Source organism: Idiotropiscis lumnitzeri, chromosome 2 (genome assembly GCF_059441095.1).
Source record: "Idiotropiscis lumnitzeri isolate Australia: NSW breed Sydney's pygmy pipehorse chromosome 2, RoL_Ilum_1.0, whole genome shotgun sequence".
Lineage (NCBI taxonomy): Eukaryota > Metazoa > Chordata > Actinopteri > Syngnathiformes > Syngnathidae > Idiotropiscis > Idiotropiscis lumnitzeri.
The window spans coordinates 30,601,279-30,662,226 of NC_142392.1; the positions used below are offsets into that span (position 1 = coordinate 30,601,279).

Below are 60,948 nucleotides of genomic sequence, written 5' to 3' on the forward strand. Positions count from 1 at the left end.
ACTTTTTTCCAAAAGCAGGGCACTTCTTTTTATTCCACTCATGCTTCTTGCCACAAAACTTACAGCAAACATCAATCTGCTTGCTTTTTCTTGTTTGAGTAGATGCACTTCCTCCTCTGACTGCCCTTGCAGTGTTTTGCAGTTTTCTCGTGACAACTCTGTTGCTCGACAAATCTTCATGCGTTTTTCTAATGTCAGATTGTCTTCTCTCAGCAGTCTTTCCCTCAGCGCATTGTCGTTTGTGCCACACACGATTCTATCTTTTTCCCTCAGCGCATTGTCGTTTGTGCCACACACGATTCTATCTTTTATCAATGAGTCTCTCAGCTGCTCAAAATTGCAGGTGCTGGCCAAAACTCTCAATTCAGTAACGTACTTGTCCACATTTTCGCCCGGTGTTTGATCTCTCATGAAGAATCTGTATCTCTCCACAGTCTCGTTTAACTTAGAATTACAATGTTCGTCGAATTTTCTCATCATCTCCCTCACGGTAGTTCTTGCCGACACATCATCCATCAACAACGTGTTCAACAGTTCTCTACCTTCTTCGCCTATGAGCTAATGAAACAGCTTGCATTTCGTGGATTCCTCCGAGTCCGGCATTGTCAGGTCCACATACAATGTGAATTCCTATTTCCACGCTTTCCACGTCTTCGTCAAATTGTTTGAATCCAAAGCCAGAATCGGCGGCGGTCGCAGTCCTTCCATCGTAGCGACTGTCCGTAGTTAGCTTGCGTGCTAACAAGCTAGCGATCCTTTCAACACTCTCTTCCCGTCGCCAGTTATGACTCACGCGCTGCCACCATGTTTCACTCTGTCCTGTTTCTCATACAGAGTGGACGGTTAAAGCATTGACTTGCTTACTTCACTTTTATTAACTTCTTAACTTTTGCAGTACAGTACGTTACTTCAGTCTGTTGACATAGGGAAAACGTCACTTCCTCCTTCTCTCGTCCGTCACTGTAATCGGCCCCTAAGCAACATAACATAACTAACAATAATATTGTTACAGTAACCATTAAAAAAACGTATAGTCACCATAAAATTATTTTTTTAAAAAACGTATCGTAAACATACTAAAGCTGTTGCTTTATGTTATTTACAAAGAATTTTTGTTTAAAATCCCCCTGGCTCTTCTTTTTGTCTTTTCTATATTATGTACGTATTAATAACTGTGTTTGGTTTGCTGATGTTAATAAAGTTTTTTATATAAACCGTATGAAGTAATATTTATCATCTCATCAATATTTGCAGAACAGAGTACTGAGTTTCGAGATCCTCACAATAATAGTTCTCAAAATCATATTTCTTAGGAATTTAGCTTCGTTAAGGGATATTTTATTGACAAGCTAACATCACTATACAAAGACAAAAAAAAATTGGTGGTGGGGGGGAGCGAATCTTTTTCCTCTTGGTAGGGGTGGGCGTGAAATAATTGAGAAGCACTGCTAGTATATGCAGAAATTATATTCATACAATCTTGCAGCCCGAGTGAACCACAGCATTGTTGCAAGTTCGGTAGGAGAAACGTAAACGTCCCACTGCTCTTGCAGCAGCGGCTTCTCCGGGCATAGGGGGAAGTGACGTCGGAGCTGACTCGCTTATGTGGCGTTATTTTAATTATTTTGTTACATTTTTTTTATCAACCGAATTAAAATATTATATAAAATATATATTCAAATATAACAGCCAGGGGTAAAAACAAACACAGAGGCAAAGAAAGATATTTGAAAAATACGTGCTTAAAGCATGACGTCATTAGCAAGCGCGCAGTTTCCGAAGGACCTCGACCCCCATTCACCGACCCGTCCACACCGGAACACCCACCGCTAGATTCTTCTGATTTAGTGGAGAACTGACTGTAAATTTCTCATAGGATGTCCAGTGCTACTCTAAAGGACTACGACATAATTCATTAAGTCTTTGTGTCCCGATAACCTCATCTTCGCGCGTTGATGCTTTTCGGCGTAGTTAGCTTAGCTTGCTAGCTAGCTAGCCGCTAACGAAAAGAGGCACATGACTCATCGCCAAGCAGAGATCAAGTGCGGATTTTTTGGAATTATCATTTGAATATGTGTGAAAGAACGACACACAAGTACAAAGAGGAACTTTGTGGAATAAAAGAAGAGAACGAACAACATCATCAACTGCTGGACGAAGTTTGCAACCAGCCTCGTGTTGTGCCACTCAAAGCAGGTTTGTACACGTCTTACTCTCATTTGCTTTGTATAGAACGACTTTCTTTCATTAGAAATATGCATCACAACATTAATTTGTTTGGGGAAATCGTTCAAGGTTATTGCCGTTTTATTTTTAAATATTGCCTTTTACTTGCAGGTCTGCTGAGCAATTGTTTATGTCAAATGTAATCAGTGCAGAAAATATATGCCAAAGAATAACCAATAGTGGGGGGTGAACTCCATGTTTTTCCCAGTACAAAATTTACATTTAAAATAACAAAATAACATTTCCTGGTTTTTATATTTTGTTCAAGCAATTCCTTACGGAAGGAATTCCGCCTGACTCTAAAAATGTGCACACTGCCGCGAAACGTCAATGGCGGTTGATCAATTTTAGTGAATAAAACACAAAATATAGATATAATTTTTTTTTAAATCAAGTACGGATTGGTCTTATTTATTTATGAACTTTTTACTGGCTTGGTCGGGTGAGAGTCAATGAACCTCGGGTGGCCCTGCACTGTTTTGTGCACGTGTGCATCGTTTCACCCCATCCAAACATTTAAAATACATTGAATGCATCCATCCAGGGTTGCACGGATCTCATCAGTGAACAAGCGCATGCTGCAAGGAATGCATCTGCATCTTTGTCTTACTATGGGCTTAAAAAGGCTGAACGTCACAACCCCTTTTTCTACCTACAAGTCCAGGAACATTTAGTTCCTGGTAATAAAGTTCCTGTGGCCCAGGTGGTTTGCATCACCCCTACAACTCATAGTTCCTGGTATTTTATCCAAATGACAATGATGATGTATCAGTGGGAGGTCTTGTGTTACTTTGTTACTCATTACTGTCACCCGAAAGCTGTTAAGCGTCATTGCAGTTCCAAAATAATTCAGTGAACTCTTAAAATATTATGGTGTATCTTAGTTGAATTCGAATACATATTCCAAAAACGTCTGTGACTATGTCAGGAATGAAATCGGGCATCAGCCGCAACGTGCTTCCTTTTTAAATGCTCGTTTATCACAGTTGTGCTGCTAAAGGGAGGTTTACATCGTAGGACGTAATTTTGTGAAATGCCCCCATGGTCCGGTCCAAGTTGGGGTCCACGCATTGCTCCGTATGCGGCAGGCACAAGTCAAGGTAGCACGGTAGAAAATAAGACAAAGTCGCCGCCTGAGCTTTGACGTGACCAAAACAAATTTGTCGTTTTGTGTCCTGCAGACGTCAATGAAAACGATCTCCGTTCTGTGAAAGAGGAGCCAGACTGGACTCACATGAAAAAGGAGAAGGAGGAGGAGGAGGAGATCAACAAGTCACCAGTGAACGTTCTCCCTATAAAGACTGAAGATGAAAACAAGGATGAGAGTGAGGACAACAGAGGGGCGGAGCCTACACGCAGCAGCTCAAGTCATTACGTGACAACAGAAGGTGATGAAGACCACTGGGGACCATCACAAGTACATAATGAGGACACATTATCAGACACTCATGACGATGATGATGATGATGATGATGATGATGGGCAAGCCAAAGGTGAAAGGGCATGTCACACTGACTCATTCACTTCAAAGCTGTCTTTAAAAAGTCGCAGAAAAACACACAGTGGTGAAAAACCTTTTTCCTGCTCGGTTTGTGGCAAAAACCTCTCTCGAAAGTCTCATTTAGTAAGGCACACAAGAACGCACAGTGGAGAAAAACCTTTTTCATGCTCAGTTTGTGGCAAAAGCTTCTATCAAAAGTTTGATTTAACAATCCACACAAGAATGCACAGTGGAGAAAAACCTTTTTCTTGCTCAGTTTGTGGCAAAAGCTTCTATCAAAAGTTTGATTTAACAATCCACACAAGAATGCACAGTGGAGAAAAACCTTTTTCTTGCTCACTTTGTGGCAAAAGCTTCTCTCGAAAGGGACAATTAACAAGGCACGCAAGAATGCACAGTGGAGAAAAACCTTTTTCTTGCTCAGTTTGTGGCAAAAGCTTCTCTCAAAAGGCACAATTAACAAGGCACGCAAGAACACACAGTGGAGAGAAGCCTTTTTCATGCTCAGTTTGTGGCAAAGGATTCTCTGAAAAGGGAAATTTAACAGCACACACAAGAACACACAGTGGAGAAAAACCTTTTTCTTGCTCAGTTTGTGGAAAATGCTTCTCTCAAAAGTCAAGTTTAACAGAACACACAAGAACACACAGTGGAGAAAAACATTTTTCTTGCTCAGTTTGTGGAAAATGCTTCTCTCAAAAGTCAAGTTTAACAAAACACACAAGAACACACAGTGGAAAAAAACCTTTTTCCTGCTCATTTTGTGGTAGACGCTTCTCTGTAAAGTCATATTTAACTTGCCACACAAGAACACACACTGGAGAAAAACCTTTTTCTTGCTCAGTTTGTGGCAAAAGCTTCTCTCAAAAGTTTGATTTAACACTCCACACAAGAACGCACAGTGGAGAAAAACCTTTTTCCTGCTCAGTTTGTGCCAGGAGTTTCTCTCTAAAGTCGCATTTACGAAGCCACACAAGAACGCACAATGGAGAAAAGCCATTCAGTTGCAGCGTTTGTGCTAAAAAATTCTTCACTCAACGTATTGCTGAGAGACACGATTGTGCTGGTGAGAATTGCAGCGATCCTTGAAGCTTAAAAAAAAGAAAACAAAAAAACTGAAGGAACTGACTCTTTGTGGTAAGATGTAAATGTGATTTTGGATGAAATATGATATATTGAATTTTGCAAAGCTCTTTTATTGACACAAAGCCAATGTGATCAGTGCCAGAAGAACCATTGTGTCTGAGTGAGGATGAGTTTTTTTGTGTGTTCACATCAAACATTATAAATAAAATTAATTGCCTTTGCCTAGAACAACATTTGTTAACGTTATGCTTTTCAGTTGTCTTTTTAATCGTACTTAATGGAAAAGGTGTGAGAAGAAACGGTGCTTATGAAATCGGTGCCTTCCACAATCATCAATAAAATCACTTGTTCCACTTGCTCAACTGGCCTTCATTACGCTGTGTGAAAAGGTGAAAAACTGAACTCGAAGTTGAACTCGAAAAAGAACAAGAAAGAGAAACGCAAATAGTCTCAGTTTCTCTTTCTAGTTTGAGCTCTATCAAGCGTTTGGGGTTTGTTGCTAAGCAGAATCTCACTTTGGAAAAACTATCATTTTGTCAAATATACCAAATATTTTTTTTCATGCTATATTGTATTTTTTATACATTGGATTATTTATATATTGAAATAGGAAAATTTTAAAATTTAAAATTGGAAACCACATACAGCCTTACTTCAATTAATAATAATAGAAACATTTTATAAATATTGAACTAATTGAGAAGAGTCCTGATCTTGAAATAAATATTGAATTATAAAAAATACTAAAAAAAATAATTCAATAACCCGACCCTGGATGAGCGGCAGAAAATGGCTGGATGGATGGAATAATTTAAATTGCACACATTTTCAAAAGAACAAATATGTTAAGAAATATTCAAGTGTGAAATAAAAAGGTTTAAATTGTTGATAATTTTACACACTAAAATAATTGAATAAATGTTGTATTATTACATAAGAAAGCTTAAATATACATTGAAATAAATGGAAAAAAAAGTTGTGTATTTTTAATCGGCCTAATTTAGATCTGGGAAGTAATTCTCTTTATGAAACTATGAAGGGACTGGAGCTCACAGAAGTGACCAGTCTTGGTTCTGAAGTTCCGATGTAACCAGATACTGCCCTGAGAGAAAATAGGCCTGAGCATTGTTTATGGTGGGGGCAATTCTCTCGCCAGGTCAGTGACCTTCCAGGGTATGAGAGGAATTTAAGGTGGTCACGAGTAGACTGGTCGTATCAAAGGGGAGACGCATCTGCTCTCCCTCTGGGGGACTTTTGGACTAGCGGGATGGGAATGCATATGCAACAAGGGAAAATGAGAAATTCATGTCCTATTTGGGCATTCCCTATAAGAAGGGAATGTCTGAGAGGGGGCTCGCACGTTTTTGGGGAGACTTCTTTTGACATCAGCATGTGACGAGAATAAAATCTTTCTTCTTTCTTTCGTTCTTTTCCATCACCAATCCAACCTCTCCGGAAGACAAAATATACGACATATTGAAAGAAAAATAATACTCAAATATTGAAATAAGTATAGAATTGAATTAATAAACAACAAAGAAATAAATACCTCCTGGAAAATATCATTATTTATCAACATTTGTCAAAGCACAACATTTCGATCAGATTGAGTTCTTGCTTGCACATTCTTAAGCAATCATAATTTTTTTACTTTTACTTTTTAAGTTACTTCAGTACATTTCACACCTGTGCCTTCAGTAAAGTCCTACTTTGTCCTACTTGAATAAATCCCCAACAAAATACCATCATTTATGACACCACGGCTGGACAAATAATATACAGAAACACACTCACGCACCACTGAGTGAGTGTTGGACGATATAGCTTCTCTTGAAAGGTCCGACTTGAAAATGTCCTTGCAAGTGTATCTGCAATTAAATCCACTGGACCTTTTCAAACTTGTCTTTATCTTCGGGTTCATCATAAACAAAGGTGTTGAATACCTCGATGGCCTCGATTCCGGCATTGGTTCGCAAAAGGGCTATTTTTCTTTCGTCCGCTCTGTTTCCACCTCCCACGTCGGCAAGGTAGAGCAGGAATTGTTGCTTGAAAGCCCGCCAACTCACGTCCACATTTCCCGTCATTTTCAGCGCTTCTGGTGGCCTTACGGAGTCCATCTCGCGTCAGTCCTTTTCTTGACCCGCGACCTGGTACCATGTAATGTTCTGTCTTCTATCTTAAGAAGTCACGCAGGTAACGTGATGCTGCAAGCTTGTGTCTCTTTATTTACTGACTTGCATTCTCGTCTTTGTGCATACACACTTGTTCGTCTGGTAACCAAACACACGTCAGGCAATACTGCTAACTAGTGGCCAATGATATAACTGCTATCATTACAGTTATTGTTGGAGTTGGGTCACCATGGAAATGAGAAGTAGTTTGTAAATCCACCTTTAAAAGCCAAACTTACGCCAGTACGTGTTTGTTTTTTTGTACTCAAGAAGAAAAGGGTCAAATAAAGACTCAACAACTGATTAGAGTTCCGATATTTAGTTTCTTCAGTTTCTGGAGTTCAGGAAATAGTACAAAGACAGATATCTGGGACTCGGGCGAGCACAGTCGAAAAATGCGCGCCATCTTTCATCCCAGCTTCAGTTTTTATAGGAGTTTTTTATGTCAAGGGTAATGTAGGTTGAATCGGTCGTCCTCGCTCCCTCCCTCGGCACGGGTCCACGTCCGAGGGAAGGTCCTCCCCAGGTTCGTCATCGTCTGGATAGTTGATTCCCGTCTGGTCCCCAAGACTGGCACGCCAAGGCTGGCCTTGTCAGGTTTAAAAGGTCCTGACGCCTTCATTAGACTGAATTAAATGCAGAGAACCAGAGGAATAACCAGGGAAGGTTTTGTCTTTTTTCCATCGGGATGGGAGGAGAAGCCAGGAGGTGGAATAGGCGTCTTGCCAGTTCACTCTCCCGCACTCTCACTGACTTCTTCGCCCATCCCTCTGGACTTTATTCAAAGAAAAACGAAACCTATGGAAAGTGAAACCCAAACAAGCGTGTGGGTGTGCGCATGTGTGCTGAAGCAATGATGTGCGTGTCTGTGAGTGTGTGTGTAATTATCATTGTTACAAATAGTGTATAAAAAACATGATTAAAAATACACAAACTATTTACATACTCTCACAGGCCAAAGCCTTATTAATATTAATATTAAGATTGAACAAAATAGTGACACAAATATTGAAAAAGTAACTACAGTAACGAGTAAACATTGAATACTAAATTATTACCAAAACAGTTCAATGAATCTTGAAATAAATAATGAATCACCGTAGTTTAATGAATACTGAAACGAATAATGAAATATTTAAGTTAGTTAAGTTATAAACACTGAAACCATTTTTTAAGACTCTAACATTTAGAGAATAAAACAGTGATGTATTTTAATTTAATATTCACAACCACGTCGCTGGCGAAAAACCCTGTAAAAAGGCAAATATGTTGACATAAAGTTTCACTTTATCATGTCAACTGTTAATAATAGAGAAATACATTTGGAATACTGTCCAACCAACAACATGGTGTCAGATGTGAAAACAAAACCAGCAACAAAAGTAAAATTCAATACATCTCTCAAGTTCATATTTGGGAACTAAAATGTTTGTTCATGTGCATCTTAGGTTTTTCTCTATGTTTAGAAGAAGATAACAATGATTTGCATCGCAAATGGCGACATCTGTCGGTAAGTTGGTGACAGTGCTCCACAAAGCCAGCAGCCAATCATATCACAGCGGGGTGTGTCCTGTTCTTCCGCTTTCGTAACGAACAGGAAGTCCTTTCCTTGCGACTTTGAAGAACGTCGCTCTTTCATTCATCTCGTCGAACAAAGAGAAGCACACGAGTTAGCGCCAAGCAGAGACCAAGTGCGGATTTGTTGAGATTGACGTTTGAAAATGTGTGAAAGAACGACACCCAAGTACAAAGTGGAACTTTGTGAAATAAAAGAAGAGAACGAAGCAGGTTTGTACACGTTTTACTCTCATTTGCTTTGTAAAGAACGACTTTTTATCGTTAAAAATATGCATCCCAACATTAAGTTGTTTGCGGAAATGTGTTCAAGGTTATTGCCGTTTTATTTTTAAATATTGACTTTTACTTGCAGGTCTGCTGAACATTTGTTTATGCCAAATTAAATCAGTGCAGAAAATGGATGCCAAAGAATAACCATTAGTGGGGGGTAAACTCCGTGTTTTTTTTCCCGGTTTAAAATTTGAACTGATTATTTAACATTTTACATATTCCGGTATTTATATGTTGCTAAAGAAATTAAGTTTGTCATGTCATTATGTTTCAAAACTATGCTGACAGATGTAGTGTATTTTTATATCCACTGTTGGAGTTGAGCCACTGAGAAAATGAGAAACATTTAGTAAATGAATCTTCAAAGCCAAACTTACTCCAATGCGTGTTCGTTTTTTGTACTCAAGAAGAAAAGGGCCAAATAAAGACTCAACAACAGCTGATTAGGGTTGCGATATTTTAGTTTCTTCAATTTCTGGAGTTCAGGAAATAGTACAAATACAGATATCTGGGCGGCTTTTTCTTAATCTGACGAGAAACTGTACTCAGACGAGCACAATCGAAAAATGTCGCGATGATCTCAGCCCAGCCTCACATTTTATAGGAGGTTTTCTATGTCAAGGGTCATGTAGGTTGAATCGGTCGTCCTTGCTCCTTCCCCCGGCCCGGTCCACATTCCACGTCCAAGGCTGACCTTCTCAGGCAGGCGGCAGTCTCTCCGTCTCTCATTCCCCTGTAATCTCGTCAGTGTACAGATTGTGTGGTGTATGTTTTCACAGATCAAATTATGTGTTTTTGGTGTTCTTGATCGCGTCCCTGTGACGTCCTCCCCTGCCCAACTTGATATGTTTGTATCTTCTATGGCCTATGTGGAGAATGTGTTTTGTCGTATTTGTCCATGAAGTGCTATCTGGTTTGTAATCAGTTTGACCTGAGCCGACTGAATCTGTTTCTTCTGAATGAGAGTGGCTCATGAAAATACAATGTGTGCAATTTTGAGGTCTTACATTTAAACTTAGTCATATAAATTTAGCATATGAATGCATCAGTAAACACCATGACTACAATCCCAGTCAATCTTATCTATGCACTGTACTTCTACATACATTTGAAAAATGCTTTTTGTTTAATCAATGTTGGCAGAGTGGTACTACGCAGCAGTAGTATCGCGTCCAACTATTTTCAGGATCAGCAAACCAGAATTTCTGTATTGACAGAGGAATAACTGCACACAACCTGTCTCGTCTGACAGTGTGGAAGAAGTGATTTTATTCTGAGGCTACAAAGGATAAAAGGGATGAAAGGGGCGGCACATCATAAGCATGCATGTGACAAAGTAATACATCATAAACATACGTAACAAAGTAAGGACTTTGAGAGCACATCTTTAACAATCAATGTTGAACATATTCAGTAAATATGAACCTGCTAAATTAAATAATTGACCTTCGGTCCCGTAAGTGTTTAAAATAATGCCAGCAATCGAAATACAGTGAACCCCCGGTTATATATAGTTATATATATATATATATATATATATATATATATATATATATATATATATATATATATATATATATATATATATTTATATATATATTTATATATTTATATATATATTTATATATATATATATTTATATATATATATATTTATATATATATATAGATAGATAGATATATATGGGTAGAGAGTGAAATTCATGTTATAACAAAAAAATATTATTAAAACGTATTATTTTTTTATTCCCCAGCCATTATTTTTGTATTTATTCAATTACTTCTTTTTGTATTTATTTAATTACTTCGACTTTTACCTGCTGGTACGCAGTCCGGTGTGCCCTGTGAAATGAAAGGTGGCATTTTTCATTTATTTATTTATTCATTCATAACTGACAGCCTCGCGCTCCGCTCACGCACGCCGGTGTCGTGCCAAAGTACTTTCCCCCTGCCAAAATCTGTATCCCCTGCGCGCACGCATTGACTGAAGGCGGCGCGATGTTACTACGTTTGTTTTCATTGAAAGGCACGAAGAATGTATGAGTTTGTGTTTTTGATTTGCTTTCATTTAAACTAGGGTTTCCATCAGTGGTAGTCTTAATCGGTGCGGTTTTCAGCACACCATTCGCTACAATTCAACACGTCAAGTAAGCGTTTGGCTCGGGGGGAATTACCTGCATTTGCATTAGTTAATCCAAAGAAATTTCGCAATCAATGAAGCTACCATAAAGGAATTTCAGTGATCAAACACGATGAAAAGGGGAGAGGATGAGTTAAGTGGGCGATCGTGTTTCCAGCGAGATCAAATTAAGTGTCAACATACACAAAGATGGTATCCTGTTAGAGAACACGTAATTGTATTCCAATTGACTGATTTGTTTATTTTTTATAACCACCGATAGCCGCGTCAAGAGTAGCAAAAGAATAAAAAAATAAAGTCACTCGCGTTCTGCGTCGGACTCGAGGTGCATTCACTGACCACTTACGCAGTAGGAAAGTTACCAGGGGTGACTGATTCTGGCAGCCTCTGCCACAATAAGTACCCCCCCCTCTAATCACAAAAATTGACCCCAACCATCAAGTGACTTATTCTGTGTACCTATTGGGTCATTTTGAGTATGTGTGGCAAATTTGAGCAGGATCTCTCTTTTCTAGGCAAAGTTATCAGGGGGGGGGCTGCCAGAATCAGTCACCCCTGGTAACTTTCCTACTGCGTAAGTGGTCAGTGAATGCACCTCGAGTCCGACGCAGAACGCGAGTGACTTTATTTTTTTATTCTTTTGCTACTCTTGACGCAGCTATCGGTGGTTATAAAAAATAAACAAATCAGTCAATTGGAATACAATTACGTGTTCTCTAACAGGATACCACCTATGTGTATGTTGACACTTAATTTGATCTCGCTGGAAACACGATATAGCCCACGTCACTAATCCTCTCCCCTTTTCATCGTGTTTTAATCACTGAAATTCCCGTATGGTAGCTTCATTGATTGCGAAATTTCTTTGGTCTAACGAATGCAAATGGAGGGAATTCCCCCCCCCCACCCCACCCGATTTTGGCGCAGTCTAACGCTTACTTGACGTGTTGAATTGTAGCGAATGGTGTGCTGAAAACCGCACCGACTAAGACTACCACTGATGGAAACCCTAGTTTAAATGAAAGCAAATCAAAAACACAAACTCATACATTCTTCGTGCCTTTCAATGAAAACAAACGTAGTAACATCGCGCCGCCTTCAGTCAATGCGTGCGCGCTCCCGCGACAGGGGATGCAGATTTTGGCAGGGGGTAAGTACTTTGGCACGACACCGGTCCCGAACGAAACGGGCGGAGGTTGTTCCTCTACGGCTTGACTGCCACGCACGCACGCCGGCCGGTCTCCTCCGGAACTCTCGCAAGGCCCCGAGCGAGGCGAAATGTCGCTCTTCTCTGTCCACTCTCTTCTTCGCCCACGCTCTTCTTCGGCGCACGCCGGCCGTCTAACCGCTCCAGCGCCCCGTCGTGCCGCTCGGCGAAACTACAATGCCCCCGAATATTTTTTAGACCCGCGAAGCACTGAACCCGCGAAAGGTGAACCGCGAAGTAGCGGGGTTTCACTGTACAAACCTTCAATATTCATGTCCGGTGTGGCCATTCCCTATAAAAGAAGGGAAGGCCAGAGAGAGGGGACACCTTTCCCTTTTTTCTTTTTGGGGAGACTTCTTTTGACATCAGCATGTGACGAGAATAAAATCTCTTTCTAACCAAAATGGCTGTGTCAGAGAATCTTTTTCCATCACCAATTCTGCCATGCTCCGCGACCTGTCCGGAGGGAAGCTGAGCCAGACCCACACATCAACAACAAAATATACCACATTTTTGGCATTTTGCTCCATTGAGGGTCTCAGGGTGCTGGGGCGCAGGCGTTCAACAGCCGGCCGGCTGAACTTTCGGTGAGATGCTTTTACTCACAATGGGTGTTGTGCGCCTGTGTCGAAGCGGTCGGGGCTTTTGGGGTCGTTAAAGAGAGCTTGTGCGTGTGGGTCTGCTGGCTGATTGGTCATGGAAAATGTCCTTGTTAAACAAGAGGCCTCTATAATGATTGATTAAGACATTAAAATGTGTCAAAGTAACCACACTATGAAAGAACATTAGAAAAAGTATTTAGAAAAAATAAATAAATGAAAAAAATATAATAGGAACTAAGTAAATGGGGACTAGTGCGGGAGAAATGTGCAGAAGATAAAGAAAAGAAAGGTCTAGTGCTTAAAGAGATGAGAAATAAGTGTAAAACTATAGCTATAGACAACATAGTCGTGAATAAGCTCAGTTTGAGCACAGACCCTGGCCAGGGTGTAAATTTTAGCAGGAAAATTATGAGCTGAAAATAGAAATAATGAAGAGAAGCGTGCTTCCACGTATCGTATTGGGCACTTTGTGGCATGGAACACAGTAAGGATCGAGACGTACCGTTGTGTGGAGAGCCTGGGGCTGAGCCGACAGTTTCGCTGGTACGTAGCAAGAATAATGCATTAAGTCTGGGCCGGTTCGACTCCGCTGTTCAGATATGTACCCTGTGATTACTCGTGTTCTGGTCAAGGCCACGCAAAATCAAAAACCTGGCTACCATCTACTGTGGGACCAAGAAGTTAGGCAGCCCCCACGCAGGAGATAAGGGGTGATAGTTATAAACCAGTGCCGAATTGCCCCTTCTAAAAGCCGTATGTGATTGCATTAATATTCCGTTTTATCAGTTCAACTAACGCGTGTGCGTCCTAGTGTGCATTGAAAGATGCAGCATAAAAAATGTTTAAAATTTTGGATTATAACTAAAGCAAAATTAGAATGAGAAAGATAATTGGCTACATAATCATTGGGGTGAAATTAATCTTCATTGCAAGAAGCGGTGAATTAAATACAGAAATATAAGATCATAAAAGAATGAATGCATGTTCCGTGGAATGGGATTTGTCAACACGGAAAAGCCCTGAGTGATGAAATCGTTAACACAGATAAGAGATACAATTTTGTTGAAACAGAACATGCAAGGTTAAAGGTCATGCAAAACAAAAAAAACCCCATCTAATGTTCCATACTTCAGTTTTGCGACCGATGTACTACGGTAATTCAATTAATGGAACGACATTTTGAGATGGAAATGACAGGAATATGATGAATTATCATGTTATGAGGGGACTTTTGATTTACAGTTAATTGATATAAATTAAATTAGAAATTTTTAGTCTGCGGATAATCCACTTCAAAGAATACTGACTCATGGGTTGAGGAAAACGGGGTTATATTAGTTAGTTAAAAAAGAATAGCTAAATTATAATTGACGTGTTCATGGGGATTGAATATGAATCATAAACAGAAGACAAAACCAATTGGCATTGGCATTTGTAAAATATGATGAGGGATTAAGTTGGTGAGCTCTTATGGGAGACGGGGCGAGACACGAATGGATTGAAGCTTCCGCCAGTGACCCGTCCAATAGTGTCACCACCACTCAGCTGTGCCGGGTGGCCGTCCTCGAGGGCGTGCGCCTCCCAGTTACTGACATCAAGCGAAACAATCCGTCAATGAGAAACTGCTAATCAGAATGAGTAGAACCCCCGTTTTTGCATCGATGAAAGAAAATATTGTATTGGATGTAGAAAAAGAATTGTTACACTCGCGGGTTCAGGGGGCCAAGAGTGCTAATTCACCGGGAAAGGAAAAAATAATATGGGGGGAAAAAAATTAAATAAAACAGGGGGGAAGCAGCTAATGCAGCAGCCGACGCATGCAGCTCCCATTGCGTCTGCTCTTGCCATTTCCGCTGCTCCTGGGCCAGGTTCTGGTGACGCAGCGCCACAGCAGGATTGTTGTCCGCACCGGCCAGTCAACAAGGTCACGTAACAGAAGTAGGGGTGGTTATAGACATGGGTTGTGAGTGGGACGTGCTCTTGCTGTGGTGTCACTGGGTGATGAGCGGTCCAAACCGAGCCACTTCCTGAAATGTGCCATCCTGTGGTCCAGCACCATGCCAGTCACAAAGAGCTCCACTAGCACCGGGGCGCCATCGCTACCTCCTCCTCCGACAACGCTTGTATGGCTTCCAAACGCACAGTTGACGCCTCAACCCGATTGGGACCACATTCCACGATAGGGGTGCCCGCGGAGCCTCAGCATTCAAGGACCGGCAATTCTTGGCATTCCGGTGACGATTGATGGGCAACAGTTTTTGATGGTGGAACAAGATATTCCACGCTTTGCAAGTTCCTTCTGCAAATCCCAATGAGCAACAACACTGTCACGCTTGTGGGACTCTTGAGATTGGCTGAGTCACTGCCGTGGACCGAACCCGCACCTGTGAAACAAACACTGGAATTCGAGTGGGACTGAATTTCCAGAAGGGACTGAATTGTGAACATCCGGCGGGGAAGCATATGTTGTCCTCCGTTCCAGTAGACTGGGCAGCTCTGAGACCAGGGTCTCCATCCTCCAACAGCTGGTACGTCCTGTTCCTGCTCTGGTCTGCGCGGTGTAGCCGCATCCACCCATTCAAACCACCAATTGGTCCTTTGCATTGAACTCTGAGTTCTGATGATTTGGTTTGTCAGGATGCATTCACCCAATTTCGAGGGTCAGAAGTGCATCTTGCATTAGGATTATGTATTTGTGATGTCTACCGGTGCTGCCTCGCATGTGTGCCTTGCCCCAGAGCAGAGGAAACGCTATGAATTGTCTCTGTTCGCTGAGCCACAAATCACATTCACTATCGGTGCGCATCATCATACTAAAGATTTCGGCCCATTGGTGAAGACGGTTGGCGGAGTTAATTTCAGATGTAGAATACTCCATGTCACTCGCAGGGTGTGGTGTTTCAGCACCCATTACGAATTCCTCTGTTATGGAACATTTTCCGAATTTCTTGACAGTATGGTAGACAGTGAATGGGTCACTCTGAAGCGAAAGCTCTGTTTGCATCTCTGCCTGAGGGGTTGTGGACCTGACTGATGTTGTGCTCTGCTCCACTGCTTCTCCAATTTGTTTTTGCTATATCTGTGAAAGTTTTTATATTATTGTGAAAGAAATTAAGATTGTCATGTCATCATGTTTCAAAACTATGCTTACGGGTTAATAGAAGGTCACAAAAACATGGACCTCTTAAACAGGAAAACGTGAGTTCAGTGGTAACAGAGTTGTCTATGCTGGCAGTTTAGCAGGAAGCCACAAAAACAGATGCACGCCTTGAACCGTGTTTGACAGGAAACCGTTTAGCTCGCATTGAACAGAAGTGTGACCCAAACATGTCTTGTAAGCTGAAACCGTTCGAACAACAGGAAGCGTGTGGACGGGTGTGATAAAGTCAAAGTGTTCATATTTTTCCATTCTTTATGAGTTGACATATACAAATTGCTTTGCTGTGCTTCAATAAAATGCCGCACAGGAGCGGGAAAGCTTTTCTCTTTGGCGGACTGCTCCTCGCAAGTGACAAAGACAATCTTGGCTGGGTGATTCATTTATGAAGGCTTGTCTCGTTTTTGACAAAAACTCTGACATATCTTGTTCAAGCAATTCCTTATGGAATGATTCAACCTGACTCTAAAAACTGTCCACACTGCGGCAAAAAGATCAATGGCGGTTGATGAATTTTAGTGGATAAAACACAAAGGATTAAGTTTTTTTTTAAAATCAAGTACGTGTTGGTCTTATTTATGAAATTTTTACTGGCTCGGTCAATGAACCTCCGGTGGCCCTGCACTGTTTTGTGCACGTGTGCATAGTTTCACCTCATCCAAACATTTAAAATACATTGAATGCATTCATCCAGGGTTGCACGGATCTCATCAGTGAACAAGCGCATGCTGCAAGGAATGCATCTGCATCTTTGGCCTACTATGGGCTTAAAAAGGGAGAACGGCACAACCCCCTTTTCTACCAACAAGTCCAGGAACATTTAGTTCCTGGTAATAAAGTACGTGTGGCCCAGGTGGTTTGCATCTCCCCCGCAACTCATAGTTCCTGGTAATTTTTGCAAATGACAATGATGACGGAACAATGGGAGGTGTTGTGTTACTTTGTTACTCATTACTGACACCCTATGGCTGTTAAGCATCATTGCAGTTCCAAAATAATTCAGTGAACTCTTAAAATATTTTGGTGTATCTTCGTCAAATTTGAATACATATTGGCTAACTTTAAAATATACAGTCATTATTCAAATATGTCAACACAAAAGTCAGAGTGAAAGTGTTGTTGCTTAATGCTTATGTGTAAGAACTTTTACTCTTCAAACGTAATTTTGTTTTAAAATTTATTTCAAAACAGAAATTTTATAAAATAAAAAGGGTAACGTCGGAACTTACTCGCAGGATAAATGTCATTTTGGGTAAAAAAAAACCCAAACGTAAATCATACAATAAATAGCGACTCTGATTCCAGGGCCCCTTTAATTCTTTTAGGCATACAGATTATAATGGAAGCAAAAAGTACCCACGATGAAACTATCTATAAATGCAAAATGAAATACTTGAAAACGTATTTCACTTGAAGGATTCCTATTTTATCAATGACATTATGTTGCGATGGCACCCAGTGGTCTGCATCAATATGTTGGGGTCCCACACCAGGTGTTCCATCAGACGCACACAATAGCCTGTGTGTGCTAACTTCGCTTAGCTTCCAGAAACATCTGTGACTATGTCAGGAATGTAATCGGCATTAGCCGCAACGTGCTTCCTTTTTAATTGCTCGTTTATCACTGTTGTTATGCTGCTAAAGGGAGATTTACATGGTTGGACGTAATTTTGTGAAATGCCCCCATGGTCCGGTCCAAGTTGGGGTCGCACGCATTGCTCCGTGTGCGGCAGGCACAAGTCAAGGTAGCACGGTAGGAACAATATAAGAAAAAAATCGCCACATGAGGTTTGACTTGACCAAACCAAATTTGTCATATTGTGTCCTGCAGACGTCAGTGAAAACTATCTCCGTTTTGTGAAAGAGGAGCCAGACTTGACTCACATCAAAAAGGAGGAGGAGGAGGAGGAGATCAACAAGTCACCACTGAACTTTGTCCCTAGAAAGACTGAAGATGAAGACAAGGATGAGAGTGAGGACAAGAGAGGGGCGGAGCCTACAAGCAGCAGTTCAAGTCATCACGTGAAAACAGAAGGTGATGAAGACCACTGCGGGCCATCACAAGCACATAATGAGGACACATCAGATGCTCATGACAATGATGATGATACTAATGATGATGATGATGATGATGGGCAAGCTAAAGGTGAAAGGGGATGTCACACTGACTCATTAACTTCAAAGTTGTCTTTAAAAGGGCACAAAAAAACACACAGTGGAGAAAAACCATTTTCTTGCTCGATTTGTGGCAAAAGCTTCCTGCATCAGTCAACGTTCACAATCCACACAAGAACACACAGTGGAGAGACATCTTTTTCCTGCTCAGTTTGTGGCAAAAGCTTTTCTTTTAAGTCAAATTTAAAAACACATACACGATTACACACTGGAGAAAAACCTTTTTCATGCTCAGTTTGTGGCAAAAGCTTCTCTCGAAAGTCTCATTTAGTAAGGCACACAAGAATGCACAGTGGAGAAAAACCTTTTTCCTGCTCAGTTTGTGGCAAGAGTTTCTCTGACAAGTTTAATTTAACAAACCACACAAGAACACACAGTGGTGAAAAACCTTTTTCTTGCTCGGTTTGTGGCAAAAGTTTCTCTAAAAAGTCACATTTAACAACGCACACAAGAATACACAGTGGAGAAAAACCTTTTTCCTGCTCAGTTTGTGGCAAAAGTTTCTCTAAAAAGTCACATTTAACAACGCACACAAGAACACACAGTGGAGAAAAACCTTTTTCCTGCTCAGTTTGTGGAAAATGCTTCTCTCAAAAGGCACATTTAACTGAACATACAAGAACACACAGTGGTGAAAAACCATTTTCCTGCTCAGTTTGTGGCAAAAGCTTCTCTGTAAAGTCAATTTTAACAGATCACACAAGAACACACACTGGAGAAAAACATTTTTCCTGCTCAGTTTGTGCCAAGAGTTTCTCTCAAAAGTCCTATTTACGAAACCACACAAGAACACACAATGGAGACAAGCCATTCAGTTGCAGCGTTTGTTCTAAAAAATTTGTCACTAAACAGGGAGCTGAGAGACACGATTGTGCTGGCGAGAATTGCAGCGATCCTTGAAGATTAAAAAAAGAAAAAAAAATGAAAAAAACGACTCTTTGTGGTAAGATGTAAATGTGATTTTCAATAAATGTGATTGTGCATTGTGTCTGAGTGATGATGATTTGTTTTGGTGTTTACATCAAACATGTAAATAAAATTAATTGCCTTTGCCTGGAATAACATTTGTTTACGTTATGCTTTTCAGTTGTCTTTTTAATCGTACTTAATGGAAAAGGTGTGAGAAGAAACGGTGCTTATGAAATCGGTGCCTTCCACAATCATCAATAAAATCACGTGTTCCACTTGCTCAACTGGCTTTCTTTACGCTGTGTGAAAAGGTGAAAAACGTAACTAGAAGTTGAACTCTAAAAAGAACCAGAAAGAGACACGCAAATAGTCTCAGTTTCTCTCAAAGGTTTTGGTATGTCAGGAGTTGGCAACTTGATGGCGACTGGAGTCAGCGCTGGTTTTCTCGCTGTGTTTGGCTGGCTCGTAAATGTATGGTCCATTGAACAAAACTCAAACTCTTCAAATATTCCCTCAGATACATTTAATATTTTGCTTTCTGAATAAATTTCTGACTAGCTAAATACACTTTCTAGGTTGAGCTCTATCAAGTGTTTGGGGTTTTGTTGCGAAGAATCTCACTTCGGAAAAAAACTATCATTTTGTCAAATATACCAAATATTTTTTTTCATGCTTTATTATATTTTTTATAGATTGGATTATTTATATAGTGAAATAGGTAAATATTAAAATGTAAAATTGGAAATCACATACAGACTTAATTCAATTAATAACAAATATAGAAACATATTATAAATATTGAACTCATTGAGAAGAGTCCTGATCTTGAAATAAATATTGAATTATAAAAAATACTAAAAAAATTAATTCAATAACCCGACCCTGGATGAGTGGCAGAAAATGGCTGGATGGATGGAATAATTTAAATTGCACACATATTCAAAAGAACAGATATGTTAAGAAATATTCAAGTTTGAAATAAAAAGGTTTAAATTAATATTGATATAATTCCACATTAAAATAATTGAATAAATATTGTAGTATTACATAAGAAAGCTTAAATATACATTGAAATAAATTAAAAAAAAGTCATGTATTTTTAAATGGCCTACTATAGATATGGGAAGTTCAAAGAAGTGACCAGTCTTGGTTCTGAAGTTCCGATGTAACCAGATACTGCCCTGAGAGAAAATAGGCCTGAGCATTGTTTATGGTGGGGGCAATTCTCTCGCCAGGTCAGTGACCTTCCAGGGTATGAGAGTAATTTAAGGTGGTCACCAGTAGACTGGTCGTATCAAACGGGAGACGCATCTGCTCTCCCTCTGGGGGACTTTTGGAGGGAAATCCCGAAGACTAGCGTGATGGGAATGCATATGCAACAAGGGAAAATTAGATATTCATACAGCGAATGTCTGAGAGGGGGCTCACACGCGCGCGGCGCGCACACACGCACACGTTTTTGGGGAGACTTCTTTTGACATCAGCATGTGACGAGAATAAAATCTTTTTCGAACCAGTTCTTTTCCATCACCAATCCAGCCTTGCTCGGCTGCCTCTCCGGAAGGCAGCAAGGACCCACACTTCAAATACAAAATATACTACATATTGAAAGAAAAATAATACTCAAATATTGAAATAAGTCCAGAATTGAATGAATAAACAACAAAGAAATAAATACCTCCTGGAAAATGTCATTATTTTCAACATTTGTCAAAGCACAACATTTCAATCAGATTGAGTTCTTTCTTGCACATTCTTAAGCAATCATAATTTTTTTACTTTTACTTTTTTAGTTATTTCAGTGCATTTCACACCTGTGCCTTCAGGGAATTCCTACTTTGTTCGACTTGAATGAATCCGCATCAAAATACCATCATTTATGACACCACGGCTGGACAAATAATATCTAGAAACACACTTACAAACACTTGGCTGTCAGGATGGCCGAGTGGTCTAAGGCGCCATGTTCAGGACCCGATCTCCCCAGGAGGCCTGGGTTCGAATCTTGAATTTCCTCATTGTGGGGCTAATAAAGGGCATCTCTCTCTCCACACCACTGAGTGAGTGTTGGACGATATAGCTTCTTTTGAAAGGTCCGACTTGAAAATGTCCTTGCAAGTGGATCTGAAATTAAATCCACACTTTTCCTTCCTTCGGCCATTGTGGTATAAAAAAAGCAAGAATATATTTTAGATTTTCGAACGGCCGCCAATTACAACTTTTGGGTTTGTTGATTCGGCATAGCGCCGCCCCCTCACGAATGAGCATCCAATCACAAAACGCGTTCATCACCCTCAGCATAAGGCCAGCGAGAAGGCTCACTGTAACCAACTCGTGATCTGATTGGCTTTCGCAACCGTCTAACAAATTTGAAAGCTCATTGACTTTGACAGAAGAGATGCCCGCACAATTGCATCTTAAGGCCTCGGAACGAATAATGCGCGCTCCTCGTATTGTGAAACCTGCCCAGCAACACGAGCTAGCGGAATTCCGATTGGATTCAAAACCCTCACCTAAAAATACAACGCTCAGCTATAATATGACACCAATGCGACGATTATGATTTTTTTTTTTATTGATTATGTTTGGCCAGCAGAGAAGGCCTTGAAGGCCCAACACTGAGTTACTTCATAGCCTAAATTAAACTTTACTTTCATCAATAGAGTTAAAGTTATGCTTTATTGTAGGCGTTATGTAATTAATAGTGAAGGATTGTATTACGATTGCTGGCATTATTTTAAACACTTACGGGACAGAAGGTCAATTATTTAATTTAGCAGGTTCATAGTTACTGAATATGTTCAACATTGATAAACAAAAAGCATTTTTCAAATGAAAGTAGAAGTGCAGTGCATAGATAAGATTGACTGGGATTGTAGTCATGGTGTTTACTGATTCATTATATTATTCTCATATGCTAAATTTCTATGACTTAGTTTAAATGTAAGACCTCAAACTTGCACACATAGTATTTTCACGACCCACACTCTCATTCAGAACAAACAGATTCAGTCTGCTCAGGTCAAACTGATGACAAACCAGATCGCACTTCATGGACAAATACGACAAAACACATTCTCCACATAGGCCATAGAAGATACAAACATATAAAGTTGGGCCGGGGAGGACGTCACAGGGACGCTATCAAGAACACCAAAAATACATAATTTGAACTGTGAAAACTTACACCACACAATCTGTACACTGACGAGATTACAGGGGAAGGAGAGCAGGAGAGACCGAGAGACTGCCGCCTGCCTGAGAAGGTCAGCCTTGGACGTGGAATGTGGACCGGGCCGGGGGAAGGAGCAAGGACGACCGATTCAACCTACATGACCCTTGACATAGAAAACCTCCTAGAAAATGTGAGGCTGGGCTGAGATCAGCGCACCATTTTTCGATTGTGCTCGTCCGAGTACAGTTTCTCGTCAGATTAAGAAAAAGCCGCCCAGATATCTGTATTTGTACTATTTCCTGAACTCCAGAAATCGAAGAAACTTAAATATCGGAACTCTAATCAGTTGTTGTTGAGTCTTTATTTGACCCTTTTCTTCTTGAGTACAAAAAAAACGAACACGCATTGGAGTAAGTTTGGCTTTTCAGGTTCATTTACGAAATATTTCTCGTTTTCTCGGTGGCTCAACTCCAACAGTTTTGGTGACCCCGACATGATTTTCTCAAAAAGGGAGTCCTTGCGGCTTGTACTTCACACTCTACAATATTCCAGGCCTGGACAATCAGAACAAAGGTAGGGGAGAGCCTGTTTATTCAAAGTCTCCTGATTTGTTATATTGTAGAGTGGAAAGGCGTGGCCGATTATTAGACCGTTAAATTTTGTCAGTGGTTCTGGATATATTGTTTCTGGACTTCAGGAATGGTTGCATGCTTTGTATAGAATGTAGATTGCGCATGGATTACTAGTAATATTGGAAGCGTACGCAGGTGAAATAAGTAGGGGGCTACTGTTGTCGGCCGGCAACAGAAATTAGCACCCGGAGTCAAAAAGGGGGACTCCTGCTCTGGCAGTCGAAGAAGGGGATGCACAGCTGACTAGCAGAACGTGTGCACGGCGATCCCAATAAAGTGACGCTCAGTATAGTTAGTATCGTATAGTATATAAGTGGCCTGAGGCTGGGAAAGATTGGATCTTTCGGACCGCCATTATTTGTCGCTGCAGAGGCATACACGGTGGAGGGAAGTGCACAGCTGACGAGCTGATGGTCGCACTGCAACCTCAAAAAAGAGTGCGCAGTCACGGTAAAAGAGCGGGCAGTCACGGTATACGTGGTTGACCGAGGTGCGGAGCGTTCCGGTTGCTGGAATATAGAATAGATTTTAAGGTGTTCCAATATTGTTGACAGTTTCTTGATTTCAGGGTGTTCCAATGTGGTTCACTTGCTCTGTTGTGTGTTTGTGCTGTTGTCTGAATGTTAATTGTGACATGTATTTGTTGTGCAATTGTCTATACGTTGTGTGTGTCCCGTGGCAATTTGTGGCCCTTGCTGTGCTGCGTTCTACTGGGTTGTTGTGTCCCATGTTTATAATTCCCGGGTCTATGTCTTATGATGCTCAATTGGTTTAATGTTAGGGTGTGTAGGAGAAAGTAGAGTGTTAATGTCTGGTGAGTGATGATAAAAAGGAGAGAGTGGGGTTTGCATCCCACACTCACAACAAAACATGCTTAAAGTAACGTGTGGTGCATACAATATATCGTGTGAAAGTTCAAGCGATCGTGTGAGTGAATGCAACCCTGAAGCAGAACAGAACACTTTGTAGACCGGGGCGGGACGCCGACGGCGGTCAGCGATCCGCCGATTGCGCTCGGCGGTGCAGGACAGGGCCGCCCTGGCCTCCCTCCAGACGCAATGCGCCCGCTTAAGATGGAACTGGATGGACGGAACCTCCACCACCCCCTCCTGGGATGGAAACAGCGGAGGCTGGTAGCCATAGGCGGTCATGAAGGGGGAGCGCTCCGTGGCAGACGAGACCAGCGTGTTGTGCGCATACTCCACCCATGGCAGATGGTCGGCCCACAAGGATGGCCGATCGAGACACATCCACCGCAGAGCAGCTTCCAGGTCCTGATTTGTCCTTTCAGACTGTCCATTGGACTAAGGGTGGTACCCGGATGACAGGCTTGACGAAGCCCCCAGGGACCGGCAGAATCGCTTCCACACCCGGGACACGAATTGTGGGCCTCGGTCGGACACCAAATCCGTCGGGATTCCGTGAAGCCTAAAAACATGAAGCACAAGCAGGTTGGCCGTCTCTAGGGCAGACGGAAGCTTGGGCAAGGCGACGAAGTGAGCAGACTTGGAGAAGCGATCCACAATGGTGAGTATGACGGAGTTGCCCCGAGAGGCAGGCAGACCCATGACAAAGTCCAGGGCTATGTGTGACCAAGGTCGTGGAGGTATTGGCAAGGGGTGCAGAAGCCCCGCTGGAGGCTGATGCGATGCTTTACTCGATGCACAGATGAGCCCGAGGGTACGACGAACCCCGGGATGGCATGCCACCTTGGAGGATTGGCCCCACTTTAGTACTTCTGTGCAAAGTTGGGCCGGCACAAATAACCGGCCCACTGGGCACCCGGACGGGTTGTTGGCATCGTCCTGTGCCCCTTGGATTTGTTGCTCTATCTCCCACTGCAAGGATCCCACCAAGCAATGATCTGGCACCACGCTGTCAGGTCCCGGCCTTTCCTCTACTGGATCATGGATGCGTGACAGGGCGTCCGGCTTGGTGTTTTTGGACCCAGGGAGATATGTTAAGGTGTAATTGTATCGGCTGAGGAGCAAGGACCAACGTGCTAGGCGAGGATTAAGTCTTTTTACAGTCCGGATGTATGAGAGATTCTTATGGTCAGTGTACACGGTGAACGGTTCTATGGAGCCTTCTAGCCAGTGTCTCCATTCTTGAAGCGCGAGGACCACCGCCAACAGTTCCCGATTCTCCACATCGTAGTGGCCTCAGCCGGACTGAGCCGGCGGGATAAGAAGGCGCAGGGATGGAGTCTCTGGTCGACTGGAGAACGCTGAGATAGCACCGCCCCCACTCCTGAATCAGAAGCGTCCACCTCTACAACAACAGGAAACTCAGGGTTAGGGTGACGCAATATAGGCGGGTTGGTGAAGGCTCGTTTGAGGCCACGGAACGCGGTTTCAGCCCTTTGATCCCAGATAAAGATTGTCTTGACGGATGTGAGACGAGTGAGGGGTAATGCTTGGTGACTGTAATTCTAAATGAAGCGGCGGTAAAAATTCGCGAAACCCAGGAAACGCTGCAGCTGTTTAGGGTTAGTGGGTGTCGGCCAATCTACCACAGCGCGGGTCTTGGCCGGATCGGCCTAATTCTTGTGTAACTCACACTTCTCCGCCTTGACGTACAACTTGTTTTCAAGTAAACGTTGCAAGATGGCCCGTACGTGTCGTTGGTGTTCTCCACGGAATTCAAGAAGATTAAAATGTCATCAAGAGAAACAAAACAACAGACGTTCAACATATCTCTTAAGACGTCATTGATTAGGCTCTGAAAAACTGCGGGGGCATTGGTCAATCCGAAAGGCATTACCAAATATTCAAAATGCCTAAAGGACGTCTTGAAGGCTGTCTTCCATTTATCCCCCTCGCTTATTCTCACCAAATGGTAAGCACTTTGTAAATCTAATTTGGAAAACACTGTTGCTGATTGCAACGGAGCAAAAGCAGAGTCCAGCACCGCAAGTGGATAGCGATTTTTAACCGCGATGTGATATCGTTCAGACTCTTGTAGTCCACACAAGGGCGTAATGTCTTATCCTTCTTTTCTACAAAGAAAAATCCATATCCCACTGGGGATTTTGAAGGCTGAATCAATCCCACCGCAAGGGAGTTGGTGATATATTCTTTCATTGCTGTTTGCTCGGGCTGGGATACTTATACAGGCGAGCAGAAGGAAGGGTCGAGTTCGGAAGGAGCTCGACGGCGCAATCATATGGAAGGTGCGGGGGTTAGGATTGAGCCCTATCTTTGCTGAAAACGGAGCGGAGGTCATGATAAACTTCAGGAACATTATCTAAGCAAATAATTTCAAGTGGCGTGGCACGGGTACTTAGTCCTTCTTCTACTGAGCGTAAACAATGGGCATAACAATAAGGGCTCCAATTTTCAAAAGACAGCCTACCCCAATCTGTTACCGGTTTGTGAGACCTCAACCAGGGTAACCCAAGAACAATCGGGGCTGCTCTAGAGGGCATGACAAAAAAAGGACCATTTCTCTACGTGGTTACTTGATAATTTTAAGGTTAACGGTTGCGTTACCCGTTTAATATCCGCCAGGAGTCGCCCGTCGAGATCGCAAACTCTCTCGGGTTTTCCTAATTCTCTGACCGAGCAACCTAATTTAGCGACCAACCCGGTCAATGAAACAATCATCCGCTCCCGAATCAACGAGGGCACGAATGTGGATACTAGCACTTAGTCCAATAATTTCCCCGTCCATCTCAAGTCTTTTAGTGTCCCCAGGTCGTATGTCCATTTGTCCTCTGACCTCGAGGCTTGAGTTCTCTTCCCCGGAGTCGGGGTGCTCGAGGTGGCGGATAGCCGACTTACAGAATTATCCTTGCTTCTGTGGTGGTGCCCGGCGTGAGGGTCGTGTCGGACATGAAGACACCCGGTGGCCCAGTAAGCCGCAGTAGAAGCAAGACCCCGACCTGAGCCATCGCTGTCGTTCCACCTCATCCAGCCGACCTCCTCCCAGCTGCATAGGTTCATCAGAAGGAAGAGGCACTAGGACCCGGGGGTGCGCTGGCTCAGTGTGAAGCTGCTCTGCTCCTCTCTCTCGGGTTCTCTCTCTCAGGCGTTTGTCCAGACGGATCGCCAGGCTGATGAGCTCCTCCAGTGATGCCGTAACCTCGCGGACGGCGAGCTCATCCTTTAAAGCCGAGTTTATTCCTCGGCGGAACACGGTTCGTAAGGCACAGTCATCAAAACCACTTTCCGCCGTGCAAATGCGTAAAGAAATGGAATAGTCGGCCACCGATCGGCTGCCCTGAGTGCAATCTAACAGTTCTCCTCCAGCCTCCTTTCCCTCAACTGTGTGATGGAATGCCCGCTGAAACTCAGCCAGGAAAGCAGGGAAAGAAGACCGGAGGTCTGGTCGGGCATTGCTCACAGCCATGGCCCAAGCACTAGCTTGGCCAGTCAATAGACTCATCATAAATGCTACCTTGGTGCTGTCATGAACATTCGTGAGGGGCTCTTGATCGAAATTTAACCTACATTAATGAATAAACTCCCCACAAAGGCCAGGTTCCCCCCCATAATGGGAGGGGTGAGGTAAATTTGGCCCGCGACTGTGGTAGCCGGGCGGGAGAGCTCCGGTCGCAAAGGCAATCGGGTCGGAACCCGAGACAGTGCGTGACAGCAGGCTACCTATGCGGGCATCGAAATTCTCAAAACGGTGGGCCAGCTGGCCAACTGCGTTGCGGGGGTCCGCAAGCTCAGTCTCCTGCTGTCCCACCAATCGTCCTTGGCTGGCCAGAGCCTTGTAAATCTTCTCTGTGTCCGCAGAGTCCATGGTCGGAATATTTTGTTTTGGTATTTTCCATCACAGCTGGAAAATAGGATCAGGACTCTTCAAGCGCAGACACAGAGAGATGAATTTTAACAAAGATATTTATTTTTACAAAAACAGGAACACTATATATATATATAAAATCATACGCAATACCGACAAAGTGCAACTAAAGACGCGAGTGGAAAAACTGACACCAGGGGAATAACGACGGGAACGAAAAAGGCTTGCAAAAGGCAAGGAACAAAATGAACAAAAATCGCTTACCACAGAAGGGCAAGGAAAACCAATTGATGAGCGAGCTCAACCGAGAAAATCAATAAAAGAAAACGGAAACACTAACAATGAACGGGAACAAGTTACACGGAATGCAATAACGAGGTGTCTAGAATTCACAACTTGGGACATGAGCAAGAGGAATATTCCGACGCTGAGTAGTCAGCGTGGAGTGTTTAAATAGTGCAGTAATCAATGACTTGACGAGTGACAGGTGCGTGGCTGGTGGGCGCATCTCTCCAGCCATGACGACATGAACAGGAACAAGTGCTGGAAGGAAACGCCCCCACTCCAGCTGGGCAAACACAAAACAAAAACATGACAGGACAAAACGGACCATGACACAAAAGGATTAGGTTTTTGGGAAAGGTTTTACTTGAAGCATTTTCTGATCATGTTTAAAGAAAGTCTTTAGAACAGGAGATGTCTCGCAATTGATGAGAGGTTTGCCAAGTATAAAGTTGGATTAAATAGTTTGGCAGCTGATTTATGAACTGATGTGTATCAAATGTAACAAAGGTGGACGACAGATGTTTTATGACTATGCGACACCAGCCCTGACATGACGACTTTTAAGGGCCAAGACAGCATTCCATAAATACCAGACTAACATCCGCATCTATGAGCTGTTTGACGTCACAGGTGCAGGATCGTCAGCCACGTCCAGGAGGAACAGGAGAAACTACATCGCGGGGACTGAATGGGAAAATCAACAGACCCACAGTTGTAAACTTTGGCATACTCTGGCTAAATTGAGGCAAAATTAAGGAACTGCCAGCACAAATCTCAGTGTAATCAAGGAGGACGCGCCGAGGGAGGGGTCTTTGTGTGGAATTGGAAAGTACATTTTTGGTGAATGAAAGTGTGAAAGAAAAAGGGTTTGCATGTCTATGAGGTTTGAGAGAATGTTTAAGGGACGGGCCTCAGGAAAGAAAGCTGATTGAGGGCACCGGTAAGCCCGAACAGCACGTAGGATGCAATGGACGGACAGGCCTGATCAACCTGAATCCCTATTGCACTCCCAAGTACTGATTTTCAAATTGCTATTGGAGGCAGATTGGACTAATTAAATTCATGCATCAAAATGATTGATTGACGTTAATACACAAAATTTATGCAAAACTGAAAGTGTCAGAATGGAGGTAATTTACCCCTTCTCGCTTGCAAGTGCCACTCCTCCAGTTCTCTCCACAGGTTTGAGGTGACATGTGACCTGTGTGACCAGAAGGCCAGAGAACGCTTCAAAAAGCGCCGCATCACGCCCATCCCGGAGGTTCTCCTCAACAAGGAAGGAGATATAAGATATTGTAATTTAGGGTCCACAAAAACAGATTAAGATATAGTTGTCGCTTTAGCCTGCTCATGTGCCTCGCAGGTTTTATTATTCACATTGGGTGCGCGAATAGATAACACACACCCAGTCCAGGATAGGGCAAAATTTTGGTGTATTGTTTAGACTTTTCCATAATATACGGCACCACAGCGGTGATACTTGAAGTTAATTTCAGTTAAGGGGGCGGTGGCGCTCTTTTTATGAAAAAAAATACTCATTTAACGCAGGCACGAGCATTTGGGATGCCGCGGTCCACCGTCCACTACATCATCCACCGGGTCACTGGGGAAGTGGTGGCTCTTCGCCACAGAGTCATCCACTTCCCCAACACTGCAGGAGACCTTCAGGCAGTGACCCAGGCATTTGCAGGGCTGGCGAGGCACCATGCATTTGCAAAAGTTGCTGGAGCAATAGATGGTTGTCATGTCCGAATCAAGCCTCCAAGTGACCTTGATGGTCACGACTTATAAGAACCGCGAGCTTTTCAGCAGCATAATTATGCAAGCTGTGTGTGACCATCAGGGTCGCTTTCTGGACATCTACATGGGCTGGCCTGGATCAGTCCACGACTCCAGGGTCCTCCGGCACAGCCCTATCCTCCTCCAGGGCACTTCATCTTGGCAGATGGAGGGTATCCGTGCCTCCAGCGACCACTCCCCCTCATCACTCCTTACAAGCGGCCGGTGCAGGGCGTGGGGGCCCGGGGCTTCAACGTTCATCATTCCAAGGCACGCTCTATTATTGAGCGTGCCTTGGAATGATGAAGGTGAGATTCCGGGCCATCTTTTTCCGCACCCTGGAGGTGCACCACACCTTTGGCACAAAATAATCTTTAACTGAATCATCAAAGAGCACAGACACACAAACATGGCAAAATATCAGTAGATGGAAAAATAGATTCATATACAATGTAATGAATGGTTAATAAATCTATCCCATCTTTTGGAGTGACATGGCAGCCATCTATTGCCCCAACCATCCCTGCAAACCCCCACGTAATGGATGATGTAGTGGACACTGCAACCGGTATGATGCCCCACTTCAAGTCACGAGAGGAAGATCAGGACTCTTGCTCGTGCCCCATCCATGTCATGGGTCCTGGAAGAAAGGTTCCATCCATGCTCCAAATGAGTCCCTGCTCAGGCGAAAATTGGCAAAACAGCACTGACACACTCAGGTTTATCCTGCAACAGTTATGAACTGGGAAATGCTTTTTATTTACTGTGAATAGTTACTGTGAGTTATGATGTACTTAATTTATGCCTTGTTTTTCCACCAGTTTTTCAATAAATTAAGTTTGTAAGCAAAACGGACATGGAGTCTTCATATTATTGTAAATGTTTTGGTCTTTCACAAACCTGGGCTTTTTCACTTTTGTCTGAAGAAGCTGATCTCAAGATGTGACTGGGATACGAACTAGTTCATCTGTTTTGAAAGTACCCCGGTTTTTGTTTACTCTTAAATGAATGTTATCTAAATTTCAGTCTTGAACACCAAGCATATTTCACTCATTTTTTATTTTGATCTATCATCTTTTCCATCAAACTGAAAAACCTTTCAAATGTCTCCCTCCTCTCAGTTGCCCTTCCCTCCTCTGCCAACCTCTGTCTCTCCAATTCCTGTCTCCGCATTGCCAAGTCGAGTCTGGATAGTTTGATCATTTCATCCTCTCTCCTTCGCTTTCTCCCTCTCTGTCGTTGCTCCGGCTGTTGGCCTCGCTCTTCTTCTTCTTCTTCCTCCTCCTCCTCCGCCTCTTGCATCACCCTGGCCCGACTTGGCCCTGGGAGTTCTTCAGGGATGGCCTGACTTGGCCCTGGTCTTTCCTCAGGGATGGAGGCAATTAGGACAGGGGGGTGATGGACTCTGTCCGAGCACTCCATCCATGAGGTCGAACCAGGGCCAAGTATCGGCAGTAGCTCTCCCTGCCACCCTTCGCCAGTCCCTGGGTTTTTGCAATCCTTTATGGAAAGAAGCAAAAAGATAAAACAATTATATCTTCATTTTCACACACAAGAAAAAGAAATGTGGACTTCCATACTTTATACTTCATTTTTAAATTACCCCATTTTTTTTTTGCCTGCAGGGGTGTCACTTTGCCCTGCAGCTCAAGTTTTTTCACGATGGTCCTGTATTAAATAAATAAAAATGCATGCAAAAATAAAGGATGAAAAAAAGGGTAAAAAGATGCAAACATTAGTCAGAAATCCTGGTCTTATGGGTAACATGCAGATTTATGCCCTTCAGTACATTAGTTCTTGACCTTTTCAGTGCGTTTTATCATGTTAATGTGGAGGGTGATTCGTATATTATTCATTAATATCAGTAATTGGGGAGCACATTGCAGGAGGTACATGGAATTTATACAGGGCACATTCTGTGCTAGAATTAACAGTTAGCGCAAATCTAATTCAAACACAAATGGCTGATGAATGGAAACTAAAATTGCTATCGTGGGTCTCACCATTCCTATGCGTTTTCTTTTTGATATTTTGAGTTTAAATGGATGGAAATAAATCAGACAATAACCCATCAAATATTTTTCCCGATAGAAATTGTATTTTTGCCTCCATGCTGTGGCTGCGGAGAACTTGGCCCCTGTAAAGAGGCTGTCGTACTCCCCGCGCAGCTTGATCAGCGCGGTCATCTCCTTGCTCCCTAAAACATAAGGAAAAGATTAAATAAAATAATGCTAATGTCATGATACGCGTCGGGCATGACAGCCTTTTGTTATTGTTTTCGTCACCTCCCTGCCATGTGTCTTTTGTTATTGTTTTCGTCACCTCCCTGCCATGTGCTTTGTGTTATTGTTTTCATTCTCACCAGCCACGCACCTGTTCCCAGTTCACGATCACACACCTGCTCCCCATCTGCTCCCCTGATTACCGGACTACTTATACCTTCCATGCCCTCAACCCAGTGTCGGGTCATTATCCCGTTTGGCTCCCTGTTGCTGCGTCCCGGACTGTCACGACCGCCCCTAGATCTCGTTCCTGCTCTGGTTCTCGTTTCCGTCCTCGTTCCGGCCCTTTATCCTTGTCCCAGTTAGTCGCGTCCTGTTTGCCCTTGTTGTTTTGTATCCTGCCTCGCTGTTTGCCCTCGTTTGATCCCTTCAATAAATTCCCCTTAACATCATCCATTTCCCTGCCTCCTCGCCTATTGGGTCCACCTCCTCCTTGCCATAAGGCAATCCTGACAGAATGACCCGACCTAAGAAGGACCCAACGAGGGGCTCCCGGCGGCGTCAGGGACACCGCCGCCCAGACAACCGCCCTCATCAGCCTGCCGACCAGCCCCGTACCTCGTCTTCGTGTTACGGTAACGCCCTCGACTTCCTCCCCGACCTTCCTCCGCACTGTATTATAGATTCCGATTACCACGAAAATTTTGATCACCAGGCCAATCCACCCCCTCACGTTTTTGTTGATTATGATTTAGCAGAAGATTTTGAGCACTATGCCCCTCACTTGTCGGTCGATTATGATTCTGAGCACTATGCCCCGCACGTGTTGGTCGACAGGGATCACGAGTACGATGCCGACTACATATACGCCTTGTTAGACGCTCAGCGCAACCCGGACACCGTTAGTACCAGTCACTTTTTCCCCCCCGAACCATTCCTGACACCTTTCTCGTTTGAGTCTTCCCAGATCACCTCCCACTCCACCTCGCGCGCTTCACGTCCCAAATCTCGTAAGTCACGGTCTCGTCGCACACCTCGTTCCCCAACAGTTTCAAAACCTGCTCACGTTCTCCTGGCACCCCCTAGCTCGCGTTCACCAGCCACGGTAACCTCGGTCCCTCGTGTTCCCCATTCCCCTGATTCCCTATGGCGGCAGGCTGATAGGGATCAGGGCCCCCGGTTCGGCGGTGCCCGGACCGACTGCTGCGCCCAGCCCTCTGTCGCCCCCCCGCCAGCTGCTGAGCCCTGCCACGGCTCCCCGCCAGCTGCTGAGTCCCTTCCTGGCTCCCCGCCAGCCGCAGCGTCCCTTCCCGGCTGCCCGCCAGCTGCTGAGTCCCTTCCCGGCTCCCCGCCAGCCGCAGCGTCCCTTCCCGGCTGCCCCCCAGCCGCAGCGTCCCATCCCGGCTCCTCGCCAGCTGCTGAACCCTGTTCCGGCTCCCCGGCAGCTGCCGAGCCCCTTCCCGGCTCCCCGCCAGCTGCCGAGCCCCTTCCCGGCTCCCCGCCAGCTGCCGAGCCCCTTCCCGGTTCCCCGCCAGCTGCCGAGCCCCGTCCCGGCGCTCTGCCAGCTGCTGAGCCCCGTCTCGGCTCCCCGCTAGCTGCTGAGCCCCGTTCCGGCTCCCCGCTAGCTGCTGAGCCCCGTTCCGGCGCCCCGCCAGCTGCCGAGCCCCTTCCCGGCTCCCCGCCAGCTGCCGAGCCCCGTTCCGGCTCCACGCCAGCGGATGAGTCAAGTGCCGGCTCCCCGCCAGCGGATGAGTCCTGTTCCGGCTCCTCCCCAGCTGTTGAGTCCCGTCCGGACTTCCTGCCAGCTGCTGAACCCCGTTCCGGCTCCCCGCCAGTTGATACGCCCCGTCCCGGCTCACCCCAAGCTGGGGGGGCCCGTTCTGGCCTCCTGAGAGCTGCTGACCCCCCCTCCGGCGCCTCGCCAGCGTCACAAGTCCCTGTTCTGGCGGAGCACGTCCTGCGTCCGCCACCAGCCCCTGTTCCGGCGGAGCACGCCCTGCGTCCGCCACAAGTCCCTGTTCCGGCGGAGCACGCCCTGCGTCCGCCACCAGTCCCTGTTCCGGCGGAGCACGCCATGCGTCCGCCACAAGTCCCAGTTCTGGCGGAGCACGTTCGGCGTCCGCCACAAGTCCCTGGTCCGGCGGAGCACGCCCTGCGTCCGCCACCAGTCCCTGTTCCGGCGGAGCACGTCCTGCGTCCGCCACAAGTCCCTGTTCCGGCGGAGCACGCCCTGCGTCCGCCACCAGTCCCTGTTCCGGCGGAGCACGCCATGCGTCCGCCACAAGTCCCAGTTCTGGCGGAGCACGTTCGGCGTCCGCCACAAGTCCCTGGTCCGGCGGAGCACGCCCTGCGTCCGCCACCAGTCCCTGTTCCTGCGGAGCACGCCATGCGTCCGCCACAAGTCCCTGTTCTGGCGGAGCACGTTCTGTGTCCGCCACAAGTCCCTGTTCTGGCGGAGCACGTCCTGCGTCCGCCACCAGTCCCTGTTCCGGCGGAGCACTCCATGCGTCCGCCCCAAGTCCCTGTTCCGGCGGAGCACTCCATGCGTCCGCCCCAAGTCCCTGTTCCGGCGGAGCACGCCATGCCTCCGCCACAAGTCCCTGCTCTGGCGGAGCACGTCCTGCGTCCGCCACAAGTCCCTGTTCCGGCGGAGCACGCCATGCGTCCGCCACAAATCCTTGCTTCGGCGGTGCCAGACGGCCCGCCGCCAACCCAATTCCCTGTCCCGGCGGCGCCCGAGGACACGCCATTGCTTCCCGTCACTCCCTCGGCGGTGCTCGACGATCCGCCGTCGCCCCAAGCTCCTTTTTCGGCGGAACTCGACGATTCGCCGGCGCTCCAGTTTCCTGCCTGGGCGGTGGACGACGACCCGCCGTCGCTTCTCGTCTCTGTCACAGCGGCTCCCGACGAAGCGCTGCCGCTCCACGTTCCTGTCTCAGCGGGGTTGGAGGACCAGCCGCCGTGCCACGTTCCGGTCTCGGCGGGGTTCGAGGACCAGCCGCCGCTCCACGTTCCTGTCTCGGCGGGGTTCGAGGACCAGCCGCCGCTCCACGTTCCTGTCTCGGCGGGGTTGGAGGACCAGCCGCCGTGCCACGTTCCTGTCTCAGCGGGGTTGGAGGACCAGCCGCCGCCTGCCGCCCTTGCCTCGGCGGCATCCGACGAACCGCCACCACTCCACGTTCCTGTCCCGGCGGGGCTTGACAACCAGCCGCCGCTCCACTTTCCTGTCTCTGCAGGGTTCGAGGACCAGCCGCCATGCCACGTTCCTGTCTCGGCGGGGTTCGACGACCAGCCGCCGCTCCACGTTCCGGTCTCGGCGGGGTTCGAGGACCAGCCGCCGCTCTACGTTCCTGTCTCGGCGGGGTTCGAGGACCAGCCGCCGCTCCACGTTCCTGTCTCGGCGGGGTTCGAGGACCAGCCGCCGCTCCACGTTCCTGTCTCGGCGTGGTTCGACGACCAGCCGCCGCTCCGCGTTCCTGTCCCGGCGGGGTTCGACGACCAGCCGCCGCCGCCGCTCCACGTTCCTGTCTCGGCGGGGTTCGACGACCAGCCGCCGCCGCCGCCGCTCCACGTTCCTGTCTCGGCGGGGTTCGACGACCAGCCGCCGCTCCATGTTCCGGTCTCGGCGGGGTTCGACAACCAGCCGCCGCACCAAGTGCCTGCCTCGACGGCGGTCGACGTCCCACCGCCACGTCTCGTCCCGGCTCCGGCGGGGTCCGGCGTTCCACCATGCCTCGTCTCCGTCTCGGCGGCGTCCGACGTCCCGCCATCGCTCCAAGTTCCTGCCTCGGCTGCGCCCGCCTCAACGCCGGTCCAAGCTCCGTCCTCTGCAGCACCCAGCGTCCCGCCGCCGCCCCTCGTCTCAGCCCCATCAGCGGACTCAAGGTGGAGTTCGGGTCGTCCCGGACGTCCGCCTGAATGGCCCCATCGGGACGTATTGGTCTGGCCACCCGCACGGCCCCCTGAAGGGCCACGAAAGGACTCGCTGGTCTGGCCCCCCGGGCATCCGCCAGACCGGCCTCGATCACGGGTCGTTGACCCACCTCCCGACCCCTTCCGCCCACCCTTGTTTTTGGGACATGGTTTTTTCGTTTTTGTTATTCTTGGGGACGGCTGGAATCCGTCCCTTGAGGGGGGGTACTGTCATGATACGCGTCGGGCATGACAGCCTTTTGTTATTGTTTTCGTCACCTCCCTGCCATGTGTCTTTTGTTATTGTTTTCGTCACCTCCCTGCCATGTGCTTTGTGTTATTGTTTTCATTCTCACCAGCCACGCACCTGTTCCCAGTTCACGATCACACACCTGCTCCCCATCTGCTCCCCTGATTACCGGACTACTTATACCTTCCATGCCCTCAACCCAGTGTCGGGTCATTATCCCGTTTGGCTCCCTGTTGCTGCGTCCCGGACTGTCACGACCGCCCCTAGATCTCGTTCCTGCTCTGGTTCTCGTTTCCGTCCTCGTTCCGGCCCTTTATCCTTGTCCCAGTTAGTCGCGTCCTGTTTGCCCTTGTTGTTTTGTATCCTGCCTCGCTGTTTGCCCTCGTTTGATCCCTTCAATAAATTCCCCTTAACATCATCCATTTCCCTGCCTCCTCGCCTATTGGGTCCACCTCCTCCTTGCCATAAGGCAATCCTGACAGCTAACATGCAGAAATAAGGCAATTCAAATGTTTCAGCCGTACCTCCTTTGCAATAGTTCTTAGAGCTACCTCAGTTATATTTGGCCGATATCGCAACTAATAAAATTATCTTAATCTGGAGCTAAATATCCAAACAATGCTGCCCAATATTTCTCATGAGTGATGTTTTAATATTGCATATAAATAACTTATACTTACTGTAGAAAAGGCTGCTCAGAGACTGTGACACTGGCTCCTTTAAGAGGGCGGAGTTTAGTGCTCCAACTCACGTGCGTGGGCGTGCGTGTATATAAGAAGGAGGAAGAGGGGAGAATCCTGTCAGTCTGTCTATCGAGCTAAGTTTGAGTTGTAGTCCACATTTATCCTGCTTTGAGTTGTGCGTGAGACAAGTAAGTTACAGCATTAATAACACTGTTTGTTTGTCTGTACAATCCACGTTTCACTGCTAATTAGTAGCATGCAATGTTCAATGTTTGTTGTTTTCCTTTTGGAACCACACGAATAGAGCGTTTTGAAGCGTCAAGAAATGTGTGCTTTGACTGCAACTTTATTAAAAGACCTGAACCACAAGACCATCTCCTCATTATTGGAGTTCTAACCGGACTCTCAACAGCGATTTGCATACTCCTTCCAGCACTAGTCAGTTACATATTTTTCACTTACACCTGAAAGTGCACTCCGATGAGGCGACACGTGGCTTCGGTAGTTTGCATCTTGCGAGTGTAGAACGGCGTAGAAGAAGAGCGAGGCTTTTTAGGCTGCGAAGGTTGCATGCTCGTAGCCTTCACTCAGGGCCCGTTTTCATGAAAACGAGGACAGATTATAAGGCTAGTACTCGGAGGCCGCGTGAATTTGGACACCGGCGTAAGCGTTCTTGTCGCACCGGAAGTGACGTCTTCTGTCCGCCATATTGGACATCGAAGGACGCAGCCTAGTTATTTGTACGTAGCTATCGAGCCTGTCCATTTTCACCACGGGTTATGCGGTCCATATAAGGCTACATGAGGAGGAGCCTTCTTAGGCTTCGAGGACCCAGCCTGCGAACTGGCCTTCGGAGGTCGCAGCCTGTTAATTTGGACACGGCCAACACTCTCGACCATGTGTACTCGAACATCAAGCACTCGCCCCCCTCGGCCAGTCAGACCACCTGTCCTTGCAGCTCGTACCTGCGTACACCCCTCTCAGGTGCAGATTCAGGCCCACCGCAAAGACTGTGAAAACCTGGCGTGATGTTTGCATACCGGGCTAACAGATCCACTGAAGACGCCATCGACACTGCTCTGCATGTTGTACTGGGCCACCTGGAACAACAGCGGAGCTATGCAAGGATGCTCTTTGTGGACTACAGCTCGGCATTCAACACGATCATCCCAGACATCCTCGTCGCCAAACTGGACACTCTCGGCCTCCCTGCCCTCACACGCATCTGGATTAAGGACTTTCTGACCAACAGACCCCAGACTGTGTTGCTCGGCCCCTACACGTCCTCCACCCTCATGCTGAGCACCGGTTCCCCCCAAGGATGCGTGCTGAGCCCTCTCCTGTACGCCCTCTACACCTACGACTGCAGCCCGGCCCACGGCAACAACACCATCGTCAAGTTTGCTGACGACACGACAGTGGTCGGTCTGATCTCGGAAGGTGACGAGACAGCCTACAGAGAGGAGGTAAAGAGACTGACAACTTGGTGCAAGGACAACAGACTGCACCTTAACTCTGCTAAAACAAAGGAGATTGTCGTCGACTTCAGGAGGAACAAGACGCTGCCGCCCCCCCTCTGCATCGAAGGCGTGTGTGTGGAGAGGGTCCACACGTTCAAGTTCCTGGGAGTACAGATCTCCGATGACCTTTCTTGGAGTCACAACACCACAGCAGTGGTAAAGAAGGTCCGCCAACGTCTGCACTTCCTGAGAGTCCTCAGGAAATTCAACCTGGACAGGAAGCTGCTGCTGGCCTTCTACCACTCGTCCATCGAGAGCCTGCTGACGTACTGTGTCTCCACCTGGTACAGCAGCTGCACTGAGGCGGACAGAGTGAGGCTCCAGAGGACAGTCAAAACAGCGCAAAGGATTATTGGCTGCCCTCTCCCCCCACTGTCGGACATCTACACCGCCCGGTGCCTCAGAAGGGCTCTCAACATCGTCAATGACAATACCCACCCAAACTCACACCTGTTCGACCTGTTGCCCTCTGGCAGGCGCTACAGATGCATCAAATCAAGGACCAATAGACTGAGAAACAGTTTCTTTCCGAGAGCCATCTCCATACTGAACTCTCACACACACACACGAGACTACCCTAACCTCGCAAAACAGCATTGTGATGTGTTTCTATATGCCCTATTCAGTACTGAATTCCATTGCACTGTCTTCTTTATTTATCTAATTTATATATTTGTCTGTATTATTGTTGTATTGCACTGGAGAGGGGAGCCCTCTAATCTCGTTGCACACTTGAGTACAATGACAATAAAGGGATTTCTATTCTATTTCTATTTCTATGATGCCCTGAGTGAATTACAGGACTGCTTTCAAGACACCAACTGGGACCTCTTTGATCATCAGGACCTTGATGTCTACACGCATTGTGTACTGGACGACATCAAGTTCTGCATGGAAACTGTGTCCCTACACAGGACCATACGGACCTTCCCAAATGCGAAGCCCTGGATGTCCAGCCAGGTCCGCTCTCTCCTCAAGGCCCGTGACGCTGCCTTCAGGTCAGGCGACAACGCCCAGTACAGGGTGGCTCGTGCTGACCTGAGCAAAGGCATCAAGCTCGCCAAGGCAATCTACAAGAGGAGGCTGGAGGCCCACCTTGCCAGCAACAGATCACTGGAGGTGTGGCAGGGTCTACGGAGCATCACCAACTTCCGAGGCAGCAGCACGACCTCTGTAGACCCGAGTGCATCGCTGGCAGAGGAGCTTAACTGCTTCTTCGCTCGCTTTGACTCACCCCAACCGTCACCCCCCCCGCACTTCATGCCTCAACCCCCCCCCCCCCCCACTCACCGTAGAGGAACACGATGTGAGGCGCGCGCTCCTGGCTATTGACCCCAGGAAAGCTACTGGACCCAACGGAATACCAGGCAAGGTCCTCAGAGCATGTGCCCACCAACTGTCACATGCTTTCTGCAGGGTCTTCAACCGCTCCCTGGTTCAAGCAGTCATCTCCTCCTGTTTGAAAACTTCCACCATTATTCCTGTCCCCAAAAAGTCACCCGCCGTCCACCTGAATAACTACCGTCCTGTTGCTCTCACACCAGTCATCATGAAGTGCTTCGAGAGGCTGGTTCTCCAGCACATAAGGGATTGTCTTCCTCCCACTCTGGACCCCTACCAGTTTGCATACCGGGTTAACAGATCCACTGAGGACGCCATCGACACTGCTCTGCATGTTGTGCTGGGCCACCTGGAACAACAGCAGAGCTATGCAAGGATGCTCTTTGTGGACTACAGCTCAGCATTCAACACAATCATCCCGGACATCCTCGTCGCCAAACTGGACATTCTCGGCCTCCCTGCCCTCACACGCATCTGGATTAAGGACCTTCTGACCAACAGACCCCAGACTGTGTTGCTCGGCCCCTACACGTCCTCCACCCGCATGCTGAGCACCGGTTCCCCTCAAGGATGCGTGCTGAGCCCTCTCCTGTACGCCCTCTACACCTACGACTGCAGCCCGGCCCACGGTAACAACACCATCATCAAGTTTGCTGACGACACGACAGTGGTCGGTCTGATCTCGGAAAGTGACGAGACAGCCTACAGAGAGGAGGTAAAGAGGCTGACGGCTTGGTGCAAGGACAACAGACTGCACCTTAACACTGCAAAAACAAAGGAGATTGTCGTCGACTTCAGGAGGAACAAGACGGTGCCACACCCCCCCTGCATCGAAGGCGTGTGTGTGGAGAGGGTCCACACGTTCAAGTTCCTGGGAGTACAGATCTCAGATGACCTTTCTTGGACACACAACACTCCAGCGGTGGTAAAGAAGGTCCACCAGCGTCTGCACTTCCTGAGAGTCCTCAGGAAATTCGACCTGGACAGGAAGCTGCTGCTGGCCTTCTACCACTCGTCCATCGAGAGCCTGCTGACGTACTGTGTCTCCACCTGGTACAGCGGCTGCACTGAGGCGGACAGAGTGAGGCTCCAGAGGACAGTCAAAACAGCGCAAAGGATTATTGGCTGCCCTCTCCCCTCACTGTCGGACATCTACACCGCCCGGTGCCTCAGAAGGGCTCTCAACATCGTCAAAGACAATACCCACCCAAACTCACACCTGTTCGACTTGATGCCCTCTGGCAGGCGCTACAGATGCATCAAATCGAGGAATAGACTGAGAAACAGTTTCTTTCCGAGAGCCATCTCCATTCTGAACTCTCACACACACACACGAGAACACCCTTACCTTGCAGAACAGCATTGTGATGTGTTTTTATATACCCTATTCAGTACTAAATTCCATTGCACTCTCTTATTTATTTATCTAATTTATATATTTGTCTGTATTATTGTTGTATTGCACTGGAGAGGGGAGCCCTCTTATCTCGTTGCACACTTGAGTACAATGACAATAAAGGGATTTCTATTCTATTCTATTCTATTCTAGTTCAGTTTTTCACCTTTTCACACAGCGTAATGAAGGCCAGTTGAGCAAGTGGAACAAGTGATTTTATTGATGATTGTGGAAGGCAACGATTTCATAAGCACCGTTTCTTCTCACACCTTTTCCATTAAGTACCATTAAAAAGACAACTGAAAAGCATAATGTTAAAAAATGTTATTCCAGGCAAAGGCAATTAATTTCATTTAAAATGTTTCATATAAAAAAAAAAAAAATCGTCACTCAGACACAATGGTTCTTCTGGCAATGATCACATTGGCTTAGTGTCAATAAAAGAGCTTTGCAAAATTAAATTTATATTACATTCAAAATCACATTTACATCTTACCACAAAGAGTCAGTTCCTTCAGTTTTTTGTTGTCTTTTTTTAAGCTTCAAGGATTGCTGCTATTATCACCAGCACAATTGTGACTCTCCGCATGCTTTATAGTGAAGAATTTTTTAGCACAAACGCTGCAACTGAATGGCTTGTCTCCAGTGTGTGTTCTTGTGTGGCTCGTTAAATGCGACTTACGATAGAAACTCTTTCCACAAACTGAGCAGGAAAAGGGTTTTTCTGCACTGTGTGTTCTTCTATGACTTGTTAAAGTTGATCTTTGAGAGAATACTTGGCCACAAACTGAGCAGGAAAAAGGTTTTTCCCCACTGTGTGTTCTTCTATGTTTTGTTAAAGTTGACTTTTCAGAGAAGCTTCTGCCACAAACTGAGCAGGAAAAAGGTTTTTCACCACTGTGTGTTCTTCTATGTTTTGTTAAAGTTGACTTATCAAAGAAGCTTCTGCCACAAACTGAGCAGGAAAAAGGTTTTTCACCACAGTGTGTTCTTGTGTGTTCTGTTAAATATGTCTTTCTCGTGAAGCATTTTCCACAAACTGAGCAGGAAAAAGGTTTTTCACCACTGTGTGTTCTTGTGTGATATGTTAAAGTTGACTTTACAGAAAAGCTTTTGCCACAAAACGAGCAAGCAAAAGGTTTTTCACCACTGTGTGTTCTTGTGTGGCTTGTTAAACGTGACTTTCGGGAGAAACTCTTGCCACAAACTGAGCAGGAAAATGTTTTTTCTCCACTGTGAGTTCTTGCATGTCTTGTTAAAGTTGATCTTTGAGAGAATACTTTGCCACAAACTGAGCAGGAAAAAGGTTTTTCACCACTGTGTGTTCTTGTGTGTTCTGTTAAATATGTCTTTTTCGAGAAGCATTTTCCACAAACTGAGCAGGAAAAAGGTTTTTCACCACTGTGTGTTCTTCTATGTTTTGTTAAAGTTGATTTTAGAGAAAAGCTTTTACCACAAACCAAGCAGGAGAAGGGGTTTTCTCTACTGTGTATTCCTGTGTGGATTTGTAAATTTGACTTTCTTGAGAAGTATCTTCCACAAACTGAGCAAGAAAAAGGTTTTTCTCCACTTTTTTTGTGCGCTTTTAAAGACAACTTTGAAGTTAATGAGTCAGTGTGACATGCCCTTTCACCTTTAGCTTGCCCATTATCATCATCATTAGTATCATCATCATCGTCATGAGCGTCTGATAATGTGTCCTCATTTTGTGCTTGTGATGGCCCCCAGTGGTCTTCATCACCTTCTGTTGTCACGTGATGACTTGAACTGCTGCTTGTAGGCTCCGCCCCTCTGTTGTCCTCACTCTCATCCTTGTTTTCATCTTCAGTCTTTATAGGAAGAACGTTCACTGGTGACTTGTTGATCTCCTCCTCCTCCTTCTCCTTTTTGATGTGAGTCAAGTCTGGCTCCTCTTTCACAGAACGGAGATCGTTTTCACTGACGTCTGCAGGACACAAAAAGACAAATTTGGTTTGGTCAAGTCAAAGCTCATGCGGCGACTTTGTCTTAAATTGTTTCTACCGTGCTACCTTGACTTGTGCCTGCTGCATACGGAGCAATGTGTGCAACCCCAACTTGGACCGGACCATGGGGGCATTTCACAAAATTACGTCCTACGATGTAAGCCTCCCGTTAGCAGCACAACAACAGTGATAAACGAGCAATTAAAAAGGAAGCACATTGCGGCTGATGCCGATTTAATTCCTGACATAGTCACAGACGTTTCTGGAAGCGAGCTGAAGTTAGCACACACAGGCTATTGTGTGCGTCTGATGGAACACCTGTTGTGGGACCCAAACATATTGATGCAGACCACTGGGGGCCATCGCAACATAATGACATCGATAAAATAGGAATTGTTCAAGTGAAATATGTTTACAAGTATTTCATTTTGCATTTAGAGATAGTTTCATCGTGGGTACTTTTTGCTTCCATTATAATCTGGATCCCTAAAAGAATTAAAGGGGCCCTGGAATCAGAGTCGCTATTTATTGTATGATTTACGTTTGGGTTTTTTTTAACCCAAAATGACATTTATCCTGCGAGTAAGTTCCGACATTACCCTATTAATTTTTATAAAATTTCTGTTTTGAAATAAATTTTAAAACAAAATTACGTTTGAAGAGTAAAAATTCCTACACTAAAGCATTAAGCAACAACACTTTCACTCTGACTTTCATGTTGACATATTTGAATAATGACTGTATATTTTAACGTTATCCAATATGTATTCAAATTCGACGAAAGATACACCAAAATATTTTAAGAGTTCACTGAATTATTTTGTACCTGCAATGATGCATAACAGCCATAGGGTGTCAGTAATGAGTAACAAAGTAACACAACACCTCCCATTGTTCCGTCATCATTGTCATTTGCAAAAATTATCAAGAACTTTGAGTTGTGGGGGTGATGCAAACCACCTGGGCCACACGAACTTTATTACCAGGAATTAAATGTTCCTGGGCTTGTTGGTAGAAAAGGGGGTTGTGACGTTCTCCCTTTTTAAGCCCATAGTATGCCAAAGATGCAGATGCATTCTTTGCAGCATGCGCTTGTTCACTGATGAGATCCGTGCAACCCTGGATGGATGCATTAAATGTATTTTAAATGTTTGGATGAGGTGAAACGATGCACATGTGCACAAAACAATGCAGAGCCACCGGAGGTTAATTGACAGAGCCAGTAAAAGTTTCATAAATAAATAAGACCAATACGTACTTGATTTATTAAAAAAAACTTAATCCTTTGTGCTTTATCCACTAAAATTAATCAACCGCCATTGATCTTTTTGCCGCAGTGTGCACAGTTTTGAGAGTCAGGTCGAATCATTCCATAAGGAATTGCTTGAACAAGATATGTCAGAGTTTTTGTCAAAAACGAGACAAGCCTTTATAAATGAATCACCCAGCCAAGATTGTCTTTGTCACTTGCGAGGAGCAGTCCGCCAAAGAGAAAAGCGTTCCCGCTCCTGTGCGGCGTTTTATTGAAGCACAGCAAAGCAATTTGAATATGCCAACCCATAAAGAATGGAAAAACATGAACACTTTGACTTTATCACACCCGTCCACACTCTTCCTGTTGTTCGAACGGTTTCAGCTTACAAGACATGTTTGGGTCACACTTCTGTTCAATGCGAGCTAACGGTTTCCTGTCAAACACGGTTCAAGACGTGCATCTGTTTTTGTGACTTCCTGCTAAACTGCCAGCATAGACACAACTCTGTTACCACTGAACTAACGTTTTGCTGTTTAAGAGGTCCATGTTTTTGTGACCTTCTATTAACCCATAAGCATAGTTTTGAAACATGATGACATGACAAACTTAATTTCTTTCACAATAATGTAAAAACTTTCGCAGATATAGCAAAAACAAATTGGAGAAGCTGTGGAGCAGAGCACAACATCAGTCAGACCCCGGGTCCACAACCCCCTCTGGCAGAGACGCAAACAGAGCTTTCGCTTCAGAGTGACCCATTCACTGTCTACCATACTGTCGAGAAATTCGGAAAATGTTCCGTAACAGAAGAATTCGGAATGGGTGCTGAAACACCACACCCTGCTAGTGACGGAGTTTCTACATCTGAAATTAACTCTGCCAAAAGTCTTCACCAATGGGCCGAAATCTTTAGTATGATGATGCGCACCGATAGTTAATGTGATTTGTGGCTCAGCAAACAGAGACAATTCAAACAGTTTCCTCTGCTCTGGGGCAAGGCACACATGCGGGGCAGCACCGGTAGACATCACAAATACATAATCCTAATGCAAGATGCAGTTCTGACTCTCGAAATTGGGTGAATGCATTCTGATAAACCAAATCATCATAACTCAGTGTTCAATGCAAAGGACCAATTGGTGGTTTGAATGGGTGGAGGCGGCTACACCGCGCAGACCAGAGCAGGAACAGGACGTACCACCCGCAGGAGGATGGAGACCCTGGTCTCAGAGCTGCCCAGTCTACTGGAACGGAGGACAACATATGCTTCCCCCGGCGGAAGTGCACAGTCAAATTCAGTCCCACTCGAATTCCAGTGTTTGTTTCACAGGTGCGGGTTCGGTCCACGGCAGTGACTCGGCCAATCTCAAGTGTCCCACAAGGGTGACAGTGTTGTTGCTCACTGGGATATGCAGAAGGAGCTTGCAAAGCGTGGAATATCTTGTTCCACCATCTAAAACTGTTGTCCATCAATCGTCACCGGAATGCCAAGACCTGCCGGTCCTTGAATGCTGAGGCTCCGCGGGCACCCCTATCGTGGAATGGGGTCCCAATCGGGTTGAGGCGTCAAATGTGCGTTTGGAAGCCATCGAAGCGTTGTCGGAGGAGGCGGTAGCGGTGGTGCTCCCGTGCTAGTGGACCTCTTTGTGACTGGCGTGGCGCTGGACCACAGGATGGCACATTTAAGGAAGTGGCTCGGTTTGGACCGCCCATCACCCAGTGACCCCACACCCCACAGCAAAAGCACGTCCCACTCACAACCCATGTCTATAACCACCCCTACTTCTGTTACCAGGGTTCGCGGTTAACCGCTTCCCGATTGCCCGGAGCAAGTGAAATTTGGCCACGGGCAAGGTAAAATTATGGGCAACTTGCCCGACCGGGCAAGCATTTTTTAAAGCAGCCAAATATCTTTAATTTCGACGAAAACTGTGGTGTTGTTTGTGTGCACTGTATGGTGATGGTTTAACCCAGACACCCCCTTATGTTGTGGTATGGTCCATTGGCCTTATTGGGGGCAATGGGCGGGCGCTACGGGGATCAGTTAGTTCAGTGAAAGTCGAGTTAAAGTGGACGTCAATAAATCCCGCAGTATTGGAACTCGCTGTAGTCGCATCCTCATTTGAAGTTTGAAAAACACAACAAAAACCGACGATATTTCGGCCGAAAATTGACAGCCGGAAGTTTTCTTACCTTCTGCGCATGTTTACAAGTGGCGACAAGTTCGTTCAAATCCGAACATTTCGGATTCCTCTGACATGACAAAAATACCTCGAATATTTTTAAGTCGACAATTCAGTTGCGAGTAAGGAAGGGAGTCATATTTGATTATTGGCTGTTAATTCATTAGCTCCATGACGTGACCTGACATAGTGTCAGTGACTGTCTTCTGTTTATGCTATGAAACTTATGGAGGCAGCGCCACAGGCACTGGTCTTAAAGGAATACACAAATTTCCCACACTCATAATTTACTCATGTGATTCCTCAATTAATAGGCTCTCCTGGACTTAAAATTGATAATCTGGATTGCTGTAACATAATTTTCCCAATTTAACATGCAGATTTGTTAATTATTAAAACTACAATTAACATTTTCAATAACTGCACAGCATGATACATGCTGTTGTGAGTAGGGTTTCATGGTTGATGATGAAAACAAGATTAATTTATGCTTATCAGATTATATGTTTATTTACATTTGTGGCGCACATTTTACAACCATAAACATTTTATTCTTCGAGAAAAAATATTGTCACTTGCCCAAGTCGGGCAAGTAATTTGGCCACTCGGGCAAGTCAAATTTTAGTGGCACTTGCCCTATGGGCAAGCAGTTTTTAAAGTTAACCGCGAACCCTGACTAGACCTTTCTTTTCTTTATCTTCTGCACATTTCTCCCGCACTAGTCCCTATTTACTTAGTTCTTATCATTTTTTTCCCATTTATTTATTTATTTTTTCATACTTTTTCTAATGTTCTTTCATAGTGTGGTTACTTTGACATCTTTGAATGTTTTAATCATTTATAGAGGCCTCTTGTTTAAACAATAATTGAAACTAACACAGGGACATTTTCCATGACCAATCAGCCAGCAGACCCACACGCACAAGCTCTCTTTAACGTCCCCAAAAGCCGCGACCGCTTGGACACAGGCGCACAACACCCATTGTGAGTAAAAGCATCTCACCGAAAGTTCAGCCGGCCGGCTGTTGAACGCCTGCGCCCCAGCACCCCGAGACCCTCAATGGAGCAAAATGCCAAAAATGTGGTATATTTTGTTGTTGATGTGTGGGTCTGGCTCTGCTTCCCTCCGGACAGGTCGCCGAGCATGGCAGAATTGGTGATGGAAAAAAATTCTCTGACACAGCCATTTTGGTTAGAAAGAGATTTTATTCTCGTCACATGCTGATGTCAAAAGAAGTCTCCCCAAAAAGAAAAAAGGGAAAGGTGTCCCCTCTCTCCGGCCTTCCCTTCTTATAGGGAATGGCCACACCGGACATGAATATTGAAGGATTGTATTTCGATTGCTGGCATTATATTAAACACTTACGGGACAGAAGGTCAATTATTTAATTTAGCAGGTTCATATTTACTGAATATGTTAAACATTGATTAAACAAAAAGCATTTATCAAATGAAAGTAGAAGTACAGTGCATCGATAAGATTGACTGGGATTGTAGTCATGGTGTTTACTGATGCATTCATATGCTAAATTGATATGACTTAGTTTAAATGTAAGACCTCAAAATTGCACACATAGTATTTTCATGACCCACACTTTCATTCAGAACAAACAGATTCAGTCTGCTCAGGTCAAACTGATGACAAACCAGATCGCACTTCATGGACAAATACGACAAAACACATTCTCCACATAGGCCATAGAAGATACAAACATATCAAGTTGGGCCGGGGAGGACGTCACAGGGACACTATCAAGAACACCAAAAAACATAACAATTTGATCTGGGAAAACATACACCACACAATCTGTACACTGACGAGATTACAGGGGAATGTGAGCAGGAGAGACGGAGAGACTGCCGCCTGCCTGAGAAGGTCAGCCTTGGACGTGGAATGTGGACCGGGCCGGGGGAAGGAGCAAGGACGACCGATTCAAACTACATGACCCTTGACATAGAAAACGTATAAAATTTGAGGCTGGGCTGAGATCAGAGCGCCATTTTTCGATTGTACTCGTCTGTACGGAAGAGGATTAGGGCCATGAATGAGAAAAAAAAAGATTGGAAGGATTCTGACTTTAATCTCAGAATTCTGACTTTAAAGTGAGAATTCTGACTTTAATCTCAGAATTCTGACTTTAAAGTGAGAATTCTGACTTTAAAGTGAGAATTCTGACTTTTTGTCATGGAGCAATGCATTGTGGGATGAAAATGTCAGAGCATGGTGTGTATGCCTTTGGAAAGTCCTAATATGTCGTCACCAAGCGACTTTTTGCGTGGCCGAGGAGTGTCGGAGGACATCGTTGCACTTTTGGAGGAGCAGAGGGTGAGTAAACAGTGCGTCGTTCATTTGGTGGCTGTCGCGTCCGTAACTCTCACGCTACGTGTAGCTAGTCGCTCTGTTGCAAATTAGCATATCATGAAGGGATGCGCTCCATTTGCATACGCAGTTTATGAGACTTTTGGTCCTTCAATAACCAGTTTAGATAAAGCAATTTTGGTGTCGTCACAGCGTCGCTAAAACACGCGCATCATATCTGGCTGTTTAGAGAGATGTGCTGTCATGCTTTGGGCTTTTTGTCTGTTGTCTAAACCTGGGACGTTTCTTGCTTGCAATAACAAATGATAAGACAGACTACAACATTGTGGACAGCTGCCCTTTTGTCCAGCTTTCTCCTACACCATCACCCAAACACCATAGTCACATAATGTATAGTCATGGTCACTTTGAAGCAAAGATGACTCACACTTTGTCCAGCAGGGTGTGCTAACATGCACTCCGAACAGCCCAATGAGTAAAAGGGTTGATGGTCGCGAGTGATACTTTGTCCATATATTGAGCGCAGTCGCCTTATAAGGCGCTGTGTTAGTTTAGGGGAAGATTTGGGACTTTTAAGTGCGCCTTATGACTGCGAAAATACGGTACTTCTCATTTCCACGGTGACTCTACTCCAACAATACTAAAGCTGTTGCTTTGTTATTCATATAGAATTTTTGTTTAAAATCCCCCTGACTCTTCTTTTTGTCTTTTCTATAGTCTGTACGTATTAATAACTGTTTGTTAATGTTTTAAAGTTTTGGGCAAAAAACGTATTAGTAAATATTTATCATGTCACTGATGGTGTCGTGGTACACTCGCCTGAGTTGTGTGCAGGCAACGTGGGTTCAGTTCCCTCTCAGTGACGGTGTCTATGTCTGCCCTGTGACTGGCTGGCGACCAGTTCAGGGTGTAGTGCGCCTTTCGCCCGAAGTCAGCTGGAATTGGCTCCAGCACTCTCCCGCAACCCTGTTCAGGATAAGCCGTGTGGATAATGACTTGACATGACAAATATTTGTCATCTCATCAATATTTTCACAACAGAGTACTGAGTTTCGAGATCCTCACGATAATAGTTCTCGAAACTATATTTCTTATCAATGTAGGTTAGTTAAGGGATATTTTATTGACAATCTAATCTCAATATACAAAGACAGAAAAAAAATTGGTGGTGGGGGGGAGCAAATCTTTTTCTTCTTGGTAGGGGCGGGCGTGAAAAAATTGAGAAGCACTGCTAGTATGTGCAGACATTATATTCATACAATCTTGCAGCCCGACTGAACCACAGCATTGTTGCAAGTTCGGTAGGAGAAACGTAACCTTCCCACTGCTGTTCCAGCAGCTGCTTCTCCGGGCATAGGGGGAAGTGATGTCGGAGCTGACTCGATTTAATGGCGTTATTTTAGTTATTTTGTTAAATTGTTTTTATCAACCGAATTAAAATATTACATAGAATAAATATTAAAAGAGAATAGTCAGGTGTAAAAACAAACACAGAGGCAAAGAAATATATTTGAAAAATACGTGCTTAAAGCATGACGTCATTAGCAAGCGCGCAGCTTCCGAAGGACCTCGACCACATCCACCGACCCGTCCACACCGGAACAAAAACACCCACCGCTAAATTCTTCTGATTTAGTGTGGAACTGACTGTAATTTTCTCAAAGGATGTCCAGTGCTACTCTAAAGGACTACGACATAATTCATTAAGTCTTTGTGTCCCGATAACCTCATCTTCGCGCGTTGATGCTTTTCGGCGTAGTTAGCTTAGCTTGTTAGCTAGCTAGCCGCTAACGAAAAGAGGCACATGACTCATCGCCAAGCAGAGATCGAGTGCGGATTTTTTGGAATTATCATTTGAAAATGTGTGAAAGAACAACACCCAAGAACAAAGAGGAACTTTGTGGAATAAAAGAAGAGAACGAGCAACATCTTCAACTGCTGGACGAAGTTTGCAACCAGCCTCGTGTTGTGCCACTCAAAGCAGGTTTGTAGACGTCTTACTCTCATTTGCTTTGTAAAGAACGACTTTCTATCGTTAAAAATGTGCATCACAACATTAAGTTGTTTGGGGAAATCGTTCAAGGTTCTTGCCGTTTTATCTTTAAATATTGCCTTTTACTTGCAGGTCTGCTGAGCAATTGTTTATGTCAAATGAAATCAGTGCAGAAAATATATGCCAAAGAATAACCAATAGTGGGGGGTGAACTCCATGTTTTTCCCAGTATAAAATTTACATTTAAAATAACAAAACATTTTCTGGTTTTTATATTTTGTTCAAGCAATTCCTTACGGAAGCATTTCCGCCTGACTCTAAAAATGTGCACACTGCCGCAAAAACGTCAATGGCGGTTGATCAATTTTAGTGAATAAAACGCAAAATATTAAGTTTTTTTTTTTTTAAAGTCAAGTACGTATCGGTCTTTTCTTATTTATTAACTTTGTACTGGCTTGGTCGGGTGAGAGTCAATGAACCTCGGGTGGCCCTGCACTGTTTTGTGCGTAGTTTCACCCCATCCAAACATTTAAAATACATTGAATGCATCCATCCAAGGTTGCACGGTTCTCATCAGTGAACAAGCGCATGCTGCAAGGAATGCATCTGCATCTTTGTCTTACGATGGTCTCAAAAAGGCTGAACGTCACAACCCCCTTTTCTACCTACAAGTCCAGGAACATTTAGTTCCTGGTAATAAAGTTCCTGTGGCCCAGGTGGTTTGCATCACCCCCACAACTCATAGTTCCTGGTAATTTATCCAAATGACAATCATGATGTATCAGTGGGAGGTCTTGTGTTACTTTGTTACTCATTACTGACACCCTATGGCTGTTAAGCATCATTGCAATTCCAAAATGATTCAGTGAACTCTTAAAATATTATGGTGTATCTTAGTTGAATACATATTCCAGAAACGTCTGTGACTATGTCAGGAATGAAATCGGGCACCAGCCGCAACGTGCTTCCTTTTTAAATGCTCGTTTATCACGGTTGTGCTGCTAAAGGGAGGTTTACATCGTAGGACGTAATTTTGTGAAATGACCCCATGGTCCGGTCCAAGTTGGGGTCCACGCATTGCTCCGTGTGCGGCAGGCACAAGTCAAGGTAGCACGGTAGAAACAATATAAGACAAAGTCGCCGCATGAGGTTTGATCTGAATTTACACCAACTGACTGGTACAAGATCGAAGGCTCATCTTCGGATATGCTTCCATGGATATTACGGCCCTGGATGAGGACGCACTCCACTGAAGTCATCTTCCTGCAGCGCTTCATTCAATTGACTCTTATATTATCTCATCTATCATTGCATAGCATCATTGTATGTGTCAAATGTTGCCCAGTTGGCATCCATTGCAGCCTGGTCATCCTGGAAGGGGGATTCCCCCATCTGTGGTCCCTTCTCAAGGTTTCTCACTTTTCCCCTAATGAGGTTTTGTGAGTTTTTCCTTGCCCTTCTGGGGGTTAAGATCGGGGATGTCGATTGTGGCTATGTAAAGCCCTTTGAGACTGTCTGTGATTAAGGGCTATACAAATAAAATTGACTTGACTTGACTTGACCAAACCAAATGATGTGTGTTTGTCTTTTTGTGTCCTGCAGACGTCAGTGAAAACGATCTCCGTTCTGTGAAAGAGGAGCCAGACTTGACTCACATCAAAAAGGAGGAGGAGGAGGAGGAGATCAACAAGTCACCAGTGAACGTTGACCCTATAAAGACTGAAGATGAAAACAAGGATGAGTGTGAGGACAACAGAGGGGCGGAGCCTACAAGCAGCAGTTCAAGTCATCTCGTGACAACAGAAGTTGATGAAGACCACTGGGGACCATCACAAGTACATAATGAGGACACATTATCACACGCTGATGATGATGATGATGATGGGCAAGCCAAAGGTGAAAGGGCATGTCACACTGACTCATTCACTTCAAAGCTGTCTTTAAAAGGGCACAGAAAAACACACAGTGGTGAAAAACCTTTTTCCTGCTCGGTATGTGGCAAAAGCTTCTCTCGAAAGTCTCATTTAGTAAGGCACACAAGAACGCACAGTGGAGAAAAACCTTTTTCTTGCTCAGTTTGTGGCAAAAGCTTCGATCAAAATTCAAGTTTAACATACCACACAAGAATACACAGTGGAGAAAAACCTTTTTCCTGCTCAGTTTGTGGCAAGAGTTTCTCTCGAAAGTTTCATTTAACAATCCACACAAGAACACACAGTGGAGAAAAATCTTTTTCCTGCTCAGTTTGTGGAAAATGCTTCTCTCTAAAGGCAAATTTAACAGAACACGCAAGAACACACACTGGAGAAAAACCTTTTTCTTGCTCAGTTTGTGGCAAAAGCTTTTCTTTCAAGTCAAATTTAAAAACACATATACGATTACACACTGGAGAAAAACCTTTTTCATGCTCAGTTTGTGGCAAGAGTTTCTCTCAAAATTCAAGTTTAACATACCACACAAGAATACACAGTGGAGAAAAATCTTTTTCCTGCTCAGTTTGTGGCAAGAGTTTCTCTCGAAGGTCTCATTTAATAATTCACACAAGAACACACAGTGGTGAAAAATCTTTTTCCTGCTCAGTTTGTGGAAAATGCTTCTCTCAAAAGGAAGGTTTAACAAGCCACACAAGAACACACACTGGAGAAAAACCATTTTCCTGCTTGGTTTGTGGTAAAAGCTTTTCTCTAAAATCAAGTTTCACATACCACACAAGAATACACAGTGGAGAAAACCCTTTTTCCTGCTCAGTTTGTGGCAAGAGTTGCTCTCGAAAGTCTCATTTAACAAGCCACACAAGAACACACACTGGAGAAAAACCATTTTCCTGCTTGGTTTGTGGTAAAAGCTTTTCTCTAAAATCAAATTTGACAAGTCACACAAGAAAGCACAGTGGTGAAAAACCTTTTTCCTGCTCAGTTTGTGCCAAGAGGTTCTCTCAAAAGTCGCATTTACGAAGCCACACAAGAACGCACAGTGGAGAAAAACCTTTTTCCTGCTCAGTTTGTGCCAAGAGGTTCTCTCGAAAGTCGCATTTACGAAGCCACACAAGAACACACAGTGGAGAAAAACCTTTTTCCTGCTCAGTTTGTGCCAAGAGGTTCTCTCGAAAGTCGCATTTACGAAGCCACACAAGAACGCACAGTGGAGACAAGCCATTGAGTTGCAGCGTTTGTGCTAAAAAATTCTTCACTAAACAGGGTGCTGAGAGTCACAATTGTGCTGGTGAGAAAAGCAGCGATCCTTGAAGCTTAAAAAAAAGAAAACAAAAAACTGAAGGAACTGACTCTGAGTGGTAAGATGTAATTGTGATTTTGAATAAAATATGAAAAATTTAATTTTGCAAAGCTCTTTTATTGACATTAAGCCAATGGGATCAGAGTCAGAATTATCAATGTGTTTGTGTGATGATGATCTTTTTTTTGTGATTTTACATCAAGATGTAAATGAAATTAATTGCCTTTGCCTGGAATAACATTTGTTAACGTTATGCTTTTCAGTTGTCTTTTTACTTAATGGTACAGGTGTGAGAAGAAACGGTGCTTATGAAATCGGTGCCTTCCACTATCAATAAAATTACTTGTTCCACTTGCTCAACTGGCCTTCATTTCGCTGTGTGAAAAGGTGAAAAATAGATCTAGAAGTTGAACTCGAAAAAGAACAAGAAAGAGAAACGCAAGCAGTCTCAGTTTCTCTCAAAGGTTCTGGAATGTCAGGAGTTGGCAACTTGATGGCGACTGGAGTCAGCGCTGGTTTTCTCGCAGTGTTTGGCTGGCTCGTATATGTATGGTCCATTGAACAAAACTCAAACTCTTCAAATATCCCCTCACATACATTTAATATTTCGCTTTCTGAATAAATTTCTGACTAGCTAAAACCTCTTTCCAGGTTGAGCTCTATCAAGCGTTTGGGGCTTGTTGCTAAGCAGAATCTTACTTCGGGAAAAAACGTATAATTTTGTCAAATATACTAAATATTTTTGTTCATGCTCTATTATATTTTTTATATATTGGATTATTTTTATAATGAAATAGGGAAATATTAAAATTGGCAACCACATACAGACCTAATTCAATTAATATGAAATATAAAACATTTTATAACTATTGAACTCAATGAGAAGAGTCCTAATCTTGAAATAAATATTGAAATATAAAAAATACTTATATATTAAATAAATTCAATTACCCAACTCCGGATGAGCGGCAGAAAATGGCTGGATGGATGGAATAATTTAAATTGCATACATATTCAAATGAACAAATTTGTTCAGAAAAATGTATGTGTCAAATGTTGCCCAGTTGGCATCCATTGCAGCCTGGTCATCCTGGAAGGGGGATTCCCCCATCTGTGGTCCCTTCTCAAGGTTTCTCACTTTTCCCCTAATGAGGTTTTGTGAGTTTTTCCTTGCCCTTCTGGGGGTTAAGATCGGGGATGTCGATTGTGGCTATGTAAAGCCCTTTGAGACTGTCTGTGATTAAGGGCTATACAAATAAAATTGACTTGACTTGACTTGACCAAACCAAATGATGTGTGTTTGTCTTTTTGTGTCCTGCAGACGTCAGTGAAAACGATCTCCGTTCTGTGAAAGAGGAGCCAGACTTGACTCACATCAAAAAGGAGGAGGAGGAGGAGGAGATCAACAAGTCACCAGTGAACGTTGACCCTATAAAGACTGAAGATGAAAACAAGGATGAGTGTGAGGACAACAGAGGGGCGGAGCCTACAAGCAGCAGTTCAAGTCATCTCGTGACAACAGAAGTTGATGAAGACCACTGGGGACCATCACAAGTACATAATGAGGACACATTATCACACGCTGATGATGATGATGATGATGGGCAAGCCAAAGGTGAAAGGGCATGTCACACTGACTCATTCACTTCAAAGCTGTCTTTAAAAGGGCACAGAAAAACACACAGTGGTGAAAAACCTTTTTCCTGCTCGGTATGTGGCAAAAGCTTCTCTCGAAAGTCTCATTTAGTAAGGCACACAAGAACGCACAGTGGAGAAAAACCTTTTTCTTGCTCAGTTTGTGGCAAAAGCTTCGATCAAAATTCAAGTTTAACATACCACACAAGAATACACAGTGGAGAAAAACCTTTTTCCTGCTCAGTTTGTGGCAAGAGTTTCTCTCGAAAGTTTCATTTAACAATCCACACAAGAACACACAGTGGAGAAAAATCTTTTTCCTGCTCAGTTTGTGGAAAATGCTTCTCTCTAAAGGCAAATTTAACAGAACACGCAAGAACACACACTGGAGAAAAACCTTTTTCTTGCTCAGTTTGTGGCAAAAGCTTTTCTTTCAAGTCAAATTTAAAAACACATATACGATTACACACTGGAGAAAAACCTTTTTCATGCTCAGTTTGTGGCAAGAGTTTCTCTCAAAATTCAAGTTTAACATACCACACAAGAATACACAGTGGAGAAAAATCTTTTTCCTGCTCAGTTTGTGGCAAGAGTTTCTCTCGAAGGTCTCATTTAATAATTCACACAAGAACACACAGTGGTGAAAAATCTTTTTCCTGCTCAGTTTGTGGAAAATGCTTCTCTCAAAAGGAAGGTTTAACAAGCCACACAAGAACACACACTGGAGAAAAACCATTTTCCTGCTTGGTTTGTGGTAAAAGCTTTTCTCTAAAATCAAGTTTCACATACCACACAAGAATACACAGTGGAGAAAACCCTTTTTCCTGCTCAGTTTGTGGCAAGAGTTGCTCTCGAAAGTCTCATTTAACAAGCCACACAAGAACACACACTGGAGAAAAACCATTTTCCTGCTTGGTTTGTGGTAAAAGCTTTTCTCTAAAATCAAATTTGACAAGTCACACAAGAAAGCACAGTGGTGAAAAACCTTTTTCCTGCTCAGTTTGTGCCAAGAGGTTCTCTCAAAAGTCGCATTTACGAAGCCACACAAGAACGCACAGTGGAGAAAAACCTTTTTCCTGCTCAGTTTGTGCCAAGAGGTTCTCTCGAAAGTCGCATTTACGAAGCCACACAAGAACACACAGTGGAGAAAAACCTTTTTCCTGCTCAGTTTGTGCCAAGAGGTTCTCTCGAAAGTCGCATTTACGAAGCCACACAAGAACGCACAGTGGAGACAAGCCATTGAGTTGCAGCGTTTGTGCTAAAAAATTCTTCACTAAACAGGGTGCTGAGAGTCACAATTGTGCTGGTGAGAAAAGCAGCGATCCTTGAAGCTTAAAAAAAAGAAAACAAAAAACTGAAGGAACTGACTCTGAGTGGTAAGATGTAATTGTGATTTTGAATAAAATATGAAAAATTTAATTTTGCAAAGCTCTTTTATTGACATTAAGCCAATGGGATCAGAGTCAGAATTATCAATGTGTTTGTGTGATGATGATCTTTTTTTTGTGATTTTACATCAAGATGTAAATGAAATTAATTGCCTTTGCCTGGAATAACATTTGTTAACGTTATGCTTTTCAGTTGTCTTTTTACTTAATGGTACAGGTGTGAGAAGAAACGGTGCTTATGAAATCGGTGCCTTCCACTATCAATAAAATTACTTGTTCCACTTGCTCAACTGGCCTTCATTTCGCTGTGTGAAAAGGTGAAAAATAGATCTAGAAGTTGAACTCGAAAAAGAACAAGAAAGAGAAACGCAAGCAGTCTCAGTTTCTCTCAAAGGTTCTGGAATGTCAGGAGTTGGCAACTTGATGGCGACTGGAGTCAGCGCTGGTTTTCTCGCAGTGTTTGGCTGGCTCGTATATGTATGGTCCATTGAACAAAACTCAAACTCTTCAAATATCCCCTCACATACATTTAATATTTCGCTTTCTGAATAAATTTCTGACTAGCTAAAACCTCTTTCCAGGTTGAGCTCTATCAAGCGTTTGGGGCTTGTTGCTAAGCAGAATCTTACTTCGGGAAAAAACGTATAATTTTGTCAAATATACTAAATATTTTTGTTCATGCTCTATTATATTTTTTATATATTGGATTATTTTTATAATGAAATAGGGAAATATTAAAATTGGCAACCACATACAGACCTAATTCAATTAATATGAAATATAAAACATTTTATAACTATTGAACTCAATGAGAAGAGTCCTAATCTTGAAATAAATATTGAAATATAAAAAATACTTATATATTAAATAAATTCAATTACCCAACTCCGGATGAGCGGCAGAAAATGGCTGGATGGATGGAATAATTTAAATTGCATACATATTCAAATGAACAAATTTGTTCAGAAAAATGTATGTGTCAAATGTTGCCCAGTTGGCATCCATTGCAGCCTGGTCATCCTGGAAGGGGGATTCCCCCATCTGTGGTCCCTTCTCAAGGTTTCTCACTTTTCCCCTAATGAGGTTTTGTGAGTTTTTCCTTGCCCTTCTGGGGGTTAAGATCGGGGATGTCGATTGTGGCTATGTAAAGCCCTTTGAGACTGTCTGTGATTAAGGGCTATACAAATAAAATTGACTTGACTTGACTTGACCAAACCAAATGATGTGTGTTTGTCTTTTTGTGTCCTGCAGACGTCAGTGAAAACGATCTCCGTTCTGTGAAAGAGGAGCCAGACTTGACTCACATCAAAAAGGAGGAGGAGGAGGAGGAGATCAACAAGTCACCAGTGAACGTTGACCCTATAAAGACTGAAGATGAAAACAAGGATGAGTGTGAGGACAACAGAGGGGCGGAGCCTACAAGCAGCAGTTCAAGTCATCTCGTGACAACAGAAGTTGATGAAGACCACTGGGGACCATCACAAGTACATAATGAGGACACATTATCACACGCTGATGATGATGATGATGATGGGCAAGCCAAAGGTGAAAGGGCATGTCACACTGACTCATTCACTTCAAAGCTGTCTTTAAAAGGGCACAGAAAAACACACAGTGGTGAAAAACCTTTTTCCTGCTCGGTATGTGGCAAAAGCTTCTCTCGAAAGTCTCATTTAGTAAGGCACACAAGAACGCACAGTGGAGAAAAACCTTTTTCTTGCTCAGTTTGTGGCAAAAGCTTCGATCAAAATTCAAGTTTAACATACCACACAAGAATACACAGTGGAGAAAAACCTTTTTCCTGCTCAGTTTGTGGCAAGAGTTTCTCTCGAAAGTTTCATTTAACAATCCACACAAGAACACACAGTGGAGAAAAATCTTTTTCCTGCTCAGTTTGTGGAAAATGCTTCTCTCTAAAGGCAAATTTAACAGAACACGCAAGAACACACACTGGAGAAAAACCTTTTTCTTGCTCAGTTTGTGGCAAAAGCTTTTCTTTCAAGTCAAATTTAAAAACACATATACGATTACACACTGGAGAAAAACCTTTTTCATGCTCAGTTTGTGGCAAGAGTTTCTCTCAAAATTCAAGTTTAACATACCACACAAGAATACACAGTGGAGAAAAATCTTTTTCCTGCTCAGTTTGTGGCAAGAGTTTCTCTCGAAGGTCTCATTTAATAATTCACACAAGAACACACAGTGGTGAAAAATCTTTTTCCTGCTCAGTTTGTGGAAAATGCTTCTCTCAAAAGGAAGGTTTAACAAGCCACACAAGAACACACACTGGAGAAAAACCATTTTCCTGCTTGGTTTGTGGTAAAAGCTTTTCTCTAAAATCAAGTTTCACATACCACACAAGAATACACAGTGGAGAAAACCCTTTTTCCTGCTCAGTTTGTGGCAAGAGTTGCTCTCGAAAGTCTCATTTAACAAGCCACACAAGAACACACACTGGAGAAAAACCATTTTCCTGCTTGGTTTGTGGTAAAAGCTTTTCTCTAAAATCAAATTTGACAAGTCACACAAGAAAGCACAGTGGTGAAAAACCTTTTTCCTGCTCAGTTTGTGCCAAGAGGTTCTCTCAAAAGTCGCATTTACGAAGCCACACAAGAACGCACAGTGGAGAAAAACCTTTTTCCTGCTCAGTTTGTGCCAAGAGGTTCTCTCGAAAGTCGCATTTACGAAGCCACACAAGAACACACAGTGGAGAAAAACCTTTTTCCTGCTCAGTTTGTGCCAAGAGGTTCTCTCGAAAGTCGCATTTACGAAGCCACACAAGAACGCACAGTGGAGACAAGCCATTGAGTTGCAGCGTTTGTGCTAAAAAATTCTTCACTAAACAGGGTGCTGAGAGTCACAATTGTGCTGGTGAGAAAAGCAGCGATCCTTGAAGCTTAAAAAAAAGAAAACAAAAAACTGAAGGAACTGACTCTGAGTGGTAAGATGTAATTGTGATTTTGAATAAAATATGAAAAATTTAATTTTGCAAAGCTCTTTTATTGACATTAAGCCAATGGGATCAGAGTCAGAATTATCAATGTGTTTGTGTGATGATGATCTTTTTTTTGTGATTTTACATCAAGATGTAAATGAAATTAATTGCCTTTGCCTGGAATAACATTTGTTAACGTTATGCTTTTCAGTTGTCTTTTTACTTAATGGTACAGGTGTGAGAAGAAACGGTGCTTATGAAATCGGTGCCTTCCACTATCAATAAAATTACTTGTTCCACTTGCTCAACTGGCCTTCATTTCGCTGTGTGAAAAGGTGAAAAATAGATCTAGAAGTTGAACTCGAAAAAGAACAAGAAAGAGAAACGCAAGCAGTCTCAGTTTCTCTCAAAGGTTCTGGAATGTCAGGAGTTGGCAACTTGATGGCGACTGGAGTCAGCGCTGGTTTTCTCGCAGTGTTTGGCTGGCTCGTATATGTATGGTCCATTGAACAAAACTCAAACTCTTCAAATATCCCCTCACATACATTTAATATTTCGCTTTCTGAATAAATTTCTGACTAGCTAAAACCTCTTTCCAGGTTGAGCTCTATCAAGCGTTTGGGGCTTGTTGCTAAGCAGAATCTTACTTCGGGAAAAAACGTATAATTTTGTCAAATATACTAAATATTTTTGTTCATGCTCTATTATATTTTTTATATATTGGATTATTTTTATAATGAAATAGGGAAATATTAAAATTGGCAACCACATACAGACCTAATTCAATTAATATGAAATATAAAACATTTTATAACTATTGAACTCAATGAGAAGAGTCCTAATCTTGAAATAAATATTGAAATATAAAAAATACTTATATATTAAATAAATTCAATTACCCAACTCCGGATGAGCGGCAGAAAATGGCTGGATGGATGGAATAATTTAAATTGCATACATATTCAAATGAACAAATTTGTTCAGAAATATTCAAGAGTCAAATAAAAAGGTTTAAATTAATATTGATATAATTTAACATTAAAATAATTGAATAAATATTGTATTATTACATAAAC

At 44.1% G+C, this 60,948-nt stretch overlaps 3 protein-coding genes and 1 long non-coding RNA gene across 4 annotated transcripts in view; 3 read left to right on the forward strand and 1 right to left on the reverse strand.

Moving 5' to 3' along the window:
* LOC148342278 (uncharacterized) overlaps positions 1-440 on the reverse strand; it is a 3,482-nt gene extending 3,042 nt beyond the window's left edge. The window contains exon 1 of the long non-coding RNA XR_015839724.1: positions 1-440. This exon is cut by the window's left edge and continues 716 nt beyond it. This is a non-coding gene — a long non-coding RNA (uncharacterized LOC148342278).
* Positions 441-32,660: 32,220 nt separating this feature from the next.
* On the forward strand, positions 32,661-54,274 carry LOC148342279 (uncharacterized). Its single transcript, XM_088285697.1, has 2 exons — positions 32,661-32,709; positions 52,316-54,274. The coding sequence occupies exons 1-2, from the start codon at positions 32,661-32,663 to the stop codon at positions 53,923-53,925; spliced, it is 1,659 nt and encodes a 552-aa protein (XP_088141823.1). The 3' UTR covers positions 53,926-54,274.
* Positions 54,275-54,792: 518 nt separating this feature from the next.
* Positions 54,793-57,227, forward strand: LOC148342280 (uncharacterized). Its single transcript, XM_088285710.1, has 2 exons — positions 54,793-54,801; positions 55,271-57,227. The coding sequence occupies exons 1-2, from the start codon at positions 54,793-54,795 to the stop codon at positions 56,876-56,878; spliced, it is 1,617 nt and encodes a 538-aa protein (XP_088141836.1). The 3' UTR covers positions 56,879-57,227.
* A 518-nt stretch (positions 57,228-57,745) lies between these two features.
* On the forward strand, positions 57,746-60,180 carry LOC148342281 (uncharacterized). Its single transcript, XM_088285721.1, has 2 exons — positions 57,746-57,754; positions 58,224-60,180. Exons 1-2 carry the CDS (start codon positions 57,746-57,748, stop codon positions 59,829-59,831), a joined length of 1,617 nt encoding a protein of 538 aa, XP_088141847.1. The 3' UTR covers positions 59,832-60,180.
* The last annotated feature ends 768 nt before the right edge of the window (positions 60,181-60,948 follow it).

Coding starts and splice junctions, on each gene's coding strand:
- LOC148342279 (XM_088285697.1), top strand. CDS start 32,661: ATGATTCTGAGCACTATGCCCCGCACGTGTTGGTCGACAGGGATCACG. Junction 32,710..52,315: donor TTGGTCGACAGGGATCACGA/GTACGATGCCGA, acceptor GTTCTGTGAAAG/AGGAGCCAGACTTGACTCAC.